At 44.1% G+C, this 72,089-nt stretch overlaps 2 protein-coding genes across 5 annotated transcripts in view; both read left to right on the top strand.

Annotated features, from left to right (window-relative positions):
• The first annotated feature begins 20,134 nt into the window (after positions 1–20,134).
• On the top strand, positions 20,135–36,967 carry E2F8 (E2F transcription factor 8). Of its 4 annotated transcripts, none has more exons than XM_034645315.1 (13): positions 20,135–20,266; positions 21,460–21,587; positions 23,601–23,879; positions 24,306–24,462; positions 26,129–26,443; positions 26,671–26,832; positions 28,396–28,533; positions 30,458–30,661; positions 30,967–31,054; positions 31,313–31,841; positions 35,220–35,352; positions 35,470–35,858; positions 36,174–36,967. In XM_034645315.1, the coding sequence occupies exons 2-13, from the start codon at positions 21,573–21,575 to the stop codon at positions 36,354–36,356; spliced, it is 2,592 nt and encodes an 863-aa protein (XP_034501206.1). In that variant the 5' UTR covers positions 20,135–20,266; positions 21,460–21,572; the 3' UTR covers positions 36,357–36,967. The 4 variants fall into 4 exon arrangements, with proteins under 4 accessions (XP_034501206.1, XP_002926210.1, XP_034501207.1 ...); XM_002926164.4 differs by having other exon boundaries at positions 20,141–20,278; XM_034645316.1 differs by lacking the exon at positions 20,135–20,266 and adding an exon at positions 20,487–21,133 and having other exon boundaries at positions 28,471–28,533.
• Positions 36,968–58,286: 21,319 nt separating this feature from the next.
• Positions 58,287–72,089, top strand: part of CSRP3 (cysteine and glycine rich protein 3) — a 20,091-nt gene continuing 6,288 nt past the window's right edge. The window contains exons 1-2 of the mRNA XM_011233512.3: positions 58,287–58,397; positions 68,542–68,681. Of these exons, the coding sequence (XP_011231814.2) occupies positions 68,570–68,681 (112 nt within the window). The 5' untranslated portion in view covers positions 58,287–58,397; positions 68,542–68,569. The remainder of the gene's footprint in view (positions 58,398–68,541; positions 68,682–72,089) is intronic.

The raw sequence follows: 72,089 nt of genomic DNA, 5'->3' as shown, positions 1-72,089 counted from the left end.
GTGTACTGAAGTGTGACAGTGACAAAGGGATGTTAACAAGTAAGGAGAAACCTTCAACCTCACCAGAGGTAAAAACAACAACAAAAACGAAGAAACAAATTAGAATTAGGTACCCTTTTCACCCATCAAATTAGAAAAGATTTTTTTTATTTTTTAATGTTTTTTAGATTGTATTTATTTATTTGTCAGGGAGAGAGAACACAAGCACGGGGCAGGGGGCGGGGCAGAGGGAGAGGGAGAAGCAGACTCCCCGCTGAGCAGAGAGCCAGACATGGGGCTCCATCCCAGGACCCTGATATCATGACCTGAGCTGAAGGCAGACGCTTAACTGACGGAGCCACCCAGGGGCCCCAGAAACGATTTTTTTAAATGATAAAATCCAGTGCTGCCAGATGTGGTGTAGCCCATGCATTCTCACACGCTGCTAGTAACAGGGCACACTGATTGTGCTTCTTTGGAAAGTTATATTTCGTGAAGTCACCACAAACACTGAATTAGCGAATACTGAACCACTGTTACTAGGGGAAGGACAAGGTTAGACTACTGTGAGCCTCTCGCCCCAGCAGTTTTGTCCACCAATCAATACATACCTTGTTTCACCTGTGTTTCTCTTTAAAGACACCCTACTCAATCTACTGTCTATCGTGGACCCATTAACTCCTGAACCCCCAGCCTGCACTGTACCCCAGCCTGAACAAAACTTATCGAACACAGGACTTTTCTCCATAAGGCACATCACAGCCTTCTCGTGCTTAGAAACACTAGCCAGCACTTCCAGGCTATGCTTGAAGGACATGTTATGCTGTTGTTGTGTTGCTGGCGTCTCTTCTCATCACCAGAGGGCACATTTTCAGTACTACTCACTTCAGTTGAGATCAGTGGAAGATTTGGGGGGTGCTTCTCATTTTTGTCTAAAAATGTAAACAAAATTTTATTGAACTATAACTGACACAGAACATTGTGTTAGTTTCAGGTGTACACGTTTCAAAATTTGTATGCATTGCAAAATGACCACCATCGTATATGCTGCAAAATGCGAAGTCAAAGTAACCTCCATCACCACAACTAGTTAAAATTTTTTTTCTCCTGATGAGAACTTTTAAGATCTACTCTCTTAGCCACTTTCAAATATACGATACGGTATTCCTAACTGTAGTCTCCATTAAGGTAGTTTTAACACCGAAACTATGACACTTTCTATTTGAAAACTATTTCTCTTGTTAATTTTAAGAAAATCCATTAGGAAAATGGCATAGAAATGCTTCAACTTTCTGTATTAGTCCTTGTTAGTTTTCTTCCCATCTAATGCTAGGCTTTTGTAAGGCCCATCCTCGAAGAGCTTTCAGGAGAATGGGGATAAAGCTATGGGCACTTTTCAAGCGTGACCCCCTCCAACAGTCCTTGGTTGTGGAACGCACAAGGTGAGGGGAGTAAGGGCAATGAAGCTGCTGAGATTAGTAGGTCGGATTCACTGGCTCAACAAAACCCTTCGTCTTTAAAACCACTGGAAATAAATGAAGGATTTTAAACTGAGTCAATAATGTGATCATATTTATCCCTTAGAAATATAGTTCAGAAATCACAAAGGAAGGATTAGGGAGAGAAGACTGATGGTTGAGAAATCAATTTTTAATATTTGCATCTTTTTGAAGAACTGCTGTTTCAATATAAGATATTCTCTGTTCTCTAATTATATTATGTAAAACAGATATAATTTTTTTTTTCCTTTCAACCTTTTGATCCCCTTCACCCATTTCTCCCACCCCCACACTCTGGCAAACCAGTACCCTGTTCTCTGTGTCTCTGAGCTTGGTTTGGGGGTTGGTTTTTTTTTCAGATTCCACACATAAGGGATCATGTGGCATTTGTCTCCCTCTGTCTGACTTATTCACTTAGCATGGTGCCCTTGAGCTCTGTCCACGTTGTAACAAATGGCAGGATTTCATTTTTTTTGTGGCTGGATAATATTCTACTTATATGTACACAGTTTCTTTATCCACTCATCCATCAATAAATACTGAGTTTGTTTCCATATCTTGGCTATTGTAAATACTGTTGCAATAAACATGGGGGTGCAAGTATCTTTTTGAGTTGTTTTCATTTTCTTTGAACAAATACCCGGAAGTAGAATTTCTGCATCATAGGGTAGTTCTGTTTTCATTTTGAGGAACTTCCATACGTTTTCCGTGGTGGCTGCACCAGTTTGCGCTCCGACCAACAGTGCAGGAGGGTTGCCTTTTCTCCACATCCTCGTCAACATTTGTTATTTCTTGTCTTTTTGATTCTACCCATTCTGGCAGGTGTGAGGTGGTATCCGATTTCGGTTTTGATTTGCATTTCCCTGGTGATGAGCGATGTTCGTCATCTATGTACCTGTTGGTCAATGGTATGTCTACTTTGGAAAAATGTCTACTCAGATCTTCTGTCCATTTTTTAATAAGATTGTTTGTTTTTTTTTTCTTTTTGCTATTGAGTTGGAGTTCCTTATTTTTTTTAATATTAGCCCTTTATCAGATATGTGATTTGCAAATATCTTTTCCTATTCAGGAGGTTGATTTTTCATTTCGTTGATTGTTTCCTTTGCTGTGTAGAAGCTTTTTAGTCTGATGCAGTCCCACTGATTTATGTATGCATTTGTTGCTTTTGCTTTTGGTGTCAGATTCAAAAAATCTTCACCAAGACCAATGTCAGTGAGCTTGCCACCTGCGTTTTCTTTTTTTTTTTTTTAAGATTTTATTTATTTATTCGACAGAGATAGAGACAGCCAGTGAGAGAGGGAACACAAGCAGGGGGAGTGGGAGAGGAAGAAGCAGGCTCATAGCGGAGGAGCCTGATGTGGGGCTCGACCCCATAACGCCGGGATCACGCCCTGAGCCGAAGGCAGACGCTTAACCGCTGTGCCACCCAGGCGGCCTGTCCTGCGTTTTCTTCTAAGAGTTTTATGGGTTCAAGTCTTACATTCAGGTCTTTATCCATTTTGAGTTCATTTTTGTGTATGTGGAAGAAAGTGGTCTAGTTTCATTTTTTTTTGCATGAGGTCGTCCAGTTTTCTCAGCACCATTTACTGAAGACACATTTTAAGCAGCAAAATCACCAACAAAAAGCACAAAAATGCAAAAAACAGAGCCCTAAGTAGACTGCAAATGGATACTTGTTTGCAGTGTAACTGAAACAACAAGGCGGAACATCACCTTGTTCCACCTCACTGGGAATACACATGATGGGCAACCGTACCATGCAGGCACCCCATTTTTAAAAAATTTTTATTTAAATTCAATTTAGTTAACATATCACGTATTACTAGTTTCAGGGGTAGAATTTAGTGATTCATCAGTTGCATATAACACCCAGTGCTCATTACATCAAGTGACCTCCTTAAAGCCCATCACCCAGTTACCCTATCCCCCCACCCACCTCCCCTCCAGCAACCCTCAGTTTGTTTCCTAGAGTTAAGAGTCTCTTATGGTTTGCCTCCCTCTCTGTTTTTATCTTATTTTTTTCCCTCCCTTCCCCTATGTTCATCTGTTTTGTTTCTTAAATTCCACATGAATGAAATCATGTGGTGTTTGTCTTTCTCTGACTGACTCACTTCACTTAGCATAATACCCTCTAGTTCCATCCACGTCATTGCAAATGGTAAGGTTTCATTCTTTTTGATGGCTGAGTAAAGCAACCTCTTTGACCTCGGCCTCAGCAACTTCTTGCTAGACACGTGTCCAAAGGCAAGGGAAACAAAAGCAAAAATGAACTACTGGGACTTCATCGGGATAAAAAGCTTTTGCACAGCAAAGGAAACAACCAACACAACTAAAAGGCAATCCACAGAATGGGAGAAGATAGTCACAAATGACATAGCAGATAAAGGGCTAGTACTCAAAATCTATAAAGAACTTATCAAACTCAACACCCAAAAACCAAAAAATGCAGTCAAGAAACGGGCAGAAGACATGAACACACATTTCTCCAAAGAAAACAGACAGATGGCCAACAGACACATGAAAAGTTGCTCAACATCACTCAGCATCAGGGAAATGCAAATCAAAACCACAATGAGATACCACCTCACACCTGCCAGAATGGCTAAAATTAACAACTCAGGAAACAACAGCTGTTGGTGAGGATGTGGAGAAATGGGAACTGTCTTACACTGTTGGTAGGAATTCAGGCTGGTACAGCCACTCTGGAAAACAGTATGGAGGTTCCTCAAAAAGTTAAAAATAGAGCTACCCTACAACCCAGCAATTTCACTACTAGGTCTTTATCCAAAGGACACAAGCACAGTATTCAAAGGACACCCGCACCCCAATGTTTATAGCAGCAATGTCCACAAAAGCCAAACTACGGAAAGAGCCCAGATGTCCATCAACAGATGAATGGATAAAGATAAGTTATGCCCATTTTATTGGTGAAGGCACCAAGGCACAGGGAGACTACACTATTTAATTAAGGTCACCAGCTAGAAAGAGATTGAGCTACGATAAATCCCAGATTTTTCTGATTCTATAGCTTCTATGCCAATGCTTCTCAAGGTACCTGGTGGGGAGGGGCCAGTTGGGTGATAATAGAAAAATGAAATGGGAAAAAAATTATAAAATACCATATGTGCTTTGATGTCATGACAATATCAAAGTTTTTAAACACTTGCTCTTATCTCACACAGCTGATAGAAACGCTTTGGTCCAGACAGGACCCCTTTCAGGTCTGGGAGGCAGGATGTAGGTTTTCTGCCCCTCCCCTTCAGATAAGAAAACCTGCTTTTCCCTCTGGCCAGGACACTGCTTCCCTGGGTTCCTCACCATGTTGACTCATCAGTAGCCTTGGGGTCTCTGCTCAGTATCACTTCCTCAGAACGGCCCTCCGCAACACCTCGTCTAGATAGCACCTCTGACCCTTCCAGTCACCATGCCCTGTTTCACTCCACCACCATCGAAAGTTGTCTCTTTGTCTATTTGTTTACCAGTTTCTCTCTTCCCTTTTACAAGACAAAATCCAGAAGGGCACAAACCTCTCAGTTCATCGGGTTTCTCCCCGGTACCTGGCAGAGTTAGGCTCCCTGAGGGATTTGTTGAATGAATGCAATAAGAACACAGAACCACAGAGTGGTAAAATATAGCTTACCTAAGGTCAAAATCAAGTAAGTGCAGGAGCTGGAAACCAAATCCATTCAGTAATTCCCCAGATGATATTTATGTGTCTCCTTCTCAGAGTCAGGCATCAGGCAGGGCCCTGAGGGGGCTGGTGGTGGGTGAGAGAGTTCAGCTCCCTGTCCTGCTGGGGGCTTACAGACCCAGCACCAAACCTAGGGGCCTCCTCTCTGCCTTTCTGACCCTTTCTGGTTTCTTTCATTTGTACATACTCTTTTGCCTATGATGAACACTTTCTCACAAACAATTGTGTCATCTTGTAAGCAGGGATTATTACTACATCTCTTTTCAGGGTTGCCAGTTAAAATACGGTTATATTTGAATTGCAAATGAACAATGAGCAATTCTTTAGGATAAGTGTGTCCCATGCAATACTCAGGACATACTTACACTAAGAAATTACTCATCGTTATCTGAAATTCAAGTTTAGCTAGATGCTCTGAGTTTTTCCTTTCTTTTTTTCTTCTCAGTCTGATAATGGTACACATTTGCAGACAAGGAGACTGGGGCTCAGTGCGAGCACACTGACTTATAAGGCTTGCCCCTAGGGCACACAACCAGTGGGAGGGCCACCACCAGCCTATCCAAAATCAGCTCACTCCTCATTCTCTCTCAAAGACCCTGTGCTTCTGTGCCCAAGCCAATGCCCGCTGTCTAAATCCACATACTCCGAGGATCTTCTTGCAGTTGAAAAGTCTCTCTCACCTCCAGCAAAAAAGCAGCTTTCGTGACTATATTTGATTATTTTTACTAAATCTTTTCTGATTATAGAAACGCATACCTGCAATACATTCACCACAGTGAAAACGAGCAGGTTTCTGCTACACTCAACAAGCACATCAGTGAGGTTTGGGGTATTTGTACACATTGACTTAAATAATATTGAACAAGAGTCCAGATACAAGAGGAAATCCTGTATAACTCCATATATATGAAGTTCCAAAATAGGGAAAACCAACCTATGGGGACAGAATAATGATTCCTGGGGGGGGGGAATAGGGGGTGACTAGGAAGGGACACGAGGGAATTTGGGGGATTTTGATAATGTATATTGTAATCTTGGTGAAGGTTACACACATGTATAAATATATAAATCCAAGGTATTCGGTTGAGATTTGCACACTTTTCCCTTTGTAGGTTATATGTCAATGAAAAACTAAAAACATAATAATAATACATGCTCACTGTTAAAAATGAATAAAGTACAGACAAATCTAAGAGGAAAAAAGTGTGTATTCTCACCACTGGGAGACTGCACAAGCAACATCTTGAAGGGTATCCTTCCAGATATTTTCCCAGCAGCATTAACTTTTTATGAGCAGTTCCTACGAAAGGATTTCAGGAGCTAGTATCAATCAGTAGAGATGCTAATTTATTTAGGAGTCTAAATTTCTGGACAAGTCTTTCACTTACCCAGAAAGCCCTGACACAACTAGATTTAATTTGACCATTTTTAGAAGAGCATGGAACAATTAACACCAAATAAATGGAATTAAAATCAAATTGAACACAGTCTTTCAATGATATGACTTAGAATTTGATTTTAAGTACAGTAATGAATATAAAATGAAAGCGTGAAGGCTGAAAAGAGCTCCGGGGGCCTCCTGGGACCCGGAGTGCCACCTGCTGGTCATGGTCTGTAATGACATCCCACCACCGTCTCGGGTAAAATCATGGCCTCCCTACTTACAAGCCCCACATTTGATACCCCCTTCCCTTGTATAAGTTTGTATCTCCCCCAAGAGTTTTCCAGAAATCTTTGCTTCTCTGATGTATTTCACAGTTCCTAGCCCAGAGGAGTAAGTTAATAAATATTTGTTAAAGAATGAATGAAAGGATGGATGAACGGACAGATGGACACACAGAAGGACTGAAGGGTATTCCTCTGCAACACTATGAAACAAGGGAGTAATCTCTGCCCTACCCATCTCTTTGTTTTGCTTTGTTTTTAATAAAAATAATTATTTGATATACATATATATAAATACATAGTGAAATGATTACTACTAAACTAATTAGCATATCTCTTCACACAGTTACCTTTCAGTGATGAGAGCACCTGCAGTCTACTCTCTTAGCATATTTCCAGCATTGAAGAGTCTCATTAAAAATAGCCACCACGCTGTCCATTAGGTATCTAGACCAGTCATCCTGCATTACTGCAACTTTGTGCTCTTTGACCGTTTCCCCACCTCCCGGCCCTCGTGAACCACGGTTCTACGATGCTGCTTCTATATATTTGACTTCTTTAGATTTCACGTTTAAGTGACAGCATGCAGGTTTTTTTTTTTTCTTCTTCATGGGCTTTTTTTGGGAAAGTGGATAACCATTGGGGGAGACCAGAAGAATGTGAGGGATTATTATGACAACTCAGCGGCAGGGGGTGGAAGAGTCAAATGGTGACCAGGGTGAGCAGTGAGGCTGCAGAAACGGGCACTGCGTTAACAACAGGAAACAAATACATGTGAAATGTCTTGAGTCAGACACTTAATAGGCATCCAACAGATGTCAGCTCTTTGCCCTTTCCTCTTCCTCCTTGGCAGGCCAGCTCACAAATCCCTTCCGCAGGACCCGGTGAGCTAAGGACGGAGATTTGTCCTCTCCTGGGCTCACTCAGAGGTGAGGTGATGGTGGAGGTTTGTCTGGTAGCAGTTGTGAAACAGGCCAGGGTCCTGCGCCCGCGGGTGTGAGCTGGCCTGTCAAAGCCCTCCTGAGTTAGGATAGACAGTTTCTGAGATCGCTGTCGGGCTGTCTGATAGCGAGGTGCCCATCCAAGAGTGTCCACCGGTGACAGCACTTGACAAGCGTCACGCTGGTCCTGTTTTTAGACGCTGCACAGTAGGGCTCTGGCCTGCATAAAGGCAGTGTGGTCAGCGGAAAGGGTGTGGACAAGGGGTCAGAAGGCTGGGCTCTGCCACTCGCTAGCTGGGTGACCTTGAGCTTGTCGGCTTGCCCTTGCCGGTATACAAACCATCTCATTAGGACAGTGTAATGAGATCATGCCTGGGAAAACACTATGTAAACTAAAGCACTGGATCTAGGTTAAAGTGTGGCTGTTAATAAAACCCCACATGATCACTATACCCCAGATGTGCCCTGAGTGAGCTCAGAAACTACAGGGAGCGTTGCCTGCATTGGTCTGGATCCAGCTTCACCTTATGGAATCCAATCCCATTTTAGCAGTTACATCACCATCTTAATCACGTGGAGCTTATGGCCCACCAAGACCTACCCCCTGCTGGCTTCTTAAAATCTGGGCTTCGCCCCATATACCACTCTGTTTGGGCAATCGACCTTTTGAAACTAAATGGAGACTTTGTATTACATTTGCACCAGGTAAATTTAATCTCACTGCTCTGGCCCTTCTCTACAGGCTAGTAAAATGTTTTTCATAGTCCTTTGGCACTTCCATACATTCTCTCTCCCTGCCAACTTGATGAGAGCCGCACTTTTCAACAGTGTACAATCAATCCATGCATTCGTTCATTCAATATACATTTACTGAGCACCTACTATTTACTGTCACCTACACAGTGACAGGGGTCGGGAGATAGAGAGGGTCTATCTGATAGAGGGTGGCAGGTGCCAGGGTAGTGGTCGCAGTGCCGTGGCCACCGGGGGCTCAGAGAGCAGGGGCATTCCCAGTGCTCCCAGCCGCAGTGGGAAGGTTTCCAAGTTCAGAAGATTTGACAGTGGTCAGTGGCCGTTCTCCTTTTCTTTCTGAGCACATCCCTGGACTCTGCTTTCTAGCCCTGATGATTCTCGGTGGTTCCATAGGAATGACCAGGTCTTTCTTCCTGGGCAGGTGAGGACAGGAAGTCTGCTGTGACAAGCCTCTCATGATTTTCTCTGCCTTCCAAGCAAAGAAACTGCAGGTAGCAACAGCTAGCCTCCTCTTACCTTTCTAGCCGCACCCCATCCTCATCCCCGGGCCAGTGCACACGCTCATTCTGCAAATATTGGAAGATTTCCTGCTCTGGACCAACACTGTGTTGGACTCCACTACGTTCTCTTAAATCCTCTCTGAGTTCAGAATCTCCACAATGGGGAGCAGGGTGATCTTTCTCCACTGGGGGACCCTCTTCCCTAGTCCTTTCACCCCAGCCAAGATGAAGATCTGAGCCTCTGCCTCCCTACACCCCAGGCTTAGTGCTCCCAGGCAGGATGTAAAGGTGCTGAGGGAGGGAGGAAAGTGTGAGGTGTCAAGGCACACCTTGTCCTTTTGGTGCCTTCTTTACCAGAGTGCTGTGATGAGGAAAACCTGAACTCTGAGTAAAGAGACACAGACTTGAGTCCCAGCCAATGCTGTGACTTTAGATACAGCCTGGAGAGCCAGCTCCGTAGACCAGATCTTGGGTGCCCATTTAGCTCTAATATTCTGACCCTTTCTATGCGAATCTCTAATTCCTGGGTGGATCTTCCACTCTCTTCTGGTCTAGCTTTATAGAAGAATAAAAAATCTTATAAAAAGAGGCAGAAGAGGGGCGCCTGGGTGGCACAGCGGTTAAGTGTCTGCCTTCGGCTCAGGGCGTGATCCCGGCGTTGTGGGATCGAGCCCCCACGTCAGGCTCCTCCGCTATGAGCCTGCTTCTTCCTCTCCCACTCCCCCTGCTTGTGTTCCCGCTCTCGCTGGCTGTCTCTATCTCTGTCAAATAAATAAATAAAATCTTTAAAAAAAAAAAAAAAAGAGGCAGAAGGAAGGGAAAGGAGGTTAGCCCACCTTCCTTACAATGAAACACGTGCCAGCAAGAAGCAGCCCAGAGCTGAAAAACAATCGCTAAGGGCTATAACTTCAGAATATCCTAAGATTCTTCCTTGCCAGAAACTTGACTTCTTATAGGCCTGGCCTAATCTTGTCCAGACTCAAGTTCCATGCTAATTGTCAAGACTGGCTTGAATTATTCATGGAATTTCTACACTGGAATGGCTTGGGGGGATATCCTTTGCAGATGTATTCATCCTTTCCGCCTTCAGGACTTCTCAGGACTGAGCTAACTGGATAGGAGTCCCTTCACTTTCTTGGGCCTTGTTTCACCACCTGTAAACAAGGAAAGCAGTTCCTCCTAGCTCTCGAAGGCCTTTGGTTCTGTCATGGCAGGTGCCTCAGCCCGCGATTCCACATGCAGCTCCCAACAGGCAGTGAACCATAGACACAAATACAAATACACACACACACACACACACACACACACACACACACACACGTACACAAAAAGGATGCCATCTGACAATTAAATGCAAAGGGAATTATGCAATTAGCCAAGGACATTGATCACACAACATGTGAGTCTAATTCAGCACATGCAAATGTTCACTATATTAGATAAATATGGGTTTGCACTCACTCTGGTACACAGATAGAGTTGTAAAGTTAAGGAAAATATAGAAGTTGATGATGAGACAGGAGTGATAAACATAGGGTAAGTGCACTAGGCCCATCAGGGTTATTAACCAAGTAATTATCTCACGCCTAAGGTGGAGTGTTCGAGGAGCCCCAGGCCCATAGTCTGACAACTGTATAATCAAGTTACCACATTTCCTAGAACATGAAACACATCCTTCGTTTTTACATAGCACTTGGCACCTGGGGGACTCCAGCACCTGGGACTGGTTCTATTGTCGCCAACTGGCCCAATGCACTTTGCTGAGGTGGGCAAGGCTTCGTGTACTGACATAGAAAAGGAAGCCTGGATCCTAACCGATCTCCTGAACCTGTTACATACGGTAGCTCTTTAAGTCTGTGAAGTAGCTCCTATATGAGTGACCCTGTCAGGGTCAGCACGTTCACGGAGAGGTGGCCATAGTGAGAACCGAGGTTCTGGAGACAGACTGCGTGAATTGGAATCCTGGGTCTATCAAGTCAGTTCAGCTCCCTGGGCCCTGGCTTCCTCATCTGTCATGCAGACAATAGTATCACCTATCTTTTGGGGTAGATACAAGGATTAAAGGAATTATTACCTGTAAAAGTACTAGCAACACTAACACACAGTAAACACCCAAAAAGTGGCTTATTTCTTCCCATTTAGTTTCCTCTCTTCATTAGTTCATTCATTCAGCCAAGTAAGGGCCCACTATGTACAAGGCACCACGCTAATGACAATGACCATGGGGGGGCTGCACTCACTCATCCCACAGTCACATTGGCATTAGGGAGGAAGTGTTACATGTGACATGTACTATTTAGGTGCTTACAAAATGCTCCGGGGGCATCCTTCCGGCAAGGCAACCGGAGAAGGCTTCATTGAAGACAGGCCAGGATGAGATTTTAACAGAGGGGAGACTGAGTAGAAAGACATGCAACATTCTAGGCCAAGGGTACAGCACATGCAAAGATGCCGAGTCAGAAAATTCACAGCAGGGGCGTCTGGGTGGCGCAGTCGGTTGTCCGACTCTCGGTTTCGGCTCTGGTCATGATCTCAGGGCCGTGGGATGGAGCCTTGCACCGGCTCCGCACTCAGCATGGAGTCTGCTTGGGATTCTCTCTCCCTCTGCCTCTGCCCCTTCTGCTCCTGCTCTCTCTCTCTCTCCAAAATAAATAAATACATCTTAAAAAAAAAAAAAAAAGATCCAAGGCAACCTCAAGTTATTGCCAGAAGTGATGGGTAAGGCCAGAAAGCAGCTTTGAGGTCATTTGTGGCTGGGGGTGGGAAGCAGAGGGGTGGCTCTCGATTTCAAGCCCAGAGTATTAACTTTATCCTGTGAGCCATGGAAAGTCCCTGGAACATCTTAAATGACACATCTTAGGACAAAGCCATGTTCAAGGAAGATGATTCTGGCCGGGTGAGCCAGAAAGGATGGAAGAGGAAAAGCCTGGTGAGAATGTGAGCTAGGAGGCTACTGCAACCGTCCAAGCATGCAGTAACAGGGGTAAGAATGAAAAGAAATGCCAGGGACATCGGGAAAGGAAAATGACAGGACTCAGTGACCAAGAGGTTGTGCAGACCAAGGATAAGGAGGAGGAGGAGGAGATAACCCTACAGTTTTGAATGTGAGTTGCGCGGACAGAAAAGGAGGCTTGCTGGTCCTTGAAAGATTCCGATTCCCAGTTGCCTAGAGCAGAAGTTCCGAACATGGGCTTGAGAGTGGAAGAGTTGGGGATACCTGCTATGCTATTCGCTAGCTGCATTACCCTCAGCCAGTTTTAACCTCCCAGAGCTTTTGTCATTTGCGAAATAGGGATAAAAACAACATACTTCTCACAGATATGAAGAGTAACTAAGAGAATAATGTGATGTAAAGCACCTGCAAAGTTCCTGCCCAAAGAGAGTGCGGAGTAAATGCCGAACAAAAGAACGCCAGGGCCCCCAAAGAGAGGATACAAAAATATTGAATAATACTCTGCACTCAAATTCTGCTGAGCAAATATTCACGTTATGATTATTCAGAAGCTCTTGCCAGGTCTTACAGAAGCACCGCCGTCACGACATCCTGTCACTGTGTTAGAACCCCGGAAAAGCACCGGTCGGCTCATACTTACATGAGGTTAAAAAGAAACCAGCTCCACGTATGGCTTTGGGGCCAGAAGGAGAAAGAGCAGTGAGGAATAATCCCTGCTAAATGGAATTGGACCCTGAATTTGGATACATTCCTCCCATATTCTCCTCCAGGACCCCATCGTTTTCTTTCTCGCGCCTCTCAGGCAACACCAGCTTCCACATACTTTTCCTGATTTCCTGTGACAAACGTGAAGATGATCCCAGGGGCTGCTGATCAGTCAGCTGGGGTGTGTGAACTTCAAAGGCGTATTGACACAGCTGCAGGGCCCTGGGCCAGGGGCCAGGGGGGCAGGACTGTCTGAAATGCCTGAGCCATACCTTGAGAGCAGCAAAACGGGAAAGGGACCAATAAACCATCCCGGGTCTTGGAGGGAGTGCTGTTATTTAGGCAACAAAAATTCAGCATGCCAAAGCAAAGTGGTTCTATCAAATGAGCCCCCGGAGTTTGGAAATTACAGGCTTAAATCTTGGTCTAATCCATTTTCTGTCACTGCAGAGCTCTGCGCACAGCTGATGTCTTATTGCAGGCAAAGCTGCCCTTCAGCCAAACTGCTCTGAAGTTTTCAAAAATACCCAGAACCCTCTGAGACAAAAAGCCAAAAACACAGCAAGCTATGAAGCAGGCTGTCAGTCTGTCTGTCAGTCTGTCAGACTTCAAAGCCTATGCCTCTTCCAGTTTCCAAGGTGAACTCAGCAATAGCATTGAATCATACCATGTTGGAAGATTCCAGTAAGCAAGTCTGCTCCCCCCGTATCACAGGGGAGATGACTACGGCCCAGGAGTTGGGTGACATGTCTACAATCACACAGCACGTGACAGTTCCTATGGTGGAAATCAACAAGCTAGCAAGATACTGGATTATCTTAAAAAGACGATTTCCTTATAATCAAATAACAATTAATCTTTTCAAACTTTTTTTTTTTTTTTTACATTTGTTGCCTCAGTTGGTCCCACACCATCAATGAAGTCTTTATGGTCACTGACATTGCCAGCCCCCTTCACAGAAAAGGAATCTGAGGTTCAGAGAGGTCCATGGCTTGCCCTAGGTCACAGAGCTAGCAGGTACCACAGCCAGGGCAAGAACCAGAGTCTTTGGGTTCTAAGCCAGTCGGCCAGGATTAACCAAATCCAATTCTGTGCCCCAGGCCGTGCTTAGAGCAGATAAGATGTGTACGTGCTGGGAGATACAGAGATACAGAACAGCAGAGAGCAGGAAAGGCAATATGTCCTAGTAGAGACAACAAACTAGACAAGAAACCTTAAATTATGACGCACTTACTAATTCTACTAAGAGATAAGAGTATGTTATCTTAGAGAATGTTTTCTTATCCACTATATCTTTCTCAAGCATTTCTATAAATTAAGTCCAAAAAAAAAAAAAAAAAGAGCTAAAGCAGACCGCTGCTTGTGGGTTTCCAAAGACCTGCCCCCACAGCTGAGCTCTGAGCACAGCTGCCCTGTAGCCGGGGACGGAGGGAGACAGCAGGAGGGGGCAGAGAAGGCAGAGCCAGGTGGTCAGGAGGAATGATTTCCTGGCCAGTCTGCCTCCTGGGAATCTCTTTCCCCAGAGTGATTGCAACCAGAAAATATAAAAACAAAAATGAATGTTGATTTGTCTGGATTATAATAATGTATAATAACTATCACTTAGTACTTACCCTAATGTGCAAAAGTTGTGCTCAGTCCTTTATGTCCATTATCCCATCTCACCCTACCGCAACCCTTCAAGCTGGGTATTTTGATCCCTATTTCGGTGAGGAGAATGTGGGGCTCAGAGAGGTTAAGTAATTTACCTAAGGTCACACAGATGTCATGATGAGGTGACTTTGAATCAAGGTCTATTTCCCTCCAAAGTCCTGACTTGTATCCACATCCTGTCCTCATTCCAAGAAGATAACAGACTAGAGGATGCCTCTCCCTTCTCCAAACCCTGAGTTTCCCTCGGAGGTGGCCATCTAGGATATGACACAGATAGGACATTTTCACAGTGACACCAAAATTACGAGCATCTAAAAATTTTGGTTAACCAGTATCTTTCCCTTTTTTAATAAAAAAAAAAGTGTCATCTTGCATTATTCAAACCAACTTAAAAACAATTCCAGATTCTTATTTCAAAGATTGAATTTGGAATGAAGCTTAGTGCTATTTAAAAAGCACATGTAAAACTATCCGTCTTGTGGGCAGATTTAAATGCAATTACTGCAACCGATTTCCATACTGAAAAATACTGTGAGTTTTTATTAAGCATTCGCAGTAAAAGCTGAGAAGGGAGCTATCTACTTCTTTTCGGAAGATCCTAAGTATTTTGCCAACAAAATGAATTACGTATGTCCTAGTCAATCTCTGTACTGTATGAGAAAGCAGCACAGTGAGCCGCTGAATTCTACCAAATTCTATCTGGGTGTTGTGGGATATATTAGGTCAGACCAGATCTGGAAACCAGGAGTTAAAGGGGAATTCACAAGTGCCAAGGTGGGAGAAGACAGACACCTGCTAAAGGAAGCAGTGGGACGCTGGAGGGCTCGCTGACTGCCTGTAACCCTGTGGGGCGATGCCCCCCAAGCCTGCCTTGGCTGATCAGTAACCTGCTCTGTCTTCCAGGCTCCCCACTCCAAGACACAACTGCGAGCCGGCCAAGGTTTACCTAACACACTTAAGCTGACTTCAGTGATCACTCCGAGAGAAACCAGGCCTCCTCCAGGGACTCTGAAGCAGCAGTTGGACAGGCTCGGAAAAGCAAACAACTCCTCCAAATGAAGGCCATGTCCCTGGAAAAGAAAAAGAGAGAAAGAAGAATGGTGAGTGAAAAGCTGGCCTTGTTGCTGTGACCTGAGGGCAGCTACTGTGCCTGTGGCAGGTGCCCAGCAGTCCCTGGGCTCAGAGCAAGTGACCCATACACGTGACTGAAAGGGGGAAACAACAGAACATGGGTTCCTAGGGATGAAAAACACCTACAGAAAACTAACCAAATAAATAAGTACAATAGAGGAAGAACATAGAAAAAAGTCATGTTTGCTAAATTGAGGAGTAGCAGAGAGGTCTCGCATTTACAGGAGAAAAACAAAAGAATAGTAATAATAAGAGTAGTTAACATTTGTGTCAGACACTGTTCTACTGCTTGACTGTCAATTCCAAAAGGACAAGGACTTTGCCTCTTTCACTCACCTGTATACACAGAGCACCTAATTCAGGGCTTGGGAGCATAGTGGGCATTCAGGATACTATGCGTTAGTAAATGAATAGAGAAAACAGAGTCACAAGTATGGGAGGGAGGTGGAAATAGTGTTTAGCTAAAATAAAAAAAAAAAGTTTTGAAGGGTGATAATTATGAGTTCATTTTCTTCAACACTGAGAACCAAGTAGGTGTTGGGCATTGAACTTGGCCCTGATGATAAAGAGGTTAAAAGACAAGGTATCTCCTGGCCTTGAGGAGATGGCACGCAAAACTAGGGCCTTATTCAATGAACCAACATTTATCAAGCCCCTGCTCTGGGCCAGGCACCCAGCTGGGCACCAGGGGAAGAGAGAGATAAGGAAGTCCCTCTGTCTGTCCTCCAGGAGCTCACAGTGGTATAGGAGGGATGTCTGTAAGAGAGGTGGATGTGCAAGGCTGTGATCGAGACAGGAGGTGAGGAATCTGCCTTCTGAAGGAGATCAGAACGGTTACCCTTCATTACCAGACTTCAAACAGAGGGTAATAATTACTGATCAGAGAGGTGATAGGATTCCTCCTTTGACTGGGACTTTTTCATGTAATAAATTCCTGCTCCCCACTCCCAGGAATCTGTAGATATACTTTTTTTTTTTTTGATATATATACATTTTTAATGTTCTAGAACCTGGAAAAAATGGGTTCTTCAAATCTACAAAGAAGCACTAAGACTACATGATCCTCAGCTCTGTGACAATTTTAACATCACATGATACAGTAATACAACGAGGACAGAACTCAGACTCCAATTCTATAAAAGGGTCCTCGGGATTTTGTGTTCAATTATCCCCAAAGCATTTAAAAAATTTAGATCTGTTAATTGCTCGATATATGGCAGCAACTGTTGCTGCTGCAGCTGAGTCCGGGGCTGCAAAATACCCACCCAGGGCGCATCCGTTGAGTGAGGTTTCCCAAAGGAAGTCCAGAAGAGCTGAAGGGGACTTCTTACCCAGCCGCCTGTGGCTAGCTAGCTCCACGGTGGGCACAAGCCAGCTCCAGCTCCAGGCTGTCCCATCTCCTGGGTCCCTTCTACCTGCCCACTTTAAACCCTGCCCAGATTGGACCTGGCACAATCCACGTGGGGGCAGAGTAACTAACTAGTTAAAAGAACCCGGGAGGACTGAGATCTGGTCGTGAGCAGCTGCGATCTAACCCAGCACATGGGGATTTGTGCCATTTAAAGCTCTTGACAGCTGTTTTGTGGTGGCCCTGGCAACTCCCCATGCTGCCGAAAAAGCACAACCCTGCCTTGTCCCACTGGGTGAATTTGGGAGGTGGGGCAGCAAGATGAAAAAGGTCTAGGAGCAGGGGAGCTAGAGCACCTCCCTCTCTCCCCTGGACCCGCCTGGTTGGGGGCAGGGAGCTGCTCTTTTCATACCTGGCCACCCCTGTGTGGCTCTGGTGATGATGAAAAAACAGGATTCCCAAATCCCGAACGTGTCCTTTGAATCTAGACACCTCAGATGACACTCTTTTCCCCTTACTTCTTTTCTCCTTGTTTTTCGTGCTTAATGTATTACACAACACCTCACCCTCCAAATTGTGCAAACTATATGCGGAGAGTTGAAAAACTGGTCTAACTTCAGTGAGACACAGATTACACAACATGGTGAACGAAAGACCCCAAACAAATGAATGAATGAATATTCCCTTGGATTTTATAACTAGTAAATGGAAAACATGTTGGATGGGAAAGTAACAAAAAAATATTTCAAACTTGTCCCCTCCTCCTTCCTTCTCGGCTATGTAGTGAACATGAAAGTTTTCAGTAGTCTTACAGCTTCCCTTTATATTCGTGCTGAATTTCACATCAGCACATGACACAGTGTCGCATGGAAATGCTTCGGCTTGCTTTTTCATTACTTTTCCATAAAAGATCTGTTACGACTTTAAAATTAGTACATTTCGCTCTTAGTAGAGCTACTTTTCATCAGCCAGTGACGAGGATTTTAATTTCACATGCGTCAACAAGATAGGACAGTTGTCATTCAAATAAGCATTACTATATCCCACTTTTCCTGTTATTGGGTTATGCTGGAGTATGGGGAGGCGTAGATGCTTAAAGGCGTCTCCGGTGTCACCAGCACTGTTTTCGTAGGAACTTCCAGAGGCAACGAAACTGGGTGTATGAACTGGGAGCAGGTAGACCTGGATTCCAATTCTGACTCTATAGCTAACTTGGCCATCATTAACCCTTTTCACACCTCAGTTTTCTTCTCTATAAAGTGGGACACAGCTACCCTGTGAAGTAGGTGAGGGCTGCCACAGCCCAGTGAAGAACATAGCTTTCAGTGGAAAGCCCTTAGGAGTAAACAGATTTGGCTTCCAATTCCAGCCCTGCCACTTAGGGACCATGACTGTAACAAACTATAGAAATGATCCCTGAAAGTATAGTCTTAGGGACCGTGACTGTAAAACGCTCTACTTCACTTTCCTAGCCCGTGGTGAACACCCGTGCTGAGGATTAAATGAGATGCCATCTGTGCAGTGTCACCAGAGATGGCTGCTCCTTGCACTGTTTGCCTTACAGGTCCTTGGCACTCAGACCTCTGGGGCATCAAATGGCCATGTAGATCAGATGTGAATCCGCTAGTCGCTGCCTCTGCACACAGGGGAGCGGGAGCACTACTATAAGCGCTGGGGATGGGGGGCAGGAGGACAACAATACGTGAAATTGATAGTGGCTGCAGCAGAAACACCATCTGCCCCCCTTCTGCAGCATGTTTAAGCACACCTCGTTCCAGAAAAGGTGTGCCCGGGCTCAAGAACAACCAGCTGCTTAGTGCCGTCCGTGGTGAGACCTCTGCCCAATGACCTTCGCTTTAGTTTAAATCTGTGACGTTCTGCACAGCCTCCCAAAATGTGGACTTTCAGGTAGAAGTGCCCTCTGAGCAACACTTCCCTTTAGTCGATGTGGCCCGTGCCCCCCCCCCCGCCCCCGGCTGGCGGCGAGGGGAGGACAGGGGCACCACAGCCCCTGCGCACCCCAGGGTCGCAATCCGCGGGCCGAAAAGACCACCGTTCGCACCCCGGACGCCCCGGCCCTGTGGGCGGTGGGGACGGCACCGCGACCCCAGCCTCTATATCACAACATCCCCGCCCTTATACTGCGTTCGGGAATATGAGAATGGCCCGCTCTGCAAGGCAGCCCTGGTGATTCACTGACACATGAGTGGGCATGGGAGATCGTGGACCTGGGCCTTGGTGGAGCTTAGAGACGCGAGACGACAAAAGAGGGGGAAGAGCTCAAACCAAACCGTCGGGAGATGGGCGCCCTGATCTAGGCGCGGTTGGGCAATACAAGCCGTACCGCAACTCCAGCACAGGTCCCCAGAAAAGGGGAAACGCTTTAAGGCAGAGAACCGCGGGGCAAGCCAACACGGGAGCACACAATCCAAGCACAGGCAAGGCAGCTCGGCCCCCCCCCGGGCCTCGGTTTCCCTGTCTGCTAAACAAGGGCTTTGGACTAGAGCGTCTCCCGATCCTAATCTAGAACTCAAGAATATCCCATGCTGAAGCTGTCCGAGGCTCGGAAACCGGAAAACGAGGGGAAAGCGAGGGAAGACGACAAGGAAGGGGAAAGGGAGGAGCGGGTGGGAGACCAAGAGAGGGAAGACGGCGGACGCCGGGAACAGGCTTGGCGGGTTTTCAACCTTACTCCTCCTCCTCCCACACCTGAGTTCTCCCATCTCGGCCGAGACCCCACGCCCATAGAGTTTTGGCACCAGTTGGTCAAGCTTCTCCCTCTACACACCAGTTTCTAGAAGCCATGGGGCAGGTGGTGGGCAGCACAATAATACATGCCAGAGATGGAAGGGGGAATGGTCCCGGCTGGGGTCCGGAGGGCAGGTGAGTGGATCCGGAGCTGGACAGGGAGTAGGGCTGCTAGACCGGGAATCGCAGAGCGCCCGCGTCTCAGCCCTCATGCCCCGGGAGAGCCAAACTTCATTCCCCAACTTTAGCAAGGGGAGGGGGTATTAGGGAAAAAAAAAAAAAAAAAAGGAAAAAAAAAGTTGCTGAACTTTTCCCCCAACTCTTCGTGGAGGCGGGACCGAAGGGCGGTGCCTACACCCTGATTCGCCGCCGGCTCCTGTCTGGAGGCTCCGATTGGCGCGCGGGGTCCGGGGCCGGGAAGAGCGGGCGTGGGGGAGGGGAGCGGCCCTCCCAGCCCGCGGGATCGGCTCGCGCCGGGAGCGGGTTAATTTCAAATCGGGGGCTTGACTGCTCCTGGACGGTCACGCTCCCTCTGCCCGCCCGCCGGCCCGCCAGTCCCGGTCCCGGCGTTTCCCTCCGCGGCACCCACCTCGGCGCGGCGTGAGGACCGACTGACGGCCCGACACGCGGGCTCCCGGACCTGAGCGGGGAAGGGGCGCCGAGGAGTCCCCGCTCAGCCCCCGCCGGCTCCAACCGTGAGGTGAACTGACAGGTCAGCGGGACGCAGAGGGATGCGGCGCCCAGTCGGCCCGGCACCGGGAGAAGGATCGTGAGGGCAGCGGCAGAGACGGCCGTTTCCCGCCTCTCGCTCCGCCGGGGGCCGTGGAGGGAGGAGCTGAGCTCCCGCGCAGAGGGGAGGGGGCGAGCGAGGGGGAGGGGCGGGGATACCGTGGTTCCGGGCGCGGGTTTGCCCGCGCTCAAGCCCCGCGCAGCCAAGGGGCGGTGCCGGCCACGGTCCGGCTTTCCGCGCCAAATTTTTAAATCGAAGGCGGAAGGTCCGGACCCGCCCCTGGCGCCGCTAACCAATCGCAGACCCGCGTCCAGCTCTCTGATTGGTTAGGAATCGTTGCCCTGGGAACCGCGAAGATGCTGTCCGGGAACTGCAGGGCTGGTGGCGCGCGGACTGGGCCCGGGGGGAGGGGTAGTTGGCGGAGCCGAGGGGGAAGTGCGCGGGGCGCGGAGCGGGTGGCGGCAGGGGGACTGTACCTGGTTGCTTTACTGAACAAATGCAGCCTCCTTGGTGAGATCCAACATCGTGGCGTGAACCGGCCACCAGAATTGAGAGTACACAGCACTTTGCATCTTTAAGGATGTCTTAAAAAAAGGAAAAGTCTTAATCATAAGGCGCTTTTAAATACCCAGAGTACTTTTTGGAGCTTAAGAACTGAATTTGGAAGTTTCCTATCAAGCTATTTCCCAAGACTTTACTGCTAACCCTGTGCACGTGTGTGTCAGGGGAAAAATTCAGGCATCTAGATGCAGACTTTTGTCGAGATGCTTGGGGTCGCGTCGGCTCAGCCGGAACCAGGGCTGGGGCGCTGAGTCCCGCGCCCTGACCTGTGAACAGGTGGGTGCTTGTGCTTACTACAGTCCGTTTGGTGGGGTCCGGAGAATGGCGCGCCTTCTCTAAAGGTGGGAGAGGACTGTCACTGGAAGTTCCGTGGTTTGCCTTAAACCTCATGACAGCAGATCGGTTTACTGAAGGAATTTATTGGCGTTTGATGGAGTTCTCTGCCCAGTAGGACGATGTCTGGTCGGGAATAAAATGTAAATGTAATTTGTGATTTTTCATTAGTCTTTGTTTAAGTGGCCTGTGGTGTCCATGAGGGAATATTGAACGGATCTCCTGGTTTTATTTTTCTTTAACTTTTTCTATTTCCTTTTCTTTTTAAGGAAAATAAACTTTTTAATAGAATTGATTGGACTACTTAAACCATCAGGGTGTTGGGAGAAACTCCAGATTTTTCATTTTTAAAGAAACTCTAAATGTATGAAAAATTTACAGAATGGAGAATGAAAAGGTACCTTTTTAACTTTAGTATTCCTCCTCGCAGTTTTAAATGCAATATCATCCTGACTTAACCCCATAAGTTTTCCATATCCAATATCTTATGAATGCCACATCCCTTTTTAGCTAGCTTCTGTTAAAACCCAGAAGGAAGGGAAATTTAATTTTTAAAGAGTTGAAGAGTTTGGCCAGAGGTAAAGCAATCCAAAGTTTTTAATGGTTTGATTTCAAACGGAAGTCTCAATGAGATAAGCAGAGAGAAAAGGTACTTTTAAGAGTAATAAAATTTGTTAGCTGAATTATGATATTTCTCAGAATTCTCAAACAATTAGAATTCAGAGAGGGCATTTGATGTGATTTGAGATTGGATTTCTTTTTAAGATAATTTTCTACCAGCTTCTTAAATTTGGGGGCTACAACACTATTTGTGAGCTAGACATTTGGTAAAATAACAAAAGAATTGTCAGTAGGGGTGTCTTGACTGGTGTCCAACTACGGATAGGTTAAAAAATGAAAAAAGGAAAGTTCCTCAAAGGTTTAGATATCAATCAAATAAGAGAATTGCTATCTTTTCTGATAGTCTGAGGCAAAGGACAGCAGCCTTCAGAGAAATGCCAGTCGTGGGTCAGCACGTCTCAGGTGCACACTCTTAGGCGGGTCTCCCATTGTATCCACCACACTGATTGCCATGTAAGAACACCATAGTGGGACTGAGGATATTCGGGTTCAAGGCCTGTGCAACCTCTCTCAGCCAGGGTCTCCTCTTCTGCAGAATAGGACTACAGGATTTGGTGAAAATTACAAATGGAAAAGCACTTGATAAATCCCAAGGAACATGTCTGTGACATGTTAAACAGTCCCATTAATCTTTGTTCCTAAAATCATTGAGGAATTAGTGAGTCTCTATGTTCTTTCACTTATTGCCATTGCAAGCATTTTCTCTAAAATAGCCATAGGTAGTAAGAATGTGTGAAGTCCCCAGTGGCCAAAAGTAGAAGAAACAGTCTCCATTCATCTTATTTGTGCTGCTATTAATTTACCTTCCTGCCTCTGCCAGGAACTAGCTTTGCGACTTTGGCTAACTGATTTTCTCTCTGGGCTGTATTTTTCCTTCTGTAAAGTGAGAGGGGAAGGGACACCTGGGTGGCTCAGGTGGTTAGGCGTCTGCCTTCAGCTTGGGTCATGATCCCAGGGTCCTGGGATAGAGCCCTGTGTTGGGCTCCCTGCTCAGCGGGGAGCCTGCTTCTCCCTCTCCCTCTGTTCCTCCCCCCTACTTGTGCTCGGTCTCTCCCTTTCTCAATCTCTCAAATAAGTAAATAAAATTTTAGAAAAAAAATAATAAAGTGAGAGGGGTAAATATTGAAAGAGCAGATTTTTCTTAGCTCTTAGACACTCTGGATTTTGCTCCCTACTAGGTTTTGCTTCTGAGTTTGTCCGTAGGCTAGCCGTCACCCTTGTCTCCGTGGCTTTCTGACTCTTCCATATCAATGGTGTTCTACTGAGCATTCAGTGCATGCAGCCATTGGGCCAGGTGGATACACAGAGGAATGGGATGTGGTTTCTGCCATACAGGCCTTAACTTATTGCAGTGTCATGTATAAAAGTCACTCCTAGGAGTTTTGGATCACCTAAAATTATCAGTCGTATTAGGGGAAGCTGAGTGAAAGGTACATGAGAGGTCTCTATACTACCTGCAACACTTCTCTAAATCAAAAATTACGTCCAAAAGATTTTAAAATTAGACCTTCAAGGTTTTTTGTGGTTTTTTTTTAATTCTTGGAACATAAGAAGAAAAATTTAATTCTGTGCTTTACTACAAGATTGTAAATGGAAATTTAGCTAGTAAAAAGACAATAAGTGTCAAGAGATCATTGGGAGACAGTTAAACTAATTTAATCGACTCTCCAACGTCATTAGGTATGTTTTCCTTAGCAATATTCTATTTATTGTACAACTGCTGGAATCAAAAGCTATCTGATAAGTCCTGTTTTATAGCTGATTTAATTATTTACTTGTTTTAAACCAGGAAAATCTCTTTTTTGAGCCACATAGAAGAGGACTCCTGAAAACACCTCTGAAGGAATCCACTGCAGCAAATATACTGTTGACGGAGATCCAGCCTGACTTCGGCCCTCTGACCACACCCACCAAGCCCAAGGAAATCTCCCAGGGAGAACCGTGGACGCCCACAGCCAACCTGAAAATGCTCATCAGTGCCGTGAGCCCAGAGATCCGAAACAGAGATCAGAAAAGAGGGTTGTTTGACAGCAGAAATGGATTACCTGAGGCCAAAGATTGTTTACATGTAGGTTTGCAGAAGACTGGGCGGAAACTGGTGGGTGGGCGCACGCGCCCGTGTCTGTGTGTGTGTGTGTGTGTGTGCGTGTGTGTGTGTGTGTGTGTGTGTGTAGGGGGAGGGAGGGGGAGCTATGGAGGCTGTTGCAAAAGTGCCAGCAATATAAAGCATTGCCACCTCCAGACTGTTATTAGTCCACTTCAGAGCACGGGAAAGGTTTGGACTCCCTCAAATACAGCACTAGGAATTCTAAGCCTTTGACTTCTTTTCGGTTCAAGCTTCCTTTTTAGATCTGCCAGGCAGTTTCTCCCCCCACCTTTTCCCCTCATTTTGCAGCTGTTGAAGCTAATCGTGTTAGCCCTCGAGGGCAGAGGACCCTAATAAACCTGTCAAACTTTATTTCCCGTTCAGACATCATTTACCTCTTCTTTGTAGGAACACTTATCTGGAGACGAATATGAGAAATCCCAACCAAGTCGAAAAGAGAAAAGTTTAGGATTGCTGTGTCATAAGTTCTTAGCACGCTATCCTAACTATCCCAACCCCGCTGTGAATAATGACATCTGTCTTGACGAAGTCGCCGAGGAACTGAGTAAGTATGCAGAGCACTCACGGAGATGGTTAATAATTAAAATGACTCCGTGGACCTGTTCCTTCAGACCCACACTCATCTAGCCAGTGTGTGTAATGACACAGTAATGCCACATGGGAATGATAAATCTCTGAAGCCCTATTAATTTAAGAATGAAGGCAGAGAGTTTCCAATTTCAGGGAGTCCTCAAGCAGAAGGAAAGAATCACAATGGAGATTTGCTTCTGATTGCCTTTCGACAGCTCAGGAGCTGTAAAGGAAGGCAACATTGTTTTAGGACTTGTTTCATAAACAGCTACAACTTGGAACTTCTGTCTCAGTTCTCTCCTGGAAGAGCTGGGCTGAGGAACGGTATGTTCACAGGTTGGGGGTGTGCTTCTGTGAGTGGAAGCCGGGCTTTAGCGCTCCCTGCCCCTCAGACCAATGTTTGTGTTTGGCAAAAGTTACTGTGTTCCTCCTGCCCCTTCACTCCTTTCTTCAGACGCTTGAATCTAGTGACGGCTAAAAAGGCGCCTGTGGCAAATTTGGGATACCTTTGTCATCATGAAAATATGATAACGGGAAACTGCAGAGATGATGCCGAATATTTTAACGTAGAGCCACCACTCCTCCAAGAATACTCCTCAAACGCGTGTCGATGACTATCAACTTGATCTCACATTTTAGGAATGTGCCATTCAGATTCAGCTAGACACATATCCTTAATTATAGCTATGGAGGCTGTACCTTTAATTCAGCAAGTAGCTCTTGACTGCCTACTGTGTGCCAGGCACTGTTGTAAAAGCTTGGGATGACATCCATGAAAGACAAGAACAAAATCTTCCCTCTTATGGAACCTACTTTCTCGTGGGGCCTAATAGATCAGTATGCAAAGGACAGACAGTAAAGAGAGATAATGATAGGTATTATACAACACACATAGCGAGCAAGTGATAATAATGTATGTTAGAAGGTAAGCCATGCTGTGGGAAAAACAAAGGGGAACCAGAAGTGCTGGGAGCGTGCTTTGCAACATTAAGTTCGGTGGTCAGGTCAGATGAGCTCCTTGAGAAGGTGACATTTAAGTAAGAACCTGAAAGAATGGAGGTGGGGAGCAGTGAGGGCATCGGGAACAGGGATTCCAGGCAGAAGGAGTAGCCCGCTGCAAAGGCCTTCAGACAAGGGCATATCTGGCAGGTTCCAGGGACAGCAAGAAATCTCAGTGCTTTATAACCATCATATGACAGCTCTGTGTGTGTGTGTGCACACGTATGCTTTGAAGAGTAATATAAAAAACAGGTAACGTGTGGGATTTAGAGTAGTAAAGACTTATTTTTGCCACTTACTGGCTCTGTACCTTGGGGTGAGCTGCCTAGCCAGGCTGAGCTGCTGTTTCCTCAACCATTAAGTGTGAATAATAACACCTGCCTCACCAGTTTACGGTAGACACTTCCTCCAGCTGCGTGGCACATAGTAAGCCCTCAATGAACGTTACCTCTCTCATTTGTATTCTTGGTACCCTATGAGAGCAGAAACCTATCTTCCTCATCTTCACACTCTCTGCTGCGTGTAAATCTAGTTCCGTCATCCAGACCCACTGATCAATAGACTATGGAAGAAAAAGTTACTCCACTGCGTACACCTCACAAAATCTGATCCTAGTACGTACAATTGCTCATTCTTTGCAGATGTTGAGCGGCGACGCATTTACGATATTGTGAATGTCCTAGAGAGTTTACACATGGTGAGCCGCCTTGCCAAAAACAGGTACACTTGGCACGGGAGACATAATCTCAACAAAACCCTCGGGACTCTGAAAAGCGTCGGGGAGGAGAACAAGTATGCTGAACAAATCACGATGATCAAAAAGAAGGAATATGAGCAAGAGTTTGACTTCGGTAAGACTTACAGCATAGAGGATCATATCATCAAATCGAACACGGGCCAGAACGGACACCCAGACATGTGTTTCGTCGAACTCCCTGGAGTGGAATTTCGGGCAGGTGAGCGATGGTTGGAAGAGCCGGGCTGCACGGCGCTTCGCAGAGGCCTAGAGGCAAAGGTTCCTTCCAGAACACTGTTCTAACGCGGCTACTGCTGCCTTTTGACATGTTAAAATGCTGCAGTTGTCAACTGTCTGATCAGGTTGTGGTATTTTTAGCCCTGTTACTTTAGAAGTCACTTGTCCCTTCATGAATTTTAATTCTCTAATCCTCATCCTTCTCCAAAGCTTCTGTAAACAGCCGCAAAGATAAGTCTTTAAGAGTGATGAGCCAGAAATTTGTGATGCTGTTTTTGGTGTCAACGCCTCAGATAGTCAGCCTAGAAATCGCGGCCAAGATTTTAATTGGGGAAGACCACGTGGAAGATCTGGATAGAAGCAAGTTTAAAAGTAAGTGTCTTGACTGCTGTGGACTTTTGGGGCTCTTCGTAAACCAGAAAATCTTACTTATAAACTGATTGCCAGACACCTTTGTTATACCGACGTCTTCCCTAATTATGCTTTTGTACCTTCACTTTTCCCCAGAAGTCATGATTATACTGTTTTTCGCTAACTTGTAGGATTCAAAGAAATGTATATAACACCTCTTATTTATAACTACCGGCACTTGGGCTTGTAAACAGTTCCCCACTTTGCACATGTGGACTCTGATGCCCGAAGTCTAAATGAGCAGTAAATTGTAAAGTGGGTCCGGAACCCAGGTCTCTGCTCTCAGATGTAAGGGTATAAATAACTCTTCTAAAATCGTCCCCAGAAGTGACCTACCTGCAAACCGTTGGTTTGCCATTTTGAAAGAATGGTTTCAGCCAGACCCGCTCGAAGTAGGAAAGGGGCCTGGACTGGGTTCCGGACACGGAGCTCTGCCCACACCTTAGGGACAGGCTTTGCCGGAGCCTCTAGGAGGAGAAGCATGTGGAGAGAAGTGCTCAGCAGATGGGAAGGGCCTGCTGTGTGCTCACTGCTCCCGGGGCCACGTCCACGCAGGGCACGAGGCTAGTCTGAACAGGGGACCCGCTGCGGGGAATGCCCAGGAGCAGACTCCTTCCCCATCCCTGTGAAGCTGCTCTAGTCCCACAAAAGTATATTCAGACATCCCCAGCTTGATAGTGTCTCTATAAAGACAAAATTAAGTCGAAGGTAAAGGCAACGATACCCTCGGCAATTGGCTTGGGAGGTGTGCAATTTCAGAAAACACGTCCCAGTCCGACTGATGGGCTGCCTGCTTTTTCTGACTCACCAGGCAGCTTTCAGTTCTCCATTCCGCCAGTTAGTCACAGCATCAGAAACCATTCCAGAAACTGCAAATGTGTCATTTGCTGAATCCCCAGGGAATTCAGAACCTTCTAGCCTGGCTATGAAGAAGGGGCCTACTTTATAATTTTGTACTTTCAAGCTGGAAGTAACAAAAGCTTTTAAGATATGTGAGATTTGTAGAATGCACAAATCTCTGCTTTGCATATAACGTAAGGACAGTGTAAAAATTTACCAATTTTGATGGGGTATAGAATCTTCCATGCTCATGATGTTCAATAAATCTCATCGTTATAAACTGTCACAGGAAGGAAAGCAATACATTTATCATCGGAGCTTTCTTTGTTCATAAACCTCTTCTGAATCCTCATTAGAAGATGCCCAGCAATGGGAACTTTTCATTAAAAAATCTGTAACGTAGTTCCCGATAGGGTGATCTCATGAACAGTCCTTTTTCCTTTTTCAACTGTTGTCATTTCAAAATTCGGTACCCGCAGCAACTGAAGTCTCTTCAATATTTAAAACCATTTTTTTGTTTGAATTAAAGCAGTATCACCAGAATAACTTAAAAGAGTCACATTTTCCTCTGTCTGACGTTGATGGCTAGGATAGCTCTTTGAATATACATGAAGTCCTTATGAGGTGAAGTCCTTTGATCTTTCATTATTCCATTAAGTGGTATATATACCTTTTATTTTCCAGCAAAAATTAGGAGGTTGTATGATATAGCTAATGTTCTGAGTAGCCTGAATCTTATCAAGAAAGTTCATGTTACAGAAGAAAGAGGCCGAAAACCAGCTTTTAAATGGACAGGCCCAGAAATCAGCCCAAGTCCCAGTGGTATGTACTTGCTTCCCTTCATTCCTTGCTTCGTTGTTCTGAATTAATGTGCATTGGGAGATATTCTCTCTTCCCCTCCCCGCCCACACTCCCACACGGAAAGAACATACATATAAGTTGTTGGAAAGACAAAGATAAGTGCCAATATGGAAAGTTTGGCTACAGGTTCCATCAGCAACCCAAGGTCCAAAACGCCTCCTACCCTGTACCCAAGAGGCAAAATCTGTGTAAAAGGCCCTAACAAAGCCTACACACACTGAGAACATGAAACGAACTCATTCCAGTATCAGTATTCTAGTCTCCATTCTCAACTCCGGGGTTCTGACATTTTACATTCCACCAAAGATCCCACGCCGAAATGTTTAAAGTGGCGAGAACATGGGCCATAGAGGCAAAGGGAAACTTAGCCACTTATTAGCTGTGTGGCCTCGAGTAAGTTGTATCTCCAAGGCTGTTCCCTCACCTGCAAAATGGGAAGAACAGTGGTGCCTTTGCAAGGTTATTGCGATTGTGAATATACCTTCACTCTTGAACAACACGGCGTTTAGGAGCGCAGTCGGAAATCAGCATATGACTTTTGACTCCTCCAAAACTTAACTACTAATAGCCTATCACTGACCAGAAGACTTAACAATAACATAAAGCCCATTACCAAATACTTTGTATGTTATATGTAGCATGTACTATATTCTTTTTTTTTTTCTAAAGATTTTATTTATTTATTTGACAGAGATAGAGACAGCCAGCGAGAGAGGGAACACAAGCAGGGGGAGGGGGAGAGGAAGAAGCAGGCTCATAGCAGAGGAGCCTGATGTGGGGCTCGATCCCAGAACGCCGGGATCACGCCCTGAGCCAAAGGCAGACGCTTAACCGCTGTGCCACCCAGGCGCCCCGCATGTACTATATTCTTACAATGAAGTAAGGTAGAAAAAAGAGAATGTTACTAAGGAAATCCATAAGGAAAAGAAAACACATTTACAATGCTGCACAGTAAAAAATCTGCGTCCACGTGGACTTGTCAAGAGCCCGCTGTAATCTCAGAGAGAGGTCCCTTAGTGCAGGGATTGTGAGTACAGGGTCTGGGGCCAGACTGACGGGTTCATATCCCAGGTCCACGTTCTACTAGCTGAGACACCAGGGTCAGCGGGTTAATGTCTCTGAGATGGGGATGCATTTCCTAAGAAGTACTTACCTGGTGGAGTTGTTGAGTGTCTTACTCTGTTCAGGCTGCTATAACCGAAGACCATAGACTGGGTGGCTTATCAACGACAGAAGTTCTCAGAGTTCTGGAGGCTGGGAAGTCCGAGATCATGGCACCAACAAATTCAGGGTCCTGCCAGAGCCTGCTTTGTAGAGGGCCGTCTTTTTGTCATAACCTCACATGGTAGAAGGGACTAGAGAGCACTGTAGGGCCTCTTTCATAAGAGCCCTAATCCTATTCAAGAGGGCGTCACCCTCATGACCTAAGCACGTCCCAAAGGCCCGGCCTCCTAACACCACTGCATTAGGGGTTGGGATTTCAACCTGTGGACCTGAGGGGCCCAAATATTCAATCCATCGCCGTGAGGGTTGCCATATTTCATCGGGTTAGGACTCCACGGATTAGAAGATGCAGAGTTTTGTGTCTGTATCTGTAAGAAAGAGAAACCACTAATGATTATACCCTAGCACATCACTGGTTGGTTTGAAGATGCCGTGGGTTTCAGAGATGTTAACTGTGAAATCTTACCTCCGAATTCCGTTAAAATAAGATTAACCAGGTTTTGTGCCTAAAACCCTTCAGACAGTTTCTGCCCCAGGGTCAGTGCTCTGTAACTGTTGATGCTTTCATTCCTAAAATCCATCTCGGACTACACTTGGGCTTCATCTCACACAAAGAAGCCAAGCCGGCCGGGTTTTGACCCCCCACCCTTCTCTCTTTCAGGTCGTGGCCCTGTCCTTCCTCTCCCCCGCTCAGATCTGGAAGCAAAGCGTCCTTCGAAAGACAACTGTGCCAAAAACCTCTTCTCCACGCGTGGGAAACCAAACTTCACTCGACACCCATCTCTTATCAAACTGGTAAAGAGCATAGAAAGTGACCGGAGGAAGATAAATTCTGCCCCCAGCAGCCCCATCAAGACCAGCAAAGGTATGTTTTCAGTCGCATCGGGCTCTGCTCAGAATTCCTTTTTATCTGATTCTTTAGCTTACTTGATCCGTACAGTACTTGTTAGAGAACTGTCTCAATACCCTTATACCCGGGCCACTTGAAGCCTAACTCATATATGAATGAAGGATAAAAAGTAATTGGTGGGCTTTATCGTTTCATTGCTGTGTGATTCTGGGAGGCGGTGCATGTGTTCTGTTCCTTTGACTTCAGTCATGTTTTATCTGTGTGAGTATTTATTCTTTTGCTTTGACCAACACCCACCCACCCCCTTTCTCTTTTACCAGCTGAGAGTTCTCAGAATTCGGCACCCTTCCCAAGTAAAATGGCTCAGCTCGCAGCTATTTGCAAAATGCAGTTAGAAGAACAATCAAGGTACGCTAGTAATACTTTTTAGTGGCAGAATGAATTATTTTTACATTGCATCATTAGGATTACTTATTTTATGTAAGAATACGCACTAGCCTTGGAAACCGGCGAGATAATCTCATCTATAACTCTTAGGCAGTCATTATAGACGCTATTTGCTAGTTTCATAAGTGCATGGCTTCAATCTGCGCCAGGCTAAAGTGGCAGAATATTTTAGAGAAAATGTGTTTCCAACGTGTCATGTTTTGAAATCTTATCTCTTAGTGAACCCAGAAAGAAAGGGAAGGTACAGCTGGCGAGATCTGGGCAGTGCAACCCCGTGGCCCCTCTGGACACCCCAGCAAATGCTGAGCTGGACCTGACGGCACCATCCCTCATCCAGCCCCTGGGGGTGGTCCCCCTCATCCCTAGCCCGCTGTCACCCGCAGTGCCAGTGATCCTACCTCAGGCCCCTTCGGGCCCGTCCTATGCCATCTACCTGCAGCCTGCCCAAGCCCAGACCGTGACGCCACCCCAAGGCCTGAGCCCCACAGTCTGCCCCACCCCCTCTTGTAAAGCTACAAGATCAAAAGAAGCTGCAGATGCCACCACCGAGAAGGCAGCCAGTGATGCCAAGTCCAGTGCCTCCACGAGGCCCGGGACCTTGCTGCCAGTGCCCGAGAGACCAGGTGCCACAAACCGAGACAAGGAGCCTGCTGGAGAAAGAGGCTCAAAGAGGACAAGCCTGCTCGAGGACAGTGGTTCCAAAAAGAAATTTAAAGAGGACCTAAAAGGACTTGAAAATGTCTCCACAGTAAGTACAGCCTTGAACTGTGTAAAGCTCTGGGAACTCCGCAACTGATCAGAGGAGAATGCAGTAGCTCGTGAAATTTACCAGAGCAAAGGGCAGTTTCTCAGAAGGCAAGGCACTGTTCCTTAGCATCCCATAATCCAAACAAAGCCCCAGAGAGCTAATCCCCTGACTGGGATGACGGCAGGGACATTTTTAACCTTTGGAGGAAGGGATTATTCGCTCTCTTTTTAAAGCACCCGGTTGTCCTTAAGTCCATTTCTCTGTCACATACTGGAATGCAAACACCTGTCATGAAAGTCTGAAATAATTTACAAGCAGACGTAACCCCAAATGAATAGATGGATGCATAGGGTTCCTGTAACTCTTGCTTTCTGAGTCACTACCTAATGTTTGTTTGATGTCATGTACCTGGCATCTGTTGCCTGGTAGAGAAATTGTTCCCTCTGTTTTTACTTTCCACCTAAAATTTAAACCAAAATTTCTGTTTTATGTAATAGAAAAGTCAAACTTATCTTGGCAGATTGCAGGTATATTTGCTGCATTGGCTTCTAGGGATTTTGATGTTCCAGGTCGTTTTTCTCCTAGGTGGAGTTAAGTTCAGGAAGGAATTAACATTTATTAGATGCCTACCAGAAGTATTAGACACTTTAATATACCTTATCTAATTCTTCTCCCTCAGGACAATTATATATGGAGGACATTATCACCAAATAAACACCACTAAATGTGGAGGCAGAAGTTAATCTCTCATTTTGTCCCTGCTATTAACTCAAGCTATTTTACTTCTCTGCATCTTGTTTTTCCACATCTATCGAGAATTTATTCCCCCGGTTTTTCCTGATCATCTCCTGGGTGTAAAGCACTGTGTTCTGGATCAAATCAAACCCAGCACCTGCCTTTGGTGACACTTGCTTTTGAAATCTTGCCCCAGGGCCCTGTTACAGTTTTTGTGAGGTTAAGTGCATTTATTACATGATAATATACATAAAGGGCCTTGTGATCCTTTTAAGGCACCGTATAAGCCAAGGGTATTATCTGTAACTGTTGTTATTAAAGAGGCTTTAGAGTTTGTCAAATCTTCCCCGAGGATGGCCTCATGGTAACCATTCAAAAAATCCGTTATCTTAGCATAGTATCATTTTGCATTTAATATACATGCTAAGGGGGAAATCACCAGGCTTTGGCTTGATTCAATTTTCTGGGAGGTCCATAATCTCTTTGGGCCAATGGATATGATTTAATAATGGTCTCCTGTTGGCTCACTTAGTCATTCAGGATTAGGATTTTCAGTGGATAGATTTTCCACATCCCTCTGCTTCTTTTCTCGTCTCTATGACTCCATTTTGACCATTTCTTTTCAGCATGGACTGAGCCGAACAAAGAAAATGAAAGATTCATGTGTCGATTCATTCAACAAACATTAACTGAGAATCTACCCTTCCACGGGTGGAAAGAAGACAGTATACAAATACACACAAATACGTCAGGTAGTGAAGAATAAGAAGTAGTAAAAATAAAACAGGCTGATGAAACAGGAAGGAAGGGGCAAGAGGGCTAATGTAGGACTAGAGGAGGAACATGCAAGCTGGAATATACCAAATTCATTCAACCTGCTAGTTAATAATTCTGATTTTTTTTAAAAAGCAATTGGTATTATAGGTTATAAGATTTTGTGAAGAATGTAGTTTGTAAAAATGGAAAAATAATTATTATTAGAGTACTATAGGTTTTGCTGAAGGTTTGAAAGAATTAAACCAGCAACCAGAGTACCTTGTACCATGAAAGCGTGTGATTAATGGTTAGCAAAGAACAGATCTTTATAAAATGCCTAAATCCACCCATTAAAAGTTTCTGTTCCTGCAGCTTTCAAGACACCCAACCAGTAAAGCTATGGAAACAGTACCAAACCTTTAAGAAACAAAATCAATAAGTAAATAACTGTGTCGTGGAACACTGAGCATTGCAGATTCTGAATTCACTGGTTCCCAAGGAAAAGATGGGACCCATTAACAGCTAGATCAAAGCGTAGACTGTTGTTTGGACAATGGTGAGAAGAAAGATCTGGAGGAAGATAAAAGGAGGGCCCCCAGGTTACAAGAGCTGCTTTTAGCTTTTGCCAGGCCTGCTCGTGGTATGGCGGAAACAGACTTTTCAGGCAGTTCAGCCACCCATGCAGGCTGTCTGCTTGGCAAAACGCAGAGCCCAAGCAGGCTTGGTGGGGGAGACACAACGCAACACTGGCTGTTTCTGCTGCAAATATAACTTTATGGCCTAAAGCTTTTGCTCCATGACATTTGGGTCTGCGATATGAATTAACCAGCTCTCTTTTTTATCTGTAGTTTTTGAACTCTGGTGCCCCTGCCCTTTAGTTTGTATGTTATTGAGAGCATTTGCTCGGTATCACTGGAAACTAAAGTACTAGGGGAAAAAAATGCGTAGTTGTATAATTATTTCTCAATGAGGGGTCAGCAAACTTTTTCTGGATAGGGCCAGATAGTAAATATTTTTGGCTTTGCGGGCCATATGGTCTCTGTGCTGCCTATTCAACTCTGCCATTGTAAAAATATAAGAAAGAAGCTCTAGACAGAACATAAATGGGCATGGCTGGGTTCCAATACCATTTCATTCACAAAACTAGCCTGGAGGCCACATTTTGGCCCGTGATTTTGGCAACCCCCTTCTCTAAATCACCATTTCTTAAAATGCTTCCCTTGAATACCAATACTACCAAAAATTGAGCTGCCAAATCGCCCGGGAAATGCTACATGCCAGGAAGGATGCCCCTTGGAGATTTACAATGCACGCCATCATCAAAGCCCCTCAGAAATCCTCTAATAAAGACACCATTTTCCTTTGTTCAAGTCAGTATTTCTGAGACCTGTTTGACCATGACTCAAGTAGGGCCACAGAGCCAGGGTTCCTCAGAAGACCCTGGGAAATGACCATCCTACATGATTCAAGAACAATTCTATAATAATACAGCTGTGCCATTATGGTACCCAACTGCATTAAATGTGGTTCTGACGGCACCACATCATACCAAAAAGTCTGCTGGCGGGACTTAGGATGTCAGTGTGAGGGGGTGTGCTGGGCAAATTCTACCCCTAAGCAGGCTCCCTGCTAGCTTTAGGACACTGCCTAAGACCACAGACAGCATTTAAGAAACCAATGGCTTATGCAAGTCAGGACAAGTGTTGGGCTAGGAGGGAAGGATATTGTCTTCCGCTAGCCGTATGGCTGGCCCACCTGTAGCCTATACCGTTGGGTGCTTTGGTCTGATAAGACAAACCACCACTGAGGAATAGGAGTCCTGGCACAGGCACATGGCCATTGTCCTTCCATATTTGTGTGTAAAATAAATCCTTCCTTGTTTTCTAGACCCTGTTCCCATCAGGATACCTAATCCCTCTCACCCAGTGCTCATCCCTGGGGGCAGAGTCCATTCTCTCTAGTAAAGAAAACTCAAGTACGCTTTCCCCAAACCACAGGATCTATGGCTCCCCAATCACAGGTGAGTGCACGTAAAACACTATTCAAATGTGGATCAGGCTTAAGTTCACATAAGCCTTGTAAGCTCCTCAGACAAATGCCTGTGCTTTTAAGATGTCTTCCCCCCTTTTCTTTCCAGGTGTTATTCCGGTGACATCATCCGAACTCACTGCTGTTAATTTTCCCTCTTTCCATGTAACACCTTTGAAGCTAATGGTCTCACCAACTTCCGTGGCAGCTGTCCCTGTCGGGAACAGCTCGGCTCTCACTTCGAGCCACCCCGTTCCCGTCCAGAACCCGAGCTCAGCCATTGTAAACTTCACTCTGCAGCACTTGGGACTCCTCTCTCCCAGTGTGCAGGTATCCACCAGCCCGGGAGCTGTTCCCGTGTCTCCAAGAATAGAGGCTGTTAGTGTCGTACCAGACAATGCAGGCACTCAGCAAGGAAAGGCCACCAGGTACGACTCTCCAGTCCCAGGCCACAACCAACCGAATGGACAATCAGTTGCTGTGACGGGGACACAACAGGTGAGAACATTTCCATTTAATGGACGTTTTTTTCTTTGGGTTATTAAGGCCCAGATGTCAGTATCAGGGAAGACTGGCTTTTGCTGCTCTTCCCTGCAGAGGGAAAGGACGGGAGGAGGAGGAGACTGAAAGCCTAGCTGCCTTCCAAACCCACGAGGAGTACCCAAAGAGCCGACAGTCCTCCCGGATAGTTGCAGAATATGCCAGGCTCCTGCTGTGTGCCTTGCCCCTTCCAGTTCCGCCCTCCGAGCCTAGTAGGCCACACCTATCTGTGCAGACTTGACGTCTTTTTCCTATTCCTCTCTTTCCAATCAGCCTGTTCCTGTGACACCCAAAGGGTCACAGTCAGTGGCCGAAAGTTTCTTCCGGACCCCAGGCGGACCAGTGAAGCCGACAGGCCCGTCCTACGGGGATTTCGATGGTGCTAATAAAACCTCCGTAGGAACCCTCTTTGTCCCACAACGAAAACTGGAAGTCTCAACAGAGGATGTCCATTAATTGACAGATTGGGCTCTGTTTAATTTTCTAAAGAGTTGTTTAATAGAGAAGATGTGATCAGACTGATTTGGAGAACACATTCTCCGAAAATACTGTAAATATGTTGGGGGTTTACTTAATTTCAAAGCAGACACTTGTTTTCCTACTTGTACTCACACACACACACACACACACACACACACACAAATATATATTTTTGTACTAAGCTAATTTCAGCCATCAGTCCCACCAGGTAAAAGCAAAATGTTGAACTAAGGTGTATTAACTTCCGGAGGAAAGGATTCATCTTCTCAGCTGTGCCGATACTATTATGCAATGTAACCGTATTCAAGTTTACTTCCCTCTGAGTGACTATGTGACATGCGCAATGCAGCATTCTCGTCACCTTTGCACATGAAAACGCTGTGATGTATAACGTTGTATTTTTAAATGGGAGGGCTATAGCTATATTTTTTGTAATTCCTTTAATCTGTTCTTGTTGCCATGTGTCCTTTTGTAAAGTTTGCAACAATCCTCAATCAAGTCTATGGAAAAATTATTTATAAAGTGTATTTTTAATCATAAATTGTTCAAATTAAAACTTTTCTAAAACGTATTTCACATTTTCATTTGGCCAGTTCGGGCACTGTTGGGAGAAAATGAGAACCTCACTAGCCGGGGAGGCAGATCCTTGGTAACGACAGTAACTCCCAGGTTCCTTTAGATGTGCCACGTTTATAAAATGTTCCTACATTCCTTCCCCCTTTTGATCCTCCCTGTGGCTCTACTTCTCAGTGGTGAAAATGGCTTTGGAGAGATTGTTGCTCTGCCACAGACACCCTGCCCAGTCTCCTGGGCTTTTTCCCCTGTGCCTGGGGAGATTAGACATGAAAGACAAGAGCAGGGGCACTCCCTGTGCGCCTTATCCTCCCGACCAGCATCCGACCCCATCTCCTGCCATCTACAGAAGAGGGGCGGCAGTTCCAGGCCTCCCACCACCCTTTCCAAAGAGCCAGGCTTCGGGGATGGGAAAGCAGCAGCAGGGATTCTAATCTACTCAAGGAAATACCACACTAAACCCCCATGAGCTCCAAGAGAAGGAATGAGCTACAAGGGGTTAAGCATGCATCTTCTTGACCCCCTTTTATGGGAGGAACTGCACTTTCACAGTTGACACAGGCCTTCACTGGTCAGGGTCTTAAAGGATCATCATGCTATCAATTTCCTATATATTTCCTTATGCTAGCCACTGTGCTATATATTTTAAAGGCATTGTCTCCATACGCTAAAACCATGAGTTTACCGAGGCTGACGGGTTAAAGCAGCAAGTCCAGAATCACACTGCTAGAATATGGAATGACTCAAGTGTCCCAGTCTTCTTTATCTGTCACCCATCTGCTAACACACGCCTGCCTAGGTGCTGTAGTAGGAACCACGCACACTGGGGGTAATCTAAGATCATCCCTCCCAAATATACATGTTTTGTTTGCACAACCAAGTATAGCTAGGAGCAGATTTTCTTTTTTTCTTTTTTTTTTTTAATGTTTTTTTATTATATTATGTTAGTCACCATACAGTACATCCCTGGTTTCTGATGTAAAGTTCGATGATTCATTAGTTGTGTATAACACCCAGTGCACCATGCAATACATGCCTTCCTTGCTACCCATCACCGGTCTATCCCATTCCCCCACCCCCCTCCCCTCTGAGGCCCTCAGTTTGTTTCTCATAGTCCATAGTCTCTCATGTTTCATTCCCCCTTCTGATTACCCCCCCTTTCTTTACCCTTTCTTCCCCTTCCGATCTTCCTAGTTAGGAGCAGATTTTCACATTGACCTGGAGACTCCCCTTCCTTCACCCTAGAGAACCAATATGAGCTATTTCTTCCAAAGTACCTCTGCCCTTGCTTTTATCCATGTGAATGGTTCCCGATATAGGAGATAGTGCCTGCCTTTAAGGTGCTTATAATATAGCAGAGGAAGACCGTATGTATGCACGCATCAATGAAGAAAGCAGTTCCATGCAGTAAGGAGATGGTAACTTGCCAGATGGTAAATACTGGCAAACGATACAGTTCAGTGGAGGCCACTAGATTCAACTACACACAGACAACAGAGAGAAACCAACCCAGTCATGGTAGCTCTGAGGCAATGAAGTGCCTTACGTCCCCTCCCCCGCCCCTAAAGCTGAGCCAGAAAGATTGGAGGCCAAGATGTTATTCTGCTCACCCCCACATCGGTTCACATGAAGATGTACCTTCCCAGCACTGAGGTTTGGGGAAATCAGATGCACAGAACGAGCTATGTTCGACTTCAAGACAGCTCTGGGGATCGTCCCACTCAGTTCTTCCAATCGGACAGATTCATAAGGTTGCCCTCAAATCCCCATTTTCTGGTGTTCATGCCCTTGTGTGATCCCCTCCCCTTGAGTGTGGGTGGGACCTACATCTTCCTTCTAACCAATAGGCTACAGTAAAGGGGATGGTGTATGTGTGATCATATGTCCATGGTTATGTGCCTACGTCCCATAAGATTGTAGTGTGACCCAGTTAGGGGAACCCAACACAGCAAGGGATTGTGGGCAGTGTTCTTGGAGCTGAGGGGAGACTGCAGCTAAAACTAAGAAGAAAATGAAATCCTCAGTCCTACCTAGAGCCGCACAGAACTGAATTCTGCCAACAATCTGAGTGAGCTTGCACGTGGATTTTTCCCCAGTCAGGCCTCAGATGAGATTGCAACTCCAAATGACATCTTGATCGCAGCCGTAGGAGACCCCAAGCAGAGAACCCAGCTAAGCGGCTCCTGGGCTCCTGACCCACAGAAACTGTGAGATGGTAAATCTGTGTTGTTTCAAGATGCTGTTTGTGGTAACATGTCATACGGCAATAGATAAAGAATACAACCACTATTACACAGTGATGTCATCAGAAGTGGGACAACTAATAACCCACTGGTTCTCCTAATTGTCTTCTTCCAGTTTGTCTTATTGTTCATTGGTTTTATAAACATTCATAGAAGCAGACAGTGCGGGGACATGGCAACCTGAAAGGCTTTCATGGGACAAGCACTGTCCATTCATTTTATTTTATTTTTTTTTAAAGATTTTATTTATTTATTTGACAGAGATAGAGACAGCCAGTGAGAGAGGGAACACAAGCAGGGGGAGTGGGAGAGGAAGAAGCAGGCTCACAGCAGGGGAGCCTGATGGGGCTCGATCCCATAATGCCGGGATCACGCCCTGAGCCGAAGGCAGACGCTTAACCGCTGTGCCACCCAGGTGCCCCTGTCCATTCATTTTAAAGCAGGAAAGGACTTTCAAGATGCCGAGTAACAGCACAGTAGTGGATGGTCATCTGCCCCGCTTGCAATTTCTTTTCCTCAGCAGCCTCCTGATTTCCTCTTAAGGAATTACTGGGGGCCCTACCCATATCTAGCAAGAGTGAGCGTGTCACCCAGCCTCAGCCTACCTCCTGGGATTTGATGTGCCATTTCACCCTAGCAGGGACCTCTCTTCCCATGCCATTCTGGCTGCAAGGCTATTGCTGGGGCTCCTGTGTCCCAGGTTCTGGAAAGGCCATGGCACCCGCTCCTCTTTGAGCCTGATTTTCAGTCATCCACTGATTCCATGGGCCTTTGGTGTCCTTCCAATAAGTTTCCTTGGCTTGAAGTCACCAATCATTTCCACGCCTGGTAACTAAAGGGCTCTTACCAATCACAGAGGGAACCCCAGAGCCAAGGCTTCCCAATTCCCAGAGCAGATAGTTCTCTGGGCCTGGTGGAGAAGTGAATGGATAAGGTGCTTATCTCACCAGCAATGCAAGCAACTCACCTATGTTCAAGTGACTGTGAAGTGCCATTTAAAATACCTAAAAGGGAACCAGCTGGGAGAAGAAATCCAAGGAACCCAGGAAACTGATAGAATTTGATACAAGAACATTCTTTTAAACTTGGCTTTGAAACAACTTCCCTCAGCCCTGTCCTTTTCAAGCGATTAGTGTTCCTGCAGATAAAGCATAAAGAGATTTTCAGAACTTAAGCAGATAAGCTATCTGCACAATCCTATTAATTACAGAGAGGAGTGTGGGTTGACTGCAGATTCCCTACAGTGTGCAGCGCCCACTGGTAGTTGACAAATCTTGAGGGGCTAAAATAAGAGAAAATTGGAAGGAAAAGTGTCATCATTTTAGGTTAAAAACACTATCCATTTTTTTTTGCTTTTTTTTTTTAAATATTTTTATTTATTTATTTGACAGAGATAGAGACAGCCAGCGAGAGAGGGAAGACAGCAGGGGGAGTGGGAGAGGAAGAAGCAGGCTCACAACAGAGGAGCCTGATGTGGGGCTCGATCCCATAACGCCAGTATCACGCCCTGAGCCGAAGGCAGACGCTTAACCGCTGTGCCACCCAGGCGCCCCGAAAAAACACTATCCATTTTTTAAAAGATTTTATTTATTTATTTGACAGAGAGAGAGAGAGAGCACAAGTAGGGGAAGCCGCAGGCCGAGGGAGAGGGAGAAGCAGGCTGCCTGCTCAGCAGGGAGTCCGATTGCAGGGCTTGATCCCAAGACCCTGGGATCATGACCTGAGCCAAAGGCATATGACTGAGCCACCCAGATGCCCCCAAAAAGCTACCCATTTTTAAATAAACTTATAAAGAAGTGATTTTACATCTCAGTGGGCTATTTGAGTACATTCAGGTCAATTATTTGCTCAATCAGATCAGTAACTAAATGAGGACCTGTCATAATGGCCAACAATTTGTAGGAAAATACAGGTAGGGAGTATATTATCAGTGTCCGCCAACGGTCGAGTAATTAACTGCATTTTTGAAAGGCTACTGGAGAATCTTCCATATTCCATGAGTTAGGCTCAGAGTCTGATTTGCCCTGTATAAACCGAATACTATTTAAAAAGTATTTTTCCCAGTTTTACTATTCACCTTGCACTGTGTTATACAAAACAATGCCTATTATTCTACTTTGGATAAGAAATGATCCTCTGTGTGTGAATCTTCTAGAAGTTTACACTGAATGAAAACTTCTAGTTACTATTGACTAAAATCTTTCTAAAATGACACTGTAGCCCCCTAGATTCCTAAATAGAGTACTCAGATTTTTCATGTTTCAGAAACTTATGAGCACTGTTGTTTTGTTAAATTCAAAGTCAACCAACAATGTAGACCATCTATGATACAGTAATATCCTTGGGGGCTTTTTGACAAGTAAGTCCATACACTCCGGAAATAAATGGCTCCAGAGTATTATGCCTTTCGAGCTCTATTTTTATGGTTCTCTGTCTCCAACTTCGATATCAGCTTTCGTTTGCCTCTTCCCTCTACCCTCATGATAAAGCTCTTTTATAACCCAGAAAAACTGGAGGATTCCAGGGGAACTGAGGTCACCACACTCACTTTTAGAAACCATTCCAAGTTGATAGATTTCTAACTACTTAAGGAATGCTCTATCTTTCTCCTGGGGGGTGAAGGCCATGAGCTTCATCTCGGGTGTCCCCCTTGCCAATCCATTGTCTTTCTCACTGTCCACACAAATCCAAACCAGTTGATACTGAGAATCTGGGACCATGAGGGAATGTCAGGAATGTTAAATATAAATTATCTATATTCATTATCAAAATCCAGCACTTAGACAATAAGGGCATTTCTGCAGGAAGATATTCTTAAGAAATAAGACATGTCCTAGATGCACTAGGGGAAGGAGTGGGACTCAAGAGCTCAAAGGAATCATTTTTATTAAGTATCTACTATTATACCTACTTCAGAACAATACCATCAGGTGGTTACTACTGGTCCCTTTTTACAAATGAGGAAGCTAATTGCAGAAAGCAGGAAGAACGCGTTCCAGTCCCAGCCTAAGGGTGCAGAGCCAGTATGGACATGCCGATCTGCCTGGCAACAGCACTGCATTGATTCCAGAATACCACACTCCTGAGTGCCACCATACTAAAGCTGTCACGCATTTCCAGACTGTAGTAAGACGGGCTCGTTCCAGAATATTCATTGGCCAATGAGAACAGAGCTTCAAGAGCATTACTCCTGAGGTGTCTCTCTTTTTCAGGCTTCCACCTGTAAGGATTTATACTGTACTGATTTATGTAAGCCAGAAGAACATTTCCCAAAAACCCCTTCATGTTCTGGTTGTGCTTTTGAGTTGGCCAACAGATGAATGCTTGGTTTCTCCAACTTGCCCTTTCAAACCTTTACTTCCCCAGCTCCTCCTACAATTGCATATGGTCTAGTTCTGATAAGACATCCCTTACATCACAACTCATCATGGTTCTGCTTCCCCGATTAAACCCTGCCTACGCAGGTAGCACTTTGGGGGAGGAAACGGGGTGGGGGATGTTCCAGAGGTGGCCAGGGGCTGTCTGTTTCCCAGTGCCCAGAGAACAGGCTAGGCTGGCAAGTTGGCACTTTACAAGCTGTGGATCATTTTGGTTGCCAATAATTTCACAGCCACAAATCTAGGAGCTGAACCATTTTTAGGTCATAGTGCCCTTTACAAATGCATTGCATGAACTCAGCCACTGCTCAGTACAGCTGACTGACTCAGCTCAGTGATGATGCCAGGACACTCTGCATCCAAGGACTCACCTGACTCAGCTCAGTCAGACAGAAAATGCATGGCCGGGGAGCCAAAGGCTGGCTTCTAGTCCCAGCTCGGACCCCCCCGAACAAGACACTTCACTTCTCAGGTCTGGTTTCTTCTTTCATAGATGGGAGCCCAAGGAAACAACTTCTGAGGTCCTTTAGAAATAAATTTGCTTGAAAAGCAAATTTAAACTCACCAGTGATTCCTAGCACATAAGAAGAAACTGCCCTCGACCGAAAGAATTTTGTCAAATGCATGGGAAAGGATTAATCCTAGGGAGGAAAAGAGGCTCTAATCTAAACCACTAATCCTCAGACTTGAGTATATCCCGTATTCTTCCTGGCTAAAATCAAATAAAGCAGAGTTTGAATTTATTGCTGCTATTATTCCAAGAAGTTGTAATTTCCACAAATTTCCACAAAAGACTAATCTTACAGGCTGGGAGTCCATTTGGTCTGTTGGTTTTAATATCTGGATTTTGCATAAATATAGATATAGATATCTATATCTATATAGATATAGATATAGATATCTATATCTATATCTATATATATCGGCTCTGTGACATTATTTGAGATGTCCTGTGTCATCTATAGTTTCAGTTAAGAACTTGAGGGAAGTGAACAGATGGGCAACTCACTTAACAAGCAGTTTCATGAATGGAATATTCTGAATATAGAGCTTGGGCGTGTCTGGGCTGGAAAGAAACTTAGAGGTCATCTCATCCAGAGGTACCCAAACTTCCAGCGTGGACCCCCACTTCGGGCCCCTAAACAGGTGCCAAGTTGGCTATATCAGAAACCCAGAAGCATCTTCTATAGATTTTTGGGTTTCCTATCCTCAGAGATGAGTCTGGGGTAGGGCCCTGGCATCACTGGGTTTTTTAAGTTTCCCAGTTAATTCAAATTGGTTGCTAGGGTTGAGAATAACAATCTGGAAGAATCTTCGGCCGATATTTAAATTGTCATTACAGAACTTCTGGTATGAATCAAGACAGAGTAAAACCATGACAATAGTAAAACTATTTCTCCCATTGATTATAAATAAAACCTCTGGACAGAATACAAAAGCAATTAGCTGAGGACTCTGAAAAGTAAACAGTAGAAAATAGATTGAGAGGGGAAGTCAAAACTTGAAGAACAACTCGTATGGTAATGAACTTACTCGATTTTTCTTTCCTTCTTTATTTCTTGGCTTTAGTCAGAGGGTGGGCTGAGGCCTGGAACTGAGCCACAGCATGACAGCAAAAAATCTGAGAGGTGCCCCCTTTTCCAGCCACAGGATCAGGAAAAGGGGTCCCTTAATCTAAAGATGGGGAGAATCCCTTTAATTTTTCAATTTTTATTCTTCTTTTTCCCCTCCCAGTCCTAGTCCTAAAGTGGCATTGTCATGGCAATGGCCTCACTAGCATGGGTACCTAAAACCCTATGACACCCATCCCTCAGTGCACAGGGATTGGAAAAAGGAGTCTCAAGGGTCCAGAGAGTATGGGATTCTGATGATTTTCTTCTCTTTTTTCTCTTCAGGTTGTCCTGAGGCACCTCAGGGGCTCCAAATTGTGTCCAAGGGCATGAGCTCAAATTCTGAGAGAAATGCTGGCTTTCTAGTCACAGGGCTAGGAAAAAGGGCCCCTGGGAGCCAGAGAGTGTCAGGGAAATTCCCAGGATGAGAAACGTAGAGAAGGAAATCCCTTAATTTTCTAGATGAACAGCCATTAGTCTCAGATTCACCCCTAAATTATGCGTGCACAAAACAGACTTAAACAAGAATAGGGAAGGCTTTGAGAACCAAATGATGATAGAAATCATTGCCCAAGTAACAGATTAACACCTGAATGAGGGATATGTTGGGCAGACACACACAGCACAGCAGAAGCTTTGAAAACTGAACAATTGACATCAGAACCACCACTCTCAGAAGGCAAGACACAATTTGAGCTATGCGCAAAACCAGGTACGCTGCCCGCTAAAATAAATAATTAATGTAAAAATTAATGCTCTCCAGAGGATTTTAATAGAACCCAGAGTCTCATGACATAATGTTCAAAATTCCAGGGTACAATCCAAAATTACTTGACTTACAAAGAAACAAAAACAAAGAAAAGTGAAAAATCTGCTCAGTTTTCAAAAGAAGAGATAACCGACAGATGCCAAACCCAAGATGATCTCGGAGTTAGAATTACAAAGATTTTAAAGTGACTATTTTAACCATGCTCCATGAGGTAAAGGTAGACACTCTTGAAATGAACAGAAATATAGATGTTCTGACCAGAAAAATAGAAACTATAAGTAAGAACAAAGCAGAAACTTTAGATCTTAAAAATACAGTTTCTGAAATAAAAAGGAATTCATTGGATGGGCTCAATAGCACACACACACACAAAAATGAACATTCTCCAGAGAGTTTAGTAAGACCAAGAATCAATAGAGAGTCCAGAAACAGACCCATGCAAATACAGTCAATTGTTGTTGTTGTTGCTGTTTTGACAAAGTGCAAAGGGACTTCGATGGAAAAGGAACAGTCATTTCAGCAAATAGTGCTAATGCAGTTGGACATCCATAGCCACACAAAAGTAAACACCAACATACCCCTCACACCTTATTCAAAAATAAACTCAACATGGGTAGTATGCCTGAATGTAAAAGTAAACTGATCAAACATTTAAAAGAAAACATAGGAGAAAATCTTTGTTACATTGAGTGAGGCAAAAAGTTATTGGATACAACCCTGAAAGCATGATTCATGAAAAACAAATATTTTTTTTTACTTTTATTTATTTATATTTTTAAGTAATCTCTACACTCAACGTGGGGCTCAAACTCACAAACCCAAGATCAAGAGTCACATGTTCTACCAACTGAGCCAGCCAGGCACCCCGAAAGACAAAATTATAAAATAGGACTCCAACAAAATGAAAAATGTGTACCCATAAAGAGTCTTTAAAAATATTTTTTAAATGAAAAGACCAGTCACAGGCTGGCAAAAATATTTGCAGATTACACATCTAACAAAGCACTGGTATGCTGTGTATATAAAAAGTTATCAAAAATCAACAATTAAAAAAATCCAGTTCTTTTTTTATTTTTATTTATTTTTTTAAGTAATCTCTACACCCAGCATGATGTTTGAACTCATGGCCCTGAGATCAAGAGTCACATGTTCCACTGACTGAGCCAGTGGGCACCCCAGAAAGATCTGATTTTTTTTAAGCGAGCAAAAGATTTGAAAAGTCAGTTTACTATAGAAAATACATGGATGGCACACAAAAAGATTCTCAACATCATTGTTCATTGAAGAAATGCAAATTTAAACCACACTAAAATACCACTATTAGAATGGCTCAAATTTTCAAAGCAAAAAATTGATCATGTCAAATGCTGGTGAGGGTGCAGAGCAACTGGAACTCTCATTCACTGCTGATGGGAATGCACAATGGTCCACACGCTTTGGAAAACAAATTGATAGTTTCTTATAAAATGAGACATGGACTTACCTTATGATCCACAAATTCCACTCTGAAGTATTTACTTCAAAAAATGAAGTTATGTTCACATAAAAACCTTTATATTAATGCTTGTAGCATATTTATTCCTATTCACTCAAAACTAGAAACAACCCAAATATTCTTGGCATTTATCCTTCGTGGTGTTCTCCAAGCTTCCTAGATCTGTGGTTTGGTGTCTGACATTAATTTGGGGGGAATTCTGTCATTATTCTTTCAAATATTTCTTCTGTTCCTTTCTCTCTTCTCCAGGTATTCTCATCATGCGTACATTACAGCTTTTGTAGTTGTCCCACAGTTCTTGGGTATTCTGTTCCACTTTTTTCAGTCGTTTTTCTCTTTGCTTTTTAGTTTTGGAAATTTCTATTGATATATCCTCATGCTCACTGATTCTTTCCTCCGTGTGTCCAGCCTACTAATGAACCCACCAAAGGTATTCTTTATTTCTTTACAGTATATATGATTTCTAGCATTTCGTTGAGTGTGTGTGTGTGTATATATACGTATATATATGAATACTACTCAGCCATCAAAAAAACAAAATCTTGCCATTTGCAACGACATGGATGGAACCAGACGGTATTATGCTAAGCAAAATAAGTCAATTGGAGAAAGACAATTATTGTATGATTTCACTCATATGTGGAATTTAGGAAACAAAACAAAGGAGCATAGGGGAAGGCAGGAAAAAATAAAACAAGACAAAATCCGAGAGACAAACCATAAGAGACTCTTAATCACAGGAAACACACTGAGGGTCACTGGAGGGGAGGGGAATAGGGGATGGAGTAACTGGGTGATGGATATTAAGGAGGGCACATGACGTAATGAGCATTGGGTATTACATAAGACTGATGAATCACCAAACTCTACTCTGGAACTAATAATACTCTACATGTTAATTAATTGAATTTAAATTTTAAAAAATGAAAAAAAAAAGCATTTCCATCTCCCTGCTTGTACTATCTATCTGTTCTTGCATATTGTTTACTCTTTCCATGAAAGCTCTTAGCATATTTACCATAGTTATTTTAAATTCCTGGACAGATAATTCCAACACCTTTGCCATATTTGACTCTTCAAACTCACTTTTTTGCCTATTGAAATGTCTTCGAATTTTTTCTTGAAAGCTGGACATGATATACTGGGTAAAGGAAACCCAGTACTGGTTTACATGGATGTTTCTCTTCCCGTAAATTGTGATTCTCTCTATCCACCTGACTGGGTCTCCAGTTTTGGGGGCAGCAGTTTGTCCTGTGATCTCGATTCTCTAATGGATCTAAGAAAAGTTGTGGATTTTCAGTTTGTTCTTTTTATTAGCTGTTAGAATGAAGTGATGACTTCCAAACTCCTTGCATGCTGTGCTAGAAATCAGAAGTCCCTCAAATATTCTTCAACTATGTATGGACACTATGGTAGATCTCTACAATGGAATATTATTCAGCAATAAAAAAGAACAAACCACAGATGAGTCAACAACATGAATGAATCTCAAGCACATTCTGCAAAGTGAAAGAAACTTGACTCAAAAAGCTGGATACGGTGTAATTCCATTTATATGACTTACTCAAATAGGGCAAAACTATAGAGATAGAGAATAAATAGGTGGTTGCCACTGGTTAAGGATGGAAGTGGATCTGACTAGAAAGGGGAAGCACAAAAGAACTGGGTGGGGGATGGTGGAATTCTTCTGTATCTTCATTGTGGTAGTGGTTATGTGAGTCTATGCATTTTTCAGAATTCACAAAACTATACAATAAAAAGTATACAAATTTCAAATAATTTTTTTAATTGCCATTACAACACTCCATCTGAGTTGCTTCCTAACTCTCGTTAAAGATTTCCTGTGATGGGGAATTTACTCTTTTCAGAGACCACTGATGCTATTATTACAGAGCCTCCCTATCACTGTGCTGTGAAAGGGTCACAGGTGGCCAAGCTATTAAATACCTCGGTTCTCAGGCATACAGGAGTCATTGGACTACTCTTATCCATGGTAGGCTGTAAAATTCTTCCATTTTCTATTATTGCCATAAAGTGAAAAAGGATGCACTATGTTACTAGATAACTCAGATTTTCTTTTACATTAAAACAATATCAGCCTATCTGCACAGTATACCCTTATTTGTCCTAATTTTGCCCTTTCTTGGGCAAAATTTATTCCTTCCTTATAAATCAGCTATTTGAAGATTTACTATCCATTTTCATATTCCCACCATCACCAACTCTTCTCTGAGTAAATGTGTCTGGTTCTTTGAGATGTTCCTCACATGGCATGTTTTCAAGATTCTTTTTGTCCCCTGAAACATGATCTTTATGTTCAATATTTCTTCTCAGTCTCCAGAATAAAAAATGATATTTAATGTTCAGCTATCTTAGGATCTACAAAGAAAACATTCTTACTGAGAATGGTCCCATGATTTCTGCCTTCACACATCCAACAGAGAATGTATAATGCACTCTTTCTTTGAAGACTGAAAATATTACAGGGTCTCGTGCTCCCCAAGTTCTGTGGTCTAACTGAACTGCCTCTATACCCTCTGAGAGTTCTTGGAGCTCTTCCAAATCCTAGTGTTTGGGGACAACCCAACAGAAGGAATTCATAGACTTAAAATATCACCAAACAAGTCAACAATAACTACAACACAACCACCCACACCATATCTCAGCATCTATAAAAAGATCCACAGTTGTCACACCATATACTTGGCCCCCTCCAGCAATATGTCATTCTGTGACTAGAGATCCTTACTGCCCTGACCACATTCTCTCAGCCACTCATGAGGCCAAGTCCTCCCATCTTCCAGGAAATAGGAGACGTTTCTTAGGTTCCAGCAAATCTGAGGAAATTGTTTGTCACTTATAAGGCCTTTCATCCTCTACTTTCAGGGGACAGACATTGCTGTAATGGTATGTCTCATCAGTAAGAAATAAATTTTATCTCCTGTGGGTTTACAGAACATTAGTTGAAATCTTTTGGTCAATGACCTCAGATGTGACAAAAACTGGTTTAAGAAATTGGGTTGAAGTCAGTCAACCTCAAGACATCCCCTCAATGGATATTTGAAACACATATTGCAAGTTATATCTCCAATTTGACCACAGAGGATGCTTCTAAATTCTATTTCTATTAATTCCTAAGTCAAGGAAATACAAGTAAAACAAAGCCTATTCCTATAGGCTAGAAAGAAATTTCTGGTTAAGTGGTATTTCCGCTAAAACAGTTTAAAAGTAGAATTTTGTTTAAGTGTGTCTATGAAAAATGAGAATAAGAGCTCTGTGAAAGACACTGACAAGAGAATGAGAAGACAAACCACAGACTGCGAGAAAATATTTACAAAAGACATCTGATAAAGGACTGTTATCCAAAATATACAAAGAACTCATAAAACAATAGGAAAATGAATAATTCAATTCGTATTGTTAGATGCTAAAAAGAAATGAGCTCTCAAGCTATGAAAAGAAATGGAGGAAACTTGACTGCATCTTACTAAATGAAAGAAGCTAATCATGAAAGGCTACATACTGTATGATTCTAACTATATGACTTTCCAGAAAGGCAAAACTATGAAGACAATAAAGAGGCGCCTGGGTGGCTTAGTCAGTTAAGCGTCTGACTTTGGCTCAGTGCATCTCGGGGTCCTGGGATCAAGTCCTGCATTGGGCTCTCCCTGCTCAGAGTGGGAAGTCTGCTTGTCCCTCTGTCCTTCCCCCTGCTCATGTTCTCTCTCTCTCTCTCAAATAAATAAATAAAATCTTAAAAAAAAAAAAACAACAACCTATGAAGACAATAAAAAAGATCAGTGGTTTCCTGAGGTTAGGGGACAAGGGGGAGATGAATAGACAGAGCACGGAGAATTTTTAGGGAATTGAACCTATTCTGTATGATACTTTCATGGTGGATATAGGTCATTACATATTTGTCAAAGCTCAGAGAATGTAAAACACCAACGGTGAACCCTAATGTAAACTACGGAATCTGGGCGATAACGATGTGCCGGTGTAGGTTCCACTGTCACAAAGGTACCCCTCTGGTGCAGCATACTGATATTGGGGGAGGCTGTGCATGTGTAGGGGCAGGGGGTATATGGGAACTCTCTGTACCTTCTGCTCAATTTTGCTGTAAACCTAAAATTGATTTTTAAAAAATAAAGCTTATTTTAAAAAATGGGTAGAACAGCATTTCAGGATATTGGGGGGGCTTTTGGGTTATACAAAAGGAAATTGTCACAGCATCTAGCAGGAGCCAGGAACACAGCTGCACTCCCCATCCTGAAGATTTCCCAATCTCTTTATACTTGTGACCTATTAAGGAACGCCTTCCCTAAAAACCTGAGTTTTAAACTCAACATCCAAGTACCTTCTCCATCCTCTGCAAACCAGCTTCATGTATGACTTGACCACTTTATTCTCGCCTGCATCTTTCTGAACCCAAGATTAGGTCAACTCATGTTTCTGAGGTCTTTTAGCCTGATGCATGGTCTTTCAACTTTAAAGGGATGGAACCCTGATGGCTTAGCAGTAAGGAGTTTTTCATTTGTTGTTTTTGCTTTTATTTTTTATTTTTTAAAACAATTATTTATTTATTTGAGAGAGTGTCTGTGAGTGCAGGGAGGGGCAGAGGAAGATCTTCAAGCAGACACCTTGATAAGCGTGGAGCCAGACCTGGAGCTCGATTCCAGAACCCTGAGATCATGACCTGAGCTTAAATCCAGAGGTGGATTCTTGACGGACTGAGCCACCCAGGTGCCCCTATTTTGGATTATTTCTAACATCTAAATTTTATGTAATGGGGCCAGAGTCAGGTAAAAGTGTTTTTATGACAACGTAGAATATCTACTCTTATTGCTAAGGAACCCTCACACTCGAAGGGAAATAAAGACTTGGTTTTCCTAACTAGAAAATAAGAATCATCAAATTTTAGAATTAGAATATAGCTTGAAAGTCATTTTGCTCAGCATGAACATTTCACAAATAAAGAAGTCAGAAAGGGGAACTGACCTGTCAAAGGGCACACAGCAGTTAACAGCAGAGTTGAGACTAGCAAGAAGCCTGCGTCTATCCATTCCAACCCGCTGCTGTTTCTACTTTAGGCACAGCGTGAACGTTTTGCGGAAAGTCAATAAAAAGCTTCCAACTATTCTAAAAATGCCTCCAATCCTTATTTTTAAATTTTAGACGGAGTGGACATAAGTGGAAATAAGTGATTTCTTCTTGCTGAATTTGTGCTTTCTCTTCTCCTGCTTATTCCAGATCTGATAGAAATTTAGCCCTTGTGAGATCTCTCAAAACCGCTCAGTTATATAAATAAATTCAACCCCAAATTTTCAAACGCCTACTGGGTGCCAACACCGAGGACACAAAAATAAATAAGACACTCTCTGCTCCCTTAAGGAGTCCGCCAGCTCATAAGCCAAAAGGACACATGAACAACTGGCCGGAGTTCCTTGTAATGAGAAGCGTGAAGTGTTTGCGGGGCCAGCACAGAGAATGGAAAGGGGTGGGTGTGGAGGCCTGCACTGAAGAGACAGCATTTGACCTGCTTCTGAAAGGATAAGGAAGATCCCCCCCAGAGGGGGCAGGTTAAGGAGTCGGAGGACATTCCAGGCAGAGGACAGAACATGAGCAAAGCAGAGAGGCATGAAAGTGCTGGCTATTTTTGGAGAACGGTGATTAGATTGGAGAGGCTGGAAGATAGGATAAAGGAAAGTGGGGTGGTGGGAGAAAAAGGTGGAAAGTTAATTGGGGCAAGATGAAGAAGCTTGAATGCCATGTCAAAATTGTTTAACATGATCTCGTCGTAACGGGACGCTAACGGCAGTCTTCAGGTTCAAGGTGCCATCACCAGATGTGCTAGCAGCGTGAGAGATGGAAAAGAGGAGGAGAAATCTACGTGGTTGGAGCCTCCTGAAAAAGTCTAGGCAGGAACATCTGAACCTGGGCAAGAAGAGGAGCAGAGATTAAAAAAAGGGGGGGGCTGGATTCAAAAGCATTGTTTAAATATCTGTTGTTGACCCAGGTGAACAGTCATAGACTCTACTCAGCCCATGGAAATATCTCCTAAGAAGACAATCCCATTGATCCTCTTCTGAACCTCGGTGAGTTGATTCACGTTTGTCAATTTGCTGGCCCTGCGATTCCCACTTCAGGAGCTGGTACTGTTTCTGGCTTTGTACTCCCTGAATAACAAACGTAGGAACAGCGCCGACTGAACCCAAGGGACCACTGATGTAAAGCCCTGCCAATCTCTCAGTGCAGGATGAAGCTGAGTCAGTACTTGGGCTATGGAGGTGCTCATCAGACCTGCGGTGATTCTCAGACCTACGGTGTCCTCTCTTCCAACTACACAGAGCCAACGGCATCAGTTAAAATTTCCCTCAGAGCATCAGCTCTAGAGTAGAGAACCTGGTTCAGGTCTTGACTTTGCCATATACTATGTGTGACCTAACCCCTCAAGCTGCGGTCTTCATCTGGAAAGTGGGATAATAATACCTATATCCTCCCACTGCTTGCAAGAGAGACAGAAACAGAGAGAGAGAGAGGGACAGAGAGAGAGAGGAAAGAGATCACCCCCAAGAGAATCAAACACATGGTAGTGCTTTTAAGCTGAAAAGTATTACGTTGGGAACAGTCACTACTATAATCAGCAAGTGATAAATGGCTATAAAAACAAGACGACCAACAAAAAAAATCTGGATGATGCAAGTAAATCAAGTATTTGTTTCACTAAATCTGACTTCATTTCAGTGAGGTTGGTAATATTTGTTTTTTTTTTCCTCTCTCGGGGAAAAAAAGAACCATTTTGACGCGCTCAAGTATTGCTTTGCCCATTTCTTTGCCTTTCATGGATGGGACACATGGCCAGGAGCAGCCTTTGAATGATAGTTTAAAATTAATTCTGTCTTTGAAATAGGAGCCAACAACAAATGTCAGACCAGTGGTGCATAGAAATAGTGAAAAGCCCTAGTTGCTCCAAGAATGTGGCTGACATTGAATACATTATGGTCCAATTATGTTTCTTTTCAAAGTAGTTTGGGTGAAGCAGATGAAAGCGAAGACTCCCAGGCCCATAATTTCTTCCACAGTGTATTCTCTCTTTGTGTGGCATGGTTCAGAGCAGGGGCTCCCGAAGGGGAAGGCGGGCCAGGGGACGTGCAAAATACTACTGGAGTATGAGAAAAAGAAACAGAACTTTCATTACATTTATTATTATCTTTTTTAGTGTGTAGTTGGAAATATGTTTCATAGGTACATATTATTACAGGAATATACATAATAATTTATAAATAAATATATGCATATGCATACATACACATATTTATTTATTTGTCAGTGTATGTGTGCACATGGGTGTGTGTTGCTCAAACTTGTTTACTGAGGCACCAAGATCAAACAAATTTGGGAACCATTACTATAGAAGGGTTTTGGACTTAGGTCTCGGTTTAAATTTCCCTGTCTCCTCAGTGATCTGTATTTCCCCATGACTTACCAGCTTTTAGTCATTCTAGAGGAAAGAAGAGTAGGAAACAGTAGATTCTAGTCCTGACATTGCCATTGACTCATTGTTGACTCCACTGTGCAGCGTGGGGGCAGTCACTTAGCTTTCATCAGCTGCACCTACTTCCTTCCTCACTCAGACGATGGGTATAACAACACCTCCTTTACAAAGTTCTTGAGAGGATTAAATAGGATAATGTTCATTTGATTGGGGGTATAAAGGTAGTGTTTTAATATTGCCCCCATTGTCCCACCTCACTCTCTTGCCTGGTCTTCTTCATGTCCTATGCTTTGCAATGGCTTACTCATTTATGGTTATTCTGGGGGAACAATGGGGCAGAAACAGTGGGTCCTAGTCCTAACATTACCATACATTTACTGCTAAGTTAACATTCAGCTAATATTGACTGAGCGCCCTGCTATGTGTCTAACACATACTTAATATTATCTATTCTTCACAGAATCCAAAAGAAATGTGCTTCATTTTTCCAACGAAGAAACTCTAGAGAACTGCTATCCAATAGAACTTCCTTTTTTTTTTTAAAAAAAAGATTTTATTTATTTGACAGAGAGAGACAGCCAGCGAGAGAGGGAACACAAGCAGGGGGAGTGGGAGAGGAAGAAGCAGGCTCATAGTGGAGGAGCCTGATGTGGGGCTCGATCCCTTAACGCCGGGATCACGCCCTGAGCCGAAGGCAGACACTTAACGACTGCGCCACCCAGGCGCCCTTCCAATAGAACTTCTATAATGATGGAAACATGCTATATCTATGCTGTCGATGTGTAGGCACTAGCCATATATGGGTATTGAACACTTGGAATATGGATACTGTGACTGAGGAATTCAACTGCTGATTTCATTTTAAGTAATTTCAATTTAGGGGCGCCTGGATGGCTCAGTAGGTTAAGTGTCTGCCTTCAGCCCAGGTCATGATCCCAGGGTCCTGGGATCAAGCCCCACGTCCAGCTCCCTGCTCAGCAGGGGTCTGCTTCTCCCTCTCAACTTTCCCCTCCACCCTCCACTCATGCTCTCTCTCTCTCTCTCAAATGAATAATTTTTTAAAAAATCTTTTTAAAAAAAAGTAATTTCAATTTAAATAGCCACATGTGACTATGGGCTACTATATCGTACAGTACAACTCTAGAGATTGCTGAACCTGCATTCAAGTATAAGGCAAAATTAAGACTGTTATGGGATGAATTGTGTCTCCAAATTCCTATGCTGAAGTCCCAACCTCCAGTACCTCAGAATGTGACTATATTTGAAGGTAGAGTCTTTAAAAATAAAATGAGATTATATGAGCGGGCCCTAGTCAAATATGATTGGTGTTCTTATAAGAAGAGGAGATTGGGACAGAGACACACACGGGGTGAGACCATGGGTGCATGTGGAGAAGATGACCACCTACAACCCAAAGGGAGAGATCACATAAGAAAGCAACCTTGCTGATACCTTCATCTTGGACTTCAAGCCTCCAGGACTGTGAAAAAATAAATTTCTGTTGTTTAAGCCACCCAGCGTATGGTATTTGTTAAAGCAGCTCTAGCAATCTAATACAAAGGGCTTTTCAATTACGTGAGAATTTACTTCATTTACAACAGATTTCCTCAACGAATTCATCAAGAATGCATTCTATCACGCACATACTCACAGAATTAAAATGGAAGATACAAAAAATATACAAGAAACAGTAGTTGAATGAAGAAAGCAGTAATATTTATAATTAGTTTTAAACAACTACTGAGGCATAATGAACAAAACTAATTACAACCTGGAAGTAAAATCCCAAATGATTTACACATGGGATATGGTGAGCAGGTATGTAAGTACAAGGCCAATGTGAAAGGAGAGGGTGAGGTGGTGATAGTGAAAGTGCGCTGAGATTCTTATAAGTTTCTCACCTCATGGGAAAAAACAGAATACAGCCAGAAAAAAAGAAACACTATAAAAATAAAACATAAAATAAGATCAAGGGGATAAGTTCATATACACCCAAAATCACAATAAATGTGAATGGGCTAAAATCTCCTTTTAAAAGATGACTCAAATTAGGTAAAACTAAAAATATTATCAGTTATTAACTCCGGGGAAAAAAGTAGGATTGTGGGAGGGCACTTTTACATGTTACCTTAAATATATCTTTCTTATTTAGTCTTTCACAATAAACATGCATTCCTGTATTATTTATGTAATTAAAAAATATTTTCTTGGGGGCGCCTGGGTGGCACAGCGGTTAAGAATCTGCCTTCGGCTCAGGGCGTGATCCCGGCATTCTGGGATCGAGCCCCACATCAGGCTCCTCCGCTATGAGCCTGCTTCTTCCTCTCCCCTCCCCCTGCTTGTGTTCCCTCTCTCGCTGGCTGTCTCTATCTCTGTCAAATAAATAAAATAAAATCTTTAAAAAAAATATTTTCTTTAATGGTTAGAAGTATTAGACTTAACCCCAGATTTTCTGGCTCTGGAAATAATTTGACTACATATATCGCACTTCCCCTTGAACAGATATCCCTTCTTTGGACCTTAATATCTGTATATATAAAATGAAAGTGGTGGGTCACACTTGTAACTTTTAAATTTTGCACAAAGAAGTATTTTATTTGTATTTATTTATTTATTTTAGATTTTATTTTTGAGTAATCTCTACACCCAACGTGGGGCTCAATCTCACAACCCCAAGATCAAGAGTCTCATGCTCTACTGACTGAGCCAATCAGGCACCCCCCCAAAGAAGTCTTTTATTTTATTTTATTAATTTTTTTAAAGATGTATTTATTCACTTGAGAGAGACAGAGCGAGCAGGGGAAGGGGCAGAGGGAGAGGCAAACAAGCAGACTCCCCGGCTAAAGGGGGAGCCCATGATGGGGTCCAATTCCAGGATCCCAAGATTATGACCTGAGCTGAAATCAAGAGTCAGTTGCCCAACTGACTGAGCCACCCAGGCGCCCCACCAAAGAAGTATTTTAGAAGCCCCCTTGGGGGATTCAGGACAAGGTTATGTGAGTGAGACTCTAAGGCCACCTACTTATCTCAAGCAATGAAGTTCTTCTTTTATCTGCTTTATATATTGATGTTCCATTTAAGATTATCAATAGAAAAAAGTATTATTATTATTCTAAAAAAAAAACCCACAAATGTTTGTAAGCTGCTATCTTAGAAGACTTCTAAAGTCCCTTCTAACTTTAACATTCTAGAGTACTTGGTCTTTCTCTATTTCTATGATGAATATTTTTACACATAAATGCAGATCAATGACATCTCATATGAGGTGGTGCTATGTCCATATTTACGAAATTACCCCAACCTTCTTTACGGTGAAATATTCAATCACGCAACCAACTGCTTTGTGAGCACGTAACTGAAGGGCTAATACGGCTGACTCGAAGGGCTGGATTTCACACACCTTTTGGCTGGATACTTCCTGCACCTACCTCAACATCCAGGTCAATGCTAGTATAAAGTGCCTTTGCCTGAGAGATGGATGACCTGAATTGCAATCTGGAAACTGCCAACTGCCTGGAACCCAGCCTGAGTTAGGTGCCTCAGTTTCCTTAGTGACAACATGAAGAATTAGTCTATTAAATCCTGAATTCCTTGTCACCTATCAAATTCTATAATTCATATGTGTCCTTGATGCTTGATCAAAGCCAAAAATATGAAAAGAAGAAGCCAAAAAGATGTACATATCAGGCAAAGAGAAATTAGGCCTCTAAAGAAAACATGGTTTCATAGAGGCTTATCAAGATTTGTCATAAATGCGACACACTGCCACGTTAAATTCTTAGGAAGAAAAAGATGATGAACATAGTAATTCAAAACTTTTGAGAGAAAACTCTTCTTTGTAGGATGGCGGGCTGTGGAGTGCCAGGATCCTGATGATTCACTGACCTTTTTCCCTCCAAGCTTCTTTGAAGAGATTATCTAAGTATCATTTCAGACACCCATCACTCTTATTTTTAGATCTGAGTTCTCTTCACGAGTGTCTGTGACCTGTGTCTCGGAGTTCCAGAGGGCTCCCAGATATGGCTCATGATTCATTTGTAGGTACCTTGCATTGATTTCCAGGAAGGTCAGGGGAGTAGGAGCCTGGAAGAATGATTTTCCATATACAATCCTTCTTTGCTCTTGTTCCTCTTCCGACCACTTGATCAGAAATTCACACTCCACAAATTGATCCCTTAGTGCCACAGGCAATTGGCAATTACAACAGAACCCAAGCCATATTGTTCTCTAAGGGCCTCACAGCTGGCGTGGTGGGGGGGACAAGACTCAGGGCTTTGGTCACAGGCTATTTTCAGCCTCTGATAGCAGTTGTGTTACTCATGTCTCATTCACCCTCTCCCCTCGGCCTCCCTCCCGCCCTTCCCTCCACCGGCCAATGCTAGGGACGGCCTCCATGTATTTAAAGAGGATAAGAGCCCCTGTACCCAGTTGAGCCGACAGAGACCACACAGGCAGGTACGTGGAGCAAAGCAGACATCTGGGCTGGGGGTGGGCTGGGGGTGGGCTGGCTTGGTGACGGAAGGGTCCCCAGAGTAAGGGTGTGTTTCGCGTCCCAGGTGCCAGTGTCCCCGCTGGTTGTATGTGAGGAGGCTCCCGCTGGTGTGGACCTAGCAGTTGTTTAAAAAAAACTCCTAAAAGGGGGATTAGCATTTGGGGGTTCAAGGGAAACTCACAGAGTAATGAGTAAGGGATAATGTTTGGCCTAAGACTATTTCCATGTTGGAATGTCTCCTAGTGTCTTAGTCAAAAGACACGATACCAGTCCTAGAACTACCACATAATGACTGGATGTGGAACTCAGGAAAACTTTTTGCCCTCGGGTCTCCTCTCTGACGCTCAGTATGGAAGCGGTGATATTTTTCTAAACAGTTACAAAGTGGTTGTTATAGATACAATACAGCTGAAGCCAGTTTTCCAATGCTCAAAATACAAGGCATTGTGCTATTCAAAAGGTGTGGGCAAATGACAGATTTCTATAGTTCACCATACCCTGCCTTGCACAGGGGAAACGCTCAATGAAATTTGCTGGTTTAAAATAGATTTTATATTCCAAGGATGTTCAGCAACAGGCTTGTTTCTAATAATTTAAAATTAATCAAAACCCCCAAAAAAGGACCCCCAAAAGACAGTGCTACACTGAAAAATCCATCAAAAGCTCTATTTAATGGGAGGAGAACTCCTTGTGGAGGGTGAGGGGCGATTCCCAGTGTTCCCTCCCGGTCTCAGTTAAGCATTTGAATGACAGGCATGAGTGTGACAGAGAATGAGAAGTGGTTTTAAGCAACGGTCTGAGTGGAGACGCTGCCCAAATTGCTGTTCCCATCCCTGTGCTGGGCCAGTGACATCCCCAAGAAGGAGGAGTCCGGTGACAGTCTGAGGAGCTTTGCCTCTCTGCAGTATGATTCAATGCAATTGAATGAGCCTGTGTTAACCATATTCTGTGTTGGGGCTGGGCCGGAGTGGGGGGAGAGGCAGCACTAAGGCAGGGAAGGGTGGGGAAATAGAGAGAGCCTGTGTCCTTGATTTACTTTTGGGACCAAAATCTCAATGCTGGGTACCTCCAACTCATCACAAAGTATATAAAACTGCTGTATGACCCAGAAAACGTACGGGATTCTTCTGACCTGGGTTTGGTTCCGTTCTGAACAAGGCGGTCATCAAAATGAGCCTGAGTATTGGCAGGGAGGGCAGTTTACCCCCAGGGCCCGGTGCTCCCTCTGGCCAGGCAGACAGGTGCTCGGCAGCCCAGGCACACAAGCCATCCATTAGAGATGGGGAGGGAGGCCAGGGGGCAGGGGAAGGAGACAGACAACAGACAGAGAGACAGAGACAGAGAGAAAGAGAAGGAAAGAGGGAGCGTGATCACTCAGCAGGCAAATAGCCATAATCCTCCTGAAAGAGGTGGAGACAGAACCTTGGAAGAACACAGACTCAGAAATCCTAGGAATCTGAAGAAGGTAATAGAAGAAAACAGCATCTGTCATTGAGATGGTTCAAACCCTAGCTCTGGACATCACTCAACTTCTCTGAGTTTCCATTTTCTGGACAATCGAATTCAGCTAAGGCCACGCATGCGAAAGGGATTTGTTAGCATCCAAGGAGATAAAGCACAGGAAGTACTTTGTAAAGCTGCATAAAACCGTACAAATATGCGGGGACTTTGAGAAAAGGCCCGGGCCGAGCCCGGTGGGCTGCAGGAGGATTTCCTGCTAAGCACAAGTGTAATGAAGAAAGTCCGGAGGTCAGAGTGGATAGCAAGGTGCCTGGGAGTTAGAAGATGATTAATTTGCTTGACAAGAGGAGGGACACAGACAGGGAATATAATACACAGGAAACACAACTCCCGCGGCAGGCAGACTTCCAGGTGTAAGCATGCTGCTCAGATGTCTGGGCATACCGTGCCAGGCTTGGGCTTCGTGGCCAGAGGGAAGTGTGATGGCTCCGAATGTGAAAAGCTGCAGTTATTCGTTGCAGTGAAGCAAAGCAGGAGGGGAGGCAGTGATGGTCATGAAGGCCACGGGGTACGGGAGCCTTTCTGAGCCTCAGTGTGGACCTCATCGTGGGAAAGGATTGAGCGCAATTTGTGGCTTGTTTACTGCCCTGTGCTGGCGTGCGACAATCTTCGTTTATTTGACTGTCCCGTGAGAGGTCATTCTTCAGAGGAAGAAATGAAAGCTCAAGGAAGCAGTGTAATTACTCAGGGTCACGTGGCGAGAAAGTGGCAGAGCCAGGATCTAAACCAGGGCGCAGCGTGCTCTTGAAAAACACATGGTAAGGGCCAACATAGAATAAAGTGAGTTTCTGAAAGTAAAATTCAGCCACACGTCAGAGATAATTTCAGAAAAGGTGCAATGTAACCCACGTGTCACAGCTGTGGTTTGGCGGGGAGGTATGTCTACCTGGAGTGTTAAGGGATGAGAGCCAACACTCGGGCTTATTTCTGTGCTAGGAATAAGCAACTTCGGCTTCCCAGGCTTTGTGGAAGCGCCTCTGGAGAGGGGACTTCGTTCATCTGTTCAGGAGCGCAGGACGAAGCCACTGACCTTGAGTATGCCATAGCGGGGAGCTGAAGGGCATGCTCTCCCTGGGCCATGAGGACTCTGCTCAGGCTGGCTGCTTCCCCTTCCACGTCCCCGTCGCCAGCGAGGTCAGCTGGTGTTAGGCACCAGGGCTGCCAAAGCGAGGAAGCAGCTGTCCTGGGGCACAGGCTTAGGACTTTGCGTGACATGCCATCTCTGGCACCAGGCACCCCGATCCCCACCCCGAGGGAGCTCTCTTCCTGACCTGGCTGCATCTGCACCTCGGTGCTACGTGCTCCAAAGGCTGAGACACGGAGCTGGTTAACAGTCTGAGCCACGAGGGCCACGGTCAAGAAGCCCAGAAAGATTTGCTTGTTTTAAGAAAATGGATTTAAAAGCTGAAGATAAAATAATAACAGTAATAATAGTAATAAGGAAAGCAACAAAATTATTAGACACCTGTGATGTATTACACATTTGTATATTTAGTGCCTTGGCTATTATGATGATCTTATCTAACCTGGAAACAACCTTGGAAGACAAGTCTTCTCATCTGTCTTTCCATGCATGAGGACAGGACACACTGGGCTCAGAGATTTCAAGCATTTTGCCCAAAGCCCAGCAGAGAGCATTTTTTGAGCCCTGGCCTGGTTCTTTCCAAAGCCCGTGCTGTTCCACTACACTGCATCATCTCTTCCATCTGGATTAAGACAGTAGCGAGGAGGCAGCGTTTGAGAGGGGGTTGTCACTGGGCAGCATGTCTGCAAGGTGAGGCTCTAGTCACTGTTCAGGTCCCTGCATCTGTCTCAGGGCTTGAAGGATTCTTGAAGGGGCTTCACAACATTGCAGTCACATGGGCAACCATTCCCAGCTGAGCTAAAGTCAACAGTGAAAGGGAACACTCCAGCCTCAAAGGAGTTCTCTCTGTATATTTACTGAATTAAATTCAGGTTCCCTGATACTCCCACCCATGAGTACTCTGTCCCATGCAGAGACAATGGGGTCGATCAGATCCCAGTTCCCATCAACTGGTAGTTTGGCTAATGGAGGTGCTGACCCTATCCTCTCTCCAGTGTGTTGTAAGCAGAGACGTGGGATATAGAATGAGCTTCACCTGGGTCTGGATTACAGCTCTGCCACTTACTGTGTGATCTCAGACAAGTCACTCAAGTTCTCTGAGTCTCAGTTTTCTCATCTGCAAAATGGAGATGACAAAATTTGCTCTGTGGGGCTGTTGTATTAAAAACAGTACGTACAAAGCAACTAACACAGGGTAAACAGTAAATAGTAGCTAATATTAATATAAGAACACAGCCTTCCAATCAGAGACCTAATTCAATCTAGCCATGTGACCCTGGGCAACATAATCTCCCTAAGACTCCATTTTCCCAAAAGTTACAAAAGGCAACTTTTGTAATAGTGTCTACCTTGAAGGTCTGTGAAGACAGAATGAGATTAACCACAGTGCCTGGCCCAGGGGACGCCACACACTTCAGCTTCAATAACAACATTATTAGATTGGTAATGACTACCGCTTCCATTCCAGATATATGCTCCTATGATACAAAATCTTGGTCTCAGCCAGTGTAGACAATTTAACTCGCTATGCAGAATCAGGCATCTAAAAGGATGACCACTTGAACCAACATTGAGCTGAAAATGGCATTGTCACTGAAAGTGTCTGCTGCTCAAAGTCATGGCCTAAGGTTCCCCCCCACATTCTTTCATGGACCCCTACGAAGAAGAAACTGAGTCAGCGCGCATTTTATCTCCCCCAAGGGATCACCCTTCAGCGCCATAGCTGATAAGCAACAGGCAGAGAAACAGTTGAGTGTTGGAGTAGGAAGACGGAGCCGACAGGCACAGCACGGTTACTCTTTTAAAAGTTCAGATTGATACGTGACAGTTCAGAGTTATTGCAGATCTAACTAGTTTGCACATTCTAGAATACCCAACACTTTACAAATTTAACTTTGTAATTTGATGTACTTGAACTGTTTCAATCCTCCCAGCAATAGTGGAACAGATGAGACTCTCATGCCCATTCTAGAGAAAGGTTCCTGACGTTCAGAGAGCTTCGCCGGTTTCCCCAGATCACACAGCTTTGAGGAGGCAAGACAGAACTAGAATGCCGGCCTCCTGCGTCTGATCCAGCGCCTTTCCCAGTACCCACTATGGCACATGCCCCATATAACTGTTCCCACAGTATAATTCGCAAAGAAATTGACACAGGTAGTCTCTCACCAGGATCTGGGTATCCAAAAGTCTGGAGCCCACCCTCTTCCTAGCTGACGTAGTGAAGCCTGCAGTCTCATCTTATCTTTAGGAACCCCAGATTGTCCCTCATTTCTATCCTGACCCTCGACTTCATCAGTGACAACGCAGCCATCTCCAGGACTGGCCCTGGGGAGTAATGCCAGGTGATGTGATGGAGACTGTGACCCAGGTGGCAGATGGGGCTGAGTGACGGGCAGGCCTATATTTGGCATCCTACCTTCAATGACCCTTGCCTGTGGCAGGCAACGCCGATAAACAAATGACCCATCCCTTGGTATCTTGCCAGTATAAACTCACATTCTGCGCCTGGCTAGAGGAGTGTTGAGACACAGGAATTCCAGAGCAATGCCGGAGGTGGAAAAGGTTATGTACATGAGCCAGGACTTAAATGTGCTTTCAAATCACGGTGACTTAATTAGCAGATTGGTGCTATTTGAATAACCTGAGTAAAGGGGGTAACGATGCCTTGCCTGTGACTAGCTTCTCAATACTGCTTTCAATTCCATCATATTTCACCCCAGTTCAAGGTCTCCAGGTCAAGATCAGAAACCATGTCTTCCAATTCAGGATGTCTTACAACACCCTCTGCTTTTTGGCCCTTGAGCATTGGAAGAAGAAATCAGAGACATCTTCTGTGATTAGCCTCCATAGCTACATTTCCAACTTTAAAAATGGAACTCTCAGCACCTGTTTAATAAATGCTTACAGATTTCTATTCGGAGTTTCAAGTCCTAATATATGAATGTCAGATATTTTATGATCACTTAAAAAATAACTTGTGCTAGGGTCCATTACCTTGTGAAGAAGGTATTATCTGTAATCTTATCCTCACTTTGAAAAGTATCGTTTGTAGGCAATTGCTGAATGCACATGCACACATCCCCCCAAGGGCCATCTCTAGCTACCATTAACTTGCAGAACATGCCAATGAGATCCCCACCAAAGATCTGAGATAAGAAATTTGACCTAGGTTTGTTTTCATTGAAATTTTCCATCTCATTAATTTCACAAGTGTCACTGTCCTATTCCAGATACATATTACATTTCTCTTCTATTTTATGTTATGTTACAATCCAGGATCAAAATGAACTTGAACAAAATTATGTTATTCTACTCTTTTCCAAAGAACGTATCATCTTTAATCAGAGAAGGGTGAATCTTAGCAAAAGAAATTAGCTAAGAAAACACTCCCAAATGTTTACTTCTTTTGCCTTACTGGTTTATAAATCAGGGGTGGGGGCGGTCGTCAATCTTGAAAATCTATTCCAACCGTAGAGACCTAAAATTTTCAATGGAGCCAAAAATAAACAACTTGGGCTCTTTTAGGAGATATTAAGATATGCCTTTCTGCATGCTTTTTTCTCTTCCTGAAACGTCCTTCCTCCTTTTCTCTATCTGGTAAACTCCTATTCACCATGCAAAACCTCATTTGGATGTGACATCTGTAACCCTCCAACAACTCACTGCTTCCTTCCCCAGTCTAAACGTGGGTAACCATACTCTCCTTTGAGTCTGCACGGTATTCTCATAAGGTTCTTCTTTGGTGTGGAGTATTCTGGTTCCTGCCTCTCCTTCTAGAATGTGGACTTCTCATTCTAGGTGACACAAATTACTTATTTTTATAAGTTTTCTTCCCCTTAATCCATCACCAAGTACCTAGTACAGTGCTTGACACATGATAGGTAGGTAGTAAATGCATGGTAAATAAATGCATGTAGACTGGATCCCGAGCCTTTCATTTCAAAATCCGTTATTCTTTCTTCCAGACTAAACAGCCTAAACTATAGAAATAGATGCACTAAATGTTTCCTTTAAAAAAAAAGTTAAAAGTGTATTTTCTAAAATTTTACTGAATAAAAAGAAGAGCCTGCTTCTATGAGAGGAAGGATAGGATGTTCCTGGCTAATCTCACACTATTTTTGTTAGTGGGAAAGCTCTTTACAGGGACACTGAGGTAGAGATGTTCCCTTCAGTTCTGGTATCAGTTTCAGTGGTCTGTTTGCTATTTACCTTCTGTTTCTTGGCAAAACCTGACTTTGTTGTGAGGCTGGAAGGCACAATCCGGACCAGTTGACCCAGGAGGGCTTAGTGTTAATCGCCAACTATTATAAGAAGGTGACTGGCTTCCCAGAAGGGAAAGAGAGGTCAGAAGCAGCCACTTGGAAGGGACTGATAGTGCTCAGTGTCAGTGACAAGATGACATATCAGGCTTCTTAGAAACCAAAGGATCTCAGAGAAAATTCGGCCCCCTGGAGCTGGCAGGATTTCAGAAATTTCACGGAGTATCAATGGCTGATTTTAGTTCTGCTCTGGGAAAACCGACAACTGGATTCATACTTACGCAGAGGTGCAAAAAGAAAGGGAAAGTTGTTTTTTGATGCCCCTACTTGTCTGGCATCTCTCACACAAATGCTATCGTGAGGAGACAATGAGGGCCGGGGGCTGTGACTATTAGCCGCTCCTTGCAGCAGAATGTCCTGGAAGGGCATGGGAGGACACACAGCATCATCTCCTGGCTCCTATGATCACACCTGGCACTGTGGGCTCTGCCAAGTACCTTCCTGCACATCGACTCATTTGCTCCTCTATACACACAAGGGAAAGAATGACTCTCTTCACGGTACAGGTGGGAAGACAGACATAAGAGAAGCCATGCAGTCCATCTCACTGCCCACGGCCAGAGGCAGTAGTGCTGAGAGCAGGAGGCAGGTTTCCAGACTACTGAGCTAGTGTAGTGCCATTACAGCTTATTGCCTGGATCTAAGGGATGGGAGGAATACATCCAACTAGGAGACTTTATCTACAATAGATATTTTATCAGCAAGATTAACTAAGGCTTTGCTGCCCAAAGGGTGGTCGCCTACGAGTAGCATCAGCATTGCCTGGAGACTGTTCGAAATGCAGAATTTCCTGCCTTGCCCACTTCTACCAAACAGCATCTGCAGAATAGCCAGATCTGATGTGATCTGAGAAGCACTGAGCTAGGTAAGAAGAGATGCCATTTTCATAGATTATCCCCACTTCTTTTTTTTTAATAATAATTATTATGTTAGTCACCATACAGTACATCCCAAGTTTTTGATGTAAAGTTCCATGATTCATTACCTGCGTATAACACCCAGCACAGCATGCAATACGTGCCCTTAATACCCATCACCGGCCTATCCCAATCCCCCCACCCCAAAGCCCTTAGTTTGTTTCCCAGAGTCCATAGTCTCTCATGGTTCATTCCCCCTTTTGTTTACCCCCCTTCCTTCTTCCCTTTCTTCTCCTACCGATCTTCCTACTTCTTATGTTCCATAAATGAGTGAAACCATATGATAAATTGTCTTTCTCTGCTTGACTTATTTCACTTAGCATTATCTCCTCCAGTGCCATCCATGTTGCAGCAAATGTTGAGAATTCGTTCTTTCTGATAGCTGAGTAATATTCCATTGTATATATGGACCACAGCTTCTTAATCCAGTCATCTGTTGAAGGGCATCTCGGCTCCTTCCATGATTTGGCTATTGTGGACAATGCAGCTATGAACATTGGGGTGCATATGGCCCTTCTCTTTACTACGTCTGTATCTTTGGGGTAAACACCCAGTAGTGCAATGGCTGGGTCATAGGGTAGTTCAATTTTTAACTTTTTAAGGGACCTCCACACTGTTTTCCAGAGTGGCTGTACCAACTTGCATTCCCACCAACAATGTAGGAGGGATCCCCTTTCTCCACATCCTCTCCAACAATTGTTGTTTCTTGCCTTGTCTATCTTTGCCATTCTAACTGGCGTAAGGTGGTATCTCAGTGTGGTTTTGATTTGAATTTCCCTGATGGCTAATGATTTTGAACATTTTTTCATGTGTCTGTTAGCCATTTGTATGTCTTCATTGGAAAAGTGTCTGTTCATATCTTCTGCCCATTTTATGATTTGTTTATTTGTTTCTCGTGTATTGAGTTTGAGAAGTTCTTTGTAGATCTTGGATACCAGTCCTTTATCTGTGGTGTCCTTTGCAAATATATTCTCCCATTCCGTGGGCTGTCTCTTAGTTTTTTNCTCATTCTATGAGGCCAGTACTACCTTGATCCCCAGACCAGGCAAAGACACCATCAAAAAGGAGAATTACAGACCGATTTCCCTGATGAGTATGGACATCAAAACTCTCAACAAGATCCTAGCTAATAGAATCCAACAGTACATTGAAAGGATTATCCACCATGACCAAGTGGGATTCATCCCTGGGATGCAAGCGTGGTTCAACATATCAACAAGAAAAGAGTCAAGAACCATATGATCCTCTCAATTGATGCAGAAAAAGCATTTGACAAAATACAGCACCGTTTCCTGATTAAAACACTTCAGAGTGTAGGGATAGAGGGTACATTCCTCAATTTCATAAAAACCATCTATGAAAAGCCTACAGCGAATATCATTCTCAATGGGGAAAAGCTGGAAGCCTTTCCCTTAAGATCAGGAACACGACAAGGATGCCCACTCTCGCCATTATTATCAAGGATGCCCACTCTCGCCATTATTATTCAACATAGTACTAGAAGTCCTTGCAACAGCAATCAGACAACAAGAAGGGATAAAAGGTATTCAAATCGGCAAAGAAGTCAAACCGTCTCTCTTCGCAGATGACATGATACTCTATATGGAAAACCCAAAAGACTTCACCCCCAAACTACTAGAAGTTATAGAACAATTCAGTAATGTGGTGGGATACAAAATCGATGCTCAGAAATCAGTTGCATTTCTATACACGAACAATGAGACAGAAGAAAGAGAAATTAGGGAATCCATTCCATTTACAATAGCACCAAAAATCATACATTATCTCGGAATTAACTTAACCAGAGACGTAAAGGATCTATATTCTAGAAACTACAAATCTCTCTTGAAAGATTATCCCCACTTCTCATGGAATGTTTAAAACCTTAGATGCAAAAACATATTTAATATTTGTATATAATTTTATATACACAAAATTAGCTCATCTATTACTTCTAAGAACCTTGTGAGGTACATAAGGGCAGGTGCTACTGAAATTTAACAGAAGAAACTGAGTCCTAAAGTAGTAAAGTAAATTGCTCAAAGCCATCTGAGTGTCCAAGCTTATTCAGTGATATACACGCACTAACTATTTGCTGAACAAATGGATGAACGCATGCATGCATGCATGAATGAATGAATGAATGAATGAACAAACCACCAAACACACTGGGGCTGGATCCTGGTCTTGAGGCCACAGTATTACCAGGCAGTGGTTCACTCCTGAGATTACCTACATTTAGGGTATTTGCTTTATATCCTGTTAGACTTGACCTTGGTCAGAGGGTCTTCAAGATGCCGAACTGGGGCGGTGGAGCAAAATGTGGCGCCTGCGAAAAGACAGTCTACCATGCAGAAGAAATCCAGTGTAACGGAAGGAGTTTCCACAAGACCTGCTTCCACTGCAGTGAGTTGGGTGAACACCATGTGGGCCCCGCCGCAGCCAGAGGCCATTTCAAAGTTCACATTTAGCCACAGATACTGTATATCGGTGGTCCTCAGGTTCTGGTCCTGGGACCAACAGCAGCGGCACCTGGGCACTTAATACAAAGACCACTTTGGGGGCACCTGGGTGGCTCAGTCGGTTAAGCATCTGACTCTTGATCTCAGCTCAGGTCTCGATCTCAGCCCCACATTGGGCCTGGGGATTGGAGCCTACTTGAAAAAAAAATAGAAATATCACTTTAGGGCCCCACCTAAAAGGATGGCCTTCTCCTGGGCACCCTCTCGCCAACTGCTTGCCCAGCTCAGAGGCCATTACCCTGTGGCTCAAAGTCAGAACAAGATGGCCTGCAGCTGCCACTACAGTGAAAACCTTGACCTAGTGGCAACATTTACAAAGTGTGACTTGGCAGAGAAAGGAAGCCATCGCTTATCTGCAGCCAGCATGGATCTGGCTCTGTGTTGTTCCCACTGGCCAGTGTTACTGAAGCCAGCTGCAACTGGTCCTTCCAAAAGAAAGAACCTGTGTCAGGCAAGGGGCAAGTATGCCAATTCTGTAATCGTTCAAAAGGGAAGAGTTTGGGCGCTGGGCACCAGGAGCCTGACAAAGGGAATCTTGACCATCACCTGCTGGACACAGGTGCACAAATGTCAAAACTGAGGGGAATACAAACCCTGGGGTCCACCTGGAAGTCTGGCTTTGCCTGACCCATGACTTTGGACAAATCAGTTCTTATCGCTAAGCACCCACAGCAGAGCCAGGAGTAGAATCTGTACCTTCAGACCCTCGGTCCCACCCCTTCAACATGACTTCGTTCTAGAGTTTTCAATGCCTAGTCCAGTTCTGGGAGAAGAGTCTTTTTTTGGCCACTTACTTTCCTTGCTTCAGTCTAGTAGGTCTGGCTTAGGGCTAGCTCTGCTGGACATTTGGCAGACCTCCTCCCCACTTGGACCCCACGCCACTGCCATGATTTAGCCCAGTGGCCACAAGGTATCATACTGCCCCAAACTGTTTCACATGGAACTTCAAGGATTGGGCTCCACCTGTTAAAGCACAGAGGCACTTTGTCCTTAAACTGCCAGAAATAATAATGTTTTACCCGCGGCCGGAGTTTCCATGATCTCTTACCTTCCAGGGCAAACAGAATTCTCATCGAAGAGCAGGGAGAAGCACAGCTCTGAGTAACCGGGTTGGTGGATTACTAAAGTTTTGGGTTCTAATGATGGGTAATTTATTTTTTGAGGTGGGGAGGGGCAGAGAGAGAGGGAGAGCACAAATCTTAAGCAGGCTTCACGCCCAGCACAGCAGATCCTGATGTGGGGCTCCATCCCACAACCCTGAGATCATAACCTGAGCCGAAATCAAGAGTTGGACGCTTAACCAACTGAACCACCCAGGCACCCCAATGGGTAATTATTTTTAAGTCATCATACACATCCATCAGATTCATCATTATTATTACAATTATCCAGAGTCATTGCTCAAGAGTCCCTTCTATAACCTTCTGGCTTTTGTCCAAAAACAGTTAGTGTTCTTTAAATGGAGTAGGCGCAAGAAATAATGGAAAGACCACTGGAATTAGAGTACAAATGACTAGGGTTTGAATCTGGGCTCTGCCACATAATAACTGTGTGATCTTAGGCAAGTGATTTCACCATTGTGAGCCTCAATTTCCCCATCTATAAAATGGAGATGATGGTACCCACCACACGGGTTGTCAGAAGATAAAAACTAGGGTTCTCGATCGGGCCTCTATCTCCTCTGATTAACTTTAATATCTGAGTGAGAGAGCAGGATGTGGTAGGGAACCGTGCCATGGTCGGGGGTGTCTTGTTTTCCTCAGGTAGCAGGAAGATGTCCTGTTCAATGGAGCCATGGTAGAAGAGATGTGAGCATTTGCTGGTACATCCCTTTTAATCCTTTGATATTTTCCTTACAACTCATGGGTGGGATGAGGATCTGAGCAGCACACATTTCTGTGGTAGTGGACAGAAGGATCCCAGAGTGGAGCCTGCTTTTCTATTTTATCACCCCAGGAGTTGCCTGTCTATAGGCCAACCTGTAGTTGTCATAAATAGGCTTCAGAAAAGCAGAGCCTACCTTAGCTTGTCCCCCGGCCAGTGTTCTCCAAACTTCTAGACAAATCTTAATCCTCTTTACCAGTGTTGAACAAAAGAAATATAATGCAAGCTACATATATACATTTAACGTTTCTAGTAGGCATATTTTTAGAAAGGTATGAAGAAGTGACATTAATTTTAAAACATTTAACCCAATATATCCCAAACTATAATTTTCACATGTAATTAACATACACATTATTCATGGAATATTTTATATTCTTTTTTGTTTGTACTTAGTGTTTGAAATCGGTGTGTGTCTTGCACTGACCGCACATCACGTACACGACGGTGAGTGGCTACCGAGGAGCCTGTGTATGAAAGCTGGTCAGGACCCGGGGTGTGGCCATAGGAAGGGCCCAGGAATGAGGGGGCATACACAGTCCTGGAGGGATGGACTGGAGCAGGGGTCAGAGGACTTGAGGCCAGTCATGGCCCCACAACTTACTGGGGTAGAATCATGAACAAGTCACTGGCCATTATTCACATGTGCGTGTGTGCATTCATCCACTCACTCATTCATTTATTCAACAAAGGTTTACAGAGGACTAACTCTGGGCCAGGCCCCATTCTATGTTCTGAGGATATTAAAATACAAGTGTTGACCTCAAGGAACTCAGAGCCTAGAATATCAATGAACATTGGAGATGTTTTTCTGGAGACTTGTAGCTGATAGTAACAAGAAGGGTAGGGATAGGTAATATATATGTTCAAATGTAAGGCATTTTTCTCCCCAAATTATTCCTCATTAAAAAGGGTTTGCCTTTTGTTCAAAGCCTTATAAAGCATCTCATGCTATAGGAGTCTCTCAGTTTTTGTTTTACAGAGAGTTTTTAACACATACAACGTTGACATAATTGTTTAATGAACTTCCATTCGTTTCGCCATCCACACAACCACCAACCCCTCACCCACAACCTTGTCTTCGCCCGCTCTCATATTCAATTACTTTACGTTTTCAAATAAAATACTATTTGAGGAAGACATGTTACCCTGCAACAACTTCATTCAAAGCTGGATTGCTTATAAAGGTCACTTGAACTGGTTAAAAACAAAAAAGGAGGCAAATAAATTGAATGCCCATGTGTTATTCATTCTTGGGGCTACGACCACACTATTATAAGCAGTGAGTACCACCAGAAACAGCCTTTAAGAGTCACCGTTACAAAGCAATGCAGCAAGTTATTAAGTTATGGAAATCCTACAAATATATTTTTAAAGATTTTATTTATTTACCTATTTTGAGAGAGAG

This window comes from Ailuropoda melanoleuca, chromosome 16 (genome assembly GCF_002007445.2).
Source record: "Ailuropoda melanoleuca isolate Jingjing chromosome 16, ASM200744v2, whole genome shotgun sequence".
Taxonomy (NCBI): Eukaryota; Metazoa; Chordata; class Mammalia; order Carnivora; family Ursidae; genus Ailuropoda; species Ailuropoda melanoleuca.
Note: the sequence above shows the minus strand (reverse complement) of the source record. Positions and strands in the feature narration are given on the sequence as shown.

What these genes read in the sequence shown, in the direction of transcription:
- E2F8 (XM_034645315.1), top strand. An exon ending in AGGCCAAAGATTGTTTACAT is followed by an intron (nt 23,880 to 24,305) that starts GTAGGTTTGCAG and finishes TCTTCTTTGTAG; the next exon opens with GAACACTTATCTGGAGACGA. An exon ending in AATCAGCCCAAGTCCCAGTG is followed by an intron (nt 28,534 to 30,457) that starts GTATGTACTTGC and finishes TCTCTCTTTCAG; the next exon opens with GTCGTGGCCCTGTCCTTCCT.